This window comes from Pteropus medius, unplaced genomic scaffold, assembly GCF_902729225.1.
Source record: "Pteropus medius unplaced genomic scaffold, Ma_sr-lr_union100, whole genome shotgun sequence".
In the NCBI taxonomy this organism is placed as follows: Eukaryota; Metazoa; Chordata; class Mammalia; order Chiroptera; family Pteropodidae; genus Pteropus; species Pteropus medius.
This window is the reverse complement of record NW_024344371.1, coordinates 5060481-5132569: the sequence shown is the minus strand read 5'-3', so window position 1 is coordinate 5132569 and position 72089 is coordinate 5060481. Positions and strand designations below refer to the sequence as shown.

The window sequence follows — 72089 nt, the reverse complement described above, 5'->3', positions numbered from 1 at the left end:
ACCTTATAAATTCAAGGATCTAAAAGCAACTTGGAATGTGTGTTTGTGTGTGCGTGCACATATATTTTATACATTTATTGTTTTTTTGTGTGTGATAAATGAGAAAAGAGGCAAATGTATTATTTGCCAGTATCCTTCTGAGTACATTTTCTGTATTGTGTGTTAGATATTAGCTCCAATTGCAGCCTATGAGATTGAGATCATTCTATCCCAATTCACTGATGTGAAAACTGAGGTTCAGAGAGAGGTTAAGTGATTTGCCTCACATCCCCACAAGTACATAGTATAGTTGGGATAAAGCAATTGTGAGATATTGTATGCTGAGATCCAAGCAAATGGGCAATTTAAACAGTTTATCCAAGATAGGCTGTGAATTTTTCAGTTGAAAGTTGTACATCAGCAATTCTCAAATTCTTCATAGGTTTCTTCCCCTACATCCACTTACCTCACCTTATCTTATATGTATCTTTCACCCACAAGGTGTGGACTCTGACCTCTATTAGACAATAGGGTGGTAAATCAGTACCTAATAATACAGTTGAATTAAAGGAGAAGACTGTGTGCTTATACTAATGCCATATATCTTTATTTCACTAGAATGGAAGCAGTTGAAGTTAGGGATTTCCTTTTTCTTTCTGCTTTCCTGTAGGGCAGGACATAATGTCTTCTTCAGCAGATTTTCATATATATTAATCATCATATAACTTATTTTTATTTTTAGATGACATCCTTTGACTATGTAATGAAGCATACTATATTGGCATAATTTTTAAAACCTTAGAAAGTTTGGATAAATTACTTGCCATGTGAAAGAATATGTAAATGTCTGTATCTACTATTCATCTTTGTTTTGAGCACAGCCTGAGTAATTGTGTTTTTCAAGACTGACATTGCAAAAAGTTATTCACTGCTATAAATTATTTTATCTTATACTGAATCAAAGATATATAACACACATACATGTATGCATGCACAAAGATACACATACCTACTCAATTACATTGATTCAGTTCATTTTTTTAAATGTTGCCTTTCATATGTAATCCATGCTGAGATGAAAATAGGAGTTAGCAATTTATATGTTGTGGTACCCTAGAGAAATGTGGGCATTTGAAACAATGTAAATGTTTTTCTAATTGATGTTATATTCTTAAATTCTCGAAACATCAGTTGGTCTGGAAAAGTAGCATCCTAGGCTAATACACAAGATGAAATACCTTTGATAGACTTTTTTGTTCCTCCAGAAAGGTTTATAGTCTACCAGGTATATACTCTTATTTTCCTGGCATGTATTTGGTACATATTAAATTGTAGTCTAATATTCTGAGTACAAATTCTACCATTCTTATTTTAATATACTGTTTTACTAAAGGGAAAGCATAATGTAAGAGTACTAATTTTCAAAAGACGTTATTATGCTGCTTAAATGATCATATGAAAACAAGCTGTGAGTCTCTAAAATCTGTTTTGCTTTAATAATGGAACTATGGTTCATTAATGATGAAAGTAAAAAAACCTCTTTATTCTTTAGTCATTTTTTACTATTCTCTATTCTCTTAATTAATCAACTACAATTGTATATTGATTATTTTCCTGTAATCATTAACTATATATTACCTAAATTAGACATCCGTTTAGATTTCTTTTTTAATTTAGCTAAGAAGTACACGTGAGCACATGTGTGTGTGTGCACAAGAATTTTGGACATAATGTATACACGTATATACAATACATATAATTATGTATGCAATATATTTGTAAAGTATGTAGAATGTACAGATGTGAAGTATGTAATTTATTATATTCTTTTTCTTCATCAAACCATAAAATACTTCATACATTTTTTATTCATAAAGTTATGATGGGGAAGGATAGGCAGCAAAAGGAAATGGGAAACTATAGAATTTTAATATGTAAAAAGAAATTTTTCATTTTCATTTAATGAGAAATAACATAAAACTGGCATTTTAAGTGACCTTAAAGTCATCCATTTAAGTGTAAAGCTGATGCCCAAGTAAACAATAGCTATTATTATCTTGAAATAATTTTGAAATTATAAAAAAGCAAAGCAAAAATAGCCCTAAGACTTCCTTCTTGTTTATTGCTTTTCACAGGTTCTCAAAATGTTAACCTTTACACATTTACTTTATTATTCTCTACTTTTTACTTGAAATGCTTGAAAGAGGGTTTTAAGCACAATGCCACTTTACTTCTAAATACTTCAAAATGTTTTCTGAAAGCAGTGACATTTTCTGATATAATTCAATATAATTATAAAAGTCAGAAAATTAGCATTGATTCAATATGTCTTATGCAAATACCAACAATTATTTAACTAATATTCTACATAGTAAAAGAAAGAAGAAAAACAATGATTTGGTCCAGAATTCAATCCAGAATCACACCGACACATAGTAATCACGTCTCTTCATTTTCCTTTACTCTGGAACAGTTCTTTAGGTATCCCTTATTACCTTGATACTTTTTTAAAGTGTGTAGACCACTGGTGCACTGGGCAGCCCTCCCCACACTGGATAGCCCTTCCCAGATCAGAAGGACAAGGAAGCATGCACACACCAGGCTTCCCAACCCAGAACTGACTTCTTCTAGCCAGGGGGCACACCAGGCCCTGCACAAACCAACCTGTCAAAACAATCTACACAGAAGCTACATTTTCAAAATTGAGAGAGAGAGCTATTTCATCTAACTCATAGGAACAAACATAGAAAGTCTAATAAAATGGGGAGACAGAAGAATATGCTTCAAATGAAGGAACAACAACAACAACAAAACCTGGAGAAAAATTCTAATGAAGTGAAGATAAGTAATTTCCCTAATAAAGAATTCAAAGAAATGGTCATAAGGATGCTCAAAAAAACTGAAAGTATAGAAGAATTCAGAGAACAATTTGAGAAAGAGATGAAAAATGTAATAAGGAAAAAAAATATAGCTGAAATAAAGAATATATTATAAGGAATCAACAGCATGTCGGTTAATACAAAATAACAGATTAGTGACCTAGAAGTCAGAATAGTGAAAATCACCTAATTAAAACAGCAAAATGAGAAAAGAATTTTAAAAAATAAGGATAGTATAAGGGGCACCTGCTATAACATCAATATTAGAGAGACTGCAGAAGGAGAAGAGAGAGAGGAAGGGGAAGAAAAGTGTATTTGAAGAAATATTGGCTGAAAAATTTTCTAAGCTGTAGAAGAAAACAGACATCCAGTTCAACGAAGCACAGGGATTTCCAAACACGATGAACCAAAAGAGGCCCGACACCAAGATATATTTTAGTGAAAATGGCAAAGGTTAAGGATAAAGTGGTAATCTAAATGCAGCAAGAAAGAAACAAGTCCCATACAAGGGAAACCCCATAAGGCTATCAGCTGATTTCTCACCAGGAACTTTAGAGGCCAGAGACAGTGCCAGGAAATATTTAAAGTACTGAAAGAAAAGAATCTACAACTTAGAATATTCTACCTGGCAAGGTTATCATTCAGAATTAAAGAAGAAATAAAGAGTTTCCCAGACAAACAAAAGATAAAGTTCACCATCACTAAATTGGCTTTATGAGAAATGTTAAAGGGTCTTATTTTATGCAGAAAAGAGGCCATTATAGAAATAAGAAAATACAGGGAAAAAAAATTTTCACCAGTAAAGGCAAATATATAATATATACAGCGAATCACATATTTACAAAGCTAATATAAAGGTTAAAAGATAAAAGTAGCAAAATTAACAATAATGACAATAAATAGGGGACACACAACACAAAAAGATAAAAGATGATGTCAAAAAACATAAGAGTGAATTATGGGGAGAGATGTAGTGTTTTTAGAATTCCTTCGAACTTAAATGAATATTAGTTTAAAATAGACTGCTATATTTATCTGTTCAGTTCTCCTATCACCACTCATTGGAGAGACTGTTATTTCTCCATTGTATATTCTTGCCTCCTTTGTTGTAGATTAATTGACCATATAAATAAGAGTTTATTTCTGGGCTCTCTATTTTGTTCCATTGATTTATGTGTCTGGTTTTGTGCCAGTACCATACTGTTTAGATTATTATAGCTTTGTAGTATATAGTTTAAATCAGGGAGCATGATATCTCCTTCTTCGTTCTTTTTTCTCAAGATTGCTTTGGCTATTCATAGTCTTTTGTGGTTCCATATAAATTTTAGGATTATCTGTTCTAAAATTGTTTAATCAAACTGTTTAAAAAAAAAATAGCAAATCAAAAGGAAAGAGAAGACCAAGAGAAACAAACAAAAAGCAATTAACAAAATGACAATAAGCACTAAGCACATACCTATCAATAATTACTTTAAATTTAAATGGACTAAACATTCCAATCAGAAGACATAGGATGGCAGAATGGAAAAAAAAAAAGAAAGAAAGAAAATAAACAAGACCCTTCTCTATGCTACCCATAGAGATTCACTTTAGATTGAAAGACATACACAGACTGAAAACGAAGACATAGAAAAAATATTCCATGCAAATAGAAATTTTTAAAAAGCTGGGGTAGCAATACTCACATCAGACAATAACAGACTTTAAAACAAAATAGACTATTAAAAGAGACAAATAAGGACATTGCATAATTATAAAGGGGTCAATCTAGGAAGAGTATATAACAATTTTAAATATCTACACACCCAACATAGGGTCACTCAAGTATATAAAGCAAAGAAGGAAACAAGTTACATACAAGGGAAACCCCATAAGGCTATCAGCTGATTTCTCAGCAGCAACTTTAGAGGACATAAAGGCAGAAATTAACAGTGATACAATAATAATTGAGAACTTTTATTTTTATTGATTTATTTTTTTAGGCGAGACAACTCTTGGTTGACCTCACAGATTGCAAAGACCTTGTCAGCTTACAATCCCTTATTTTTTTATTTTTTATGCCTACAGCACCTGGTTTCCCTAGGTGGTCTCCCATCCAAGTACTAACCAGGCCCGATCCTGCTTAGCTTCTGAGATCAGATGGGATCGGGCTTGTTCAGGGTAGCATGGCCGTAGATAGACATAATTGAGAACTTCATTACTCTGCTTGCCTCAATGAATAATTCATCCAGACAGAAAATTAATAAGAAAATAATGGCTTGAAAAGCCACATCAGACCAAATGAACTTAATAGGTATTTTTAGAACATTTCATCCCAAAAGTTCAGATTACACATTTTTCTCAAGTGCATACTGAACACTTCCAGAATAGACCATATATCAAGCCAGAAAACCAGCCTCAATAAATTCAAGAAAATTGATATATCAGACATATATCTGATTGCAATGGCATGAAACCAGAAATAAACTACAGAAAGAAAACTGGAAATAACACAAATACATGAAGACTAAACGTGCAACTAAACAACCAATGAATCAAAGAAGAAATCAAACAGGAAATCAAAAACTATCTCGTGACAAATGAAAATGAAAATAGAACTTTACAAAATTTATGGGATGCAGCAAAAGCAGTTTCAAGAGGAAAGTTCATAGCTATACAAGCCTACCTCAAGAAACAGGAAAAATCCCAAATAAAGATCAGAGTGGAAATAAATGAAATAGAAATTAGAAAAACAAATGAAACTAAGGTTCTCTGAAAGGATAAATAAAATTGACAAATGTCTAGCAAGACTCATCAAGAAAAAAGAGTCCAAATAAACAGGAAATAAAAGAAGAGAGATTATAACCAACACCACAGAAATACAAAGAATCATTAAATAATACTATGAACAATCATATGCCAACAAATAGGACATTTTAGAAAAAAAAAATAGATAAATTTCTAGAAATATACAACCTTCCAAGACTAAACCAGGAAGAAACAGAGTATCTGAACTGACTAATTCTTAGCAATAAAATTGAAGCAGTAATCAAAAAACTCCTAATAGACAAAAAGCTCAGGACCAGACAGATTCACAGGAGAATTCTATCAAACATTTAAAGAAGAATTAATATCTATCCTTTTCAAACCAGGCATGCTGCCTCCAAAAAAAAAAAAAAAAAAAACAATAGGAAGAATCTTTTAAACTTATTCTGAAGTCCTGCATTACAACTCCCTGATACTAAAAACCAAGAGATTACACTATCATCAAAATGAAAAGTATATAAAATAACAACAGCCCTGATGAACACAGATGTAAAAATTCTCAACAAAATACTAGCAAACCTAATTCAACAATGCAGTAAAAGGATTATATAGCATGATCAAGTAGGATTTATAGCAGGGATAAAGGGGTAGTTCAATCTGCAAAAAATTATTAATGTGATTTATATCAACAAAACCAAGGATAAAAATCATATGGTTATCTCAATAGATGCAAAAAAAGCATCTGACAAGATTCGCTATCCATTTATGATAAAAACTCTCAACACAGTGGATCTAGAAGGAACATACCTCAACATGATAAAGGCTATTTATGACAAGCCCACAGGCACATCATACTCTACTGTGAAAAGCTGAAAGTTTTTCTTCTAAGATCAGGAACAAGACAAGGATGGTCATTCTAATTACAATTATTCAATATAATACTAGAAGTCCTAGCCACAGAAATCGGATAAGAAAAAGAAATAAAAGGCAACCAAATTGAAAAGGAAGAAGTAAAACTGTCACTACTTGTGGATGACATGATACTATATATAAAAAACTCTAAAGAATCCACAAAAAATTAATATAATTAAAAATGAATTCAGTAAAGGAGCGGGGTACAAAATTAACATACAGAAATCTATCATGTTTCTATACACTAATAATGAACAATCAGAAGGAGAAATTTTTTTAAAAATCCCATGTATAATTGCATCAAAAAGAGTAAGATATCCAAGAACAAATTTAACCAAGGAAATGAAAGAACTGTACTCTGAAAACTATAAGACACTGAAGAAAGAAATTGAAAAGGACACATATAAATGTAAGAGTATACCATGTTAATGGATTGGAAGGATTAATATTGTTAAAATGATCATACTACCCAAAGCAATCTACAAATTCAATGCAATCTCTATCAAAATTTCAATGGCATTCTTCTTAAAACTAGAACAAATTCTAAAATTTATATGAAATTGCAAAAGACCACAAATAGCCAAAGCAATCTTGAGAAAAAGAACAAAGTTGGAAGTATCAACACTTCCAGATTTCAAACTATATAATACAGTGCTGTAATAATCAAAACAGTATGGTATTGGCACTAAAACAGATACATAAATCAATGGAACAGAAGAGAGCCCGGAAACAAACTCTCTTTGGTCAATTAAACTACGGCAAAGGAGGTAAGACTATACAATAGAGAAATGAGTCTCTTCAACGAGTAGTGTTGAGAGAACTGGACAGATACGTGCAAAAAAAATGAAACAGGACCACACTCTTATCTCTTACACCATATACAAAAATAAACTCAAAATGGATTAAAGATTTAAATGTAAGACCTGAACCAATAAAACTCCTGGAAGAAAACATAGGCAGTCAATTATCTGACATTACTCTTAGTAATATCTTTACATGTTAGATATGTCCCTTTGAGTAATGGAAACAAAAGTAAAAAATAAATAAGACTTCATCAAACTAAATAGCTTCTGCACGGCAAAGTAAACCATCAACAAAACAGAGACAATCTATTGAATGGGAGAATATACTTGCAAATGATATGTCTGATAAGGGGTTGATATCCAAAATATATAAGAAATTCATATAGCTTAATAACAATGACAAAAAAATCCATTAAAAATGGACAGAGGACATGAAGAAACATTTCCCTAAAGACACACAGATGGCCAACAGACATGAAAAGATGCTCAATATTACTAATAATCAGAGAAATACAAATCAAAAAACCACAATGAGATACCATCTCACACCAGTCAGAATGGCTATTATCAAAAATTTAACATGTGCTGGTGAGGAGGTGGAAAAAAGGGAACCCTTATGAAGTGTTGGTGGAACTACAAATTAGTGCAGCCACTATGGAAAACAGTATGGCAATTCCTCACAAAACTAAAATTAGATCTACCACGTGACCCAACAATTCCACTTCTGGGTATTTATCTGAAGAAAACAAAAACACTAATTCAAAAAGATATGTGCACCCCTATGTTCAATGCAGCATTATTTATAATAGCCCAGATATGGAAACAACCTAGGTGTCCTTTGATAGATAAATGGATATCACATACATATATACACAATGGACTATCATTCAGCAATAAAAAATGATGAAATCTTACATGTGCAATAACATGGATAGGCCAAGAGGGTATTATACTAAGTAAAATAAGTCAGAAGGAGAAAGACAAATACCATATGGTTTCACTTATATGTAGAATCTAAAAAATAAAATTTTAACACAACAAACAAAACAAAAACAGATTCACAGAAACAGACCAAAGGGATTGGCGGGGAGAGGATGGCTGAAAAAGGAGAAGGGAATAAAGTCAATAATATTGTGATAAGTTGGCATGGTGACAGATGATGACTAGACTTAGTGTGGTGAACATATTGTAAGGTATATAAATGTCAGCTTATTATACTGTACACCTGAAACTAATATTTTATATACCAACTATACTAAAATAAAGTAAAATAAAATAAAAAGAAAGTGGCACACGCTCTAAAGCTATTATTCCAATTTAGACCCTTGGGTTTGTTCAGTTCTGTTATTAGCATTATACTATATCATTTCTACATCCTCCATAGCTACTTCAATTACTTGCATATTTCTATATATTACTAGATTTAACCCAAAAGTTCTTTGATAGCAGAAATTTCATTTTAATCACTTCTATGTCTTGCCTATATACTACATACATTCTGAGGTGTGTAGCACAGGGCCAGTATGTGTATAAAGTTCAATTTTGCTAGAATCACTCTATGTATCTATTATATTTTTTGCATGTGTCTACATTAGTGTGCTATAAAAGTACAAAGATATGGCTGGTATAAAATGTTAATTATATGCATAACTTAAAAACTTTAGAAAACTGGAGCTACCCTAAATATAAAGTCAGTCATTACCATGATATATCTTTTCCTATTCAAGAACATATTTGGAAGGTAGAACTGTAAATATTTAATTTTATTACTCCTTTGCTAAGATATATGCTCTCTGTTATTTCAACATAACATAATATAGGAATAAATATATTGTGTAATGAAATTGATTTACAATTTTTTTCCTCAAACCATATATAGAGTTAATGAGACCTCCTAATACCATTCTTCCCTAAGCCCACCCACATTCTGCCCCAGTGTAATCATTATCTAATGCAAATAGAAAAAGATTATTAACTTACTGAAGACTAGACATTTTCTCCTTATTCTTTCTGCTTTAACTGCTTTTATTTGGTAGATCTAAACTCTGGTTAGGTTCTATCAAATCTGTTTGAGTTCATTGGGTAGACTGCCTTTTTTTTATGACCTGCCTTTCAAAATAAAACAAAATAGACTGACCCTATAAAGTTGTACAGTAGCCAGCCTTTCATAGGCTTGATATGAGAACCTTTCCTCAATTTTCTTTTTCAACTGCACAAAAGCTTGACATTCACCTTTAGGAATTTATTTATGCAGTAGTTAAACTTGTAAATATAGAAACTTGTAGAAATTTGGACAACAGGGAACTGAAGAACTCTCTTTTACTCTGAAATTTGTTTGGAACAATCCCTTACTATTAAGGTTTTCTTATTTTTAAAATATAAATGCCTCTTGGATGGGTAATATATGTCATCACTCACATCTTATCATAAGTGAGTTTATTAGAAAAAAGAAAGTACCAATTTATTGAGTAGGAAACATGCTGAATGTAGAGAATTGGAAAATAAAGGCATATTTATGACAAATATATTTTTGTAGCAGTGAGACTGCTATATTATGCCATATTATGTTCTTGGGACATGACCTCTTCCTTAAAAAATTGACTGCCAAAAAAGAAATCTGAAAGGTCTACAAAAAAAAAAAAAAATGTAATATACCTCAGTGGTGTGTGATATTAACGATGGGAGTGCATTAGTTTGAGGATTATGTCAAAGTTAGAGCTTTTAAAAGCCTGAATACTTTGTTCATTTCCATCCATATTTCCTTATATGAACTGTGTGTATAAGCTTCCTGGGTTTAGACTATTTTTCTTATCTCTTACATTATCCTTTATATTCCTCAATGCTTGGCAGTTAGCTTATACACACAATAAATATTCATTCTTGTTAAATGAATATTTATTAATTGAATTTATTTAGCTAGGCATGTAATGTTTGTTTAGCTTTTATAATTTCCATGCATGCTCCCTTTCTATAAAAAAGCTTCCTAAAGATTTATGAAAACATAAAGCCTAAATTAATGTAAAAATTCTCAATTTTATAACTCAATTGTCTATAACTTGAGTTATAGAATCAAGAAAAACACATATTTTCATTACCAATTTTGTATTATTCCAAAATAGGTGTTCATTTGAGGAAAGTGATGTTACTCAATATAATTATTTTTAAAAATTTCCATGCATATATATACATACACACACACATATATATACCCTAAACAATTTTTGAATGTTTATTTCAAAACATTTAATGTTAGCGAGCTCCTGCTATTCTGCAAGTTTGTTATTTTTAAATCCTAAAACATTAAATTAAATAATAGGAAATGCTGGCAATTATATTATTTTCTATGCACTCGCTATATTTCAAAAAATATATCTTAATATCTACAAAGAACAATAAGTACCTTTTCAAAAATTCTTCTTTATGTAGTTACTTTAAATTTGGAAGAACTTCATATGCGATTACTCAGAAATTCAATAACTTCAGGTTGAAATTTCATTTTATAATATATGCAATGTTGATAACCTTGATAGCTAAGCTTTAATTTTTCTATCTTCTGCCTTTGTAACTTTAAGTTTTGGCCTAAAATTTTCTTCAATGCTCCAGTATATCTATTATTTCGATATATTATTTTTTATGTTCTCTAACAGAAGCAGTCTTTTATGCAAAATTAATAAATTATATGTATTCTTGCTGGCTATTTAGAAGGAATTATTGGGAATGCAACTGGGAAATGTGTCCTTTGAATTAAAACTACAGATTTTCATTATAATTACTGCCATAGTAATAGGTGGTTTTTTTTGCAATCAAGAATAACATATTAATCCTTGAAAACAGATATATGATACCAATTAAGCATTTCATGCATATGTTTGTAAATATCTGTATAATTAAAGAAATGCATAGAATTATATAAACCAGGTTAACAGTGATAGCATTAGAAAGTCAGGTTTATGAAGGATGGGTGGCTGGGTGGGATGAGAAAACCAACTGACAGGAAAGATATTTTCCTTCAAAACTTTGTCTTATGAATTGCTAAAAAAGCATATATTAATTTTATATCAAGTTATGAAGTTAAGTTCAATGTTGCTATTTTAAAACAAAGGAGAAAAGAGGGATTTAAAGAGAAATACAGTCAAATATCTTAGCATATTGTGCTTGAAACACAGTTTCCATATACATATTTTTATTATTGTCATAAATGTCCAGTTATTTCCAACAAAATCAGAGTTACGACTTAATCACTTCTACGACTTAAAATTTTGGAAGGGGAAGGTATTTCTACATTATCTTCCTAGTGGCACTTCAGTAAACATGAAGATGCAAAAGACAGGAAATCTGCAAAATGTTCCATTTTGAGTTTCAAACTCTATACTTAAATAACGATATATACATGTTTCTTCACATGAAATATTAAATATTCTATACTTTTATACATTATAATCACTATAACATAATTAATTTGTTACTCTACAAATTTCCCCACATTCAATTCAATTTTATCCTTCCTTCGGAATATAAAATTTAGAACGAGCTTATGACGCAATGTCACATTTAATTAACTACTTAAAATTTCAACTGCTTTCATATGAGCAAACAATATACATTCTTCAATCTTCATTTGACTAAAAGTTTATTTTCTATAATCTTTATTTCTGCATATTCATATAGTTTACTTTGATTTTCTATATTTAATTTTTCACTTCTCATTTTCAAAGTCTTATTTGGCTCTGTGAGTATGTGAGCATTAAATTTCACTTATGTGTATTTTTTTTAAATCATATTAGGTTTGAATTATGACCCTTTTCAATATTTCATCCCTGTCTTAGTAGTCACTCTTGTCTTTTTTAAAAAATGTTACTTTCGTATAAGTCTGTATGAAATAATAGAGGGAGCCATTCTATATTATAATACAAAACGACTACAACAGGCAGAAAATCTGAAATCTGTAAACTGAAGTAAATTAAGTTAAAAGAGCAGCTCTCTCCTTGAGAAATGAAGCTAGGAATGTCTTGTTGCTGATTTTCCTTGATAAAGTATTCACAAAACTCATAATAATCTTGTTAAGGAGCAAAGAACTTTAAATATCTTGAAGATTCTAGGGTGTAGAAGAGTAACTAAAAATTGTGTCTTTTAAATTTATTTCTTGATGTTAAATCATAGACGATACAGCAATAGATTAGTTACAGATTGGTTATCTTATAATTACAAGCCTGATTAAATGCTTGAAATTAAAACAATAATTCTGATTGTCACACCACTTATTCTCAGATGAATTCTTATTTAATAACTTTTATTTAGCACCTAATATGTAATAAGCTCTGAGCTAGGCACTGAGGTTATGGTCGTAGACTAGTAAGAAACTGCTTCTGCCCCTATGCAAATAATGAAATGCACACTCAAATATATTGGTGGGGAAATTCTAAAACATTCCAGGAGTTGGAACTTTCATCATAGAATTTTATTCGTTAGGTTGATGATTATATGAACACTGACTACAAATTAGCCTAGAAAAAGTTTAAGAAAAATTATACAACAAGATGAGGCTGATTAACTCATAGGCTGTCAGTGACAATGTCCAATATTAGTTAACATATGATTCTACATTATGTTACATATTGAAAAAGTAAACTTTAAAAAAATTTCCTTTAATGACAACTATTTTCCATGCATTGTAGAAGTGTTTTAATTGTTTAACTGTAGAAATTATGAAACTGAAATTGTAGTAATTGGAAAGTGAAAAGAGTGAACAAAACAGTAAGTATGTAAGTTGTCATGACAATAAAAGTCAACGGTGAGGAAGAAATATAGAAAATCTCTTTCTTCTTTGTTATCCTTAAAGGTGTTTCAAGGTCAAGATGAGTTATCGTGGTTTAAGGTATTTTGAGAGACTCAAGTGACAATAGAGAAATTCTATCAGTTATCTGATCTCTCTTTGTTTTGTTTATTTGTTTGTTTGTTTGAGGAAATCAGAAGATTGACAGAGTAAGAAAAGGACAGTTTCCACATGGCACTTAGGTGCTCAAAATGATGTCATTTACCAAAGTGTAAACTTTGATCCCATACACAAAGTAACAGACAACAACTTGAAGAAAATGATTGTTTAAAAAACACACAAGTACACATACAACTATGTTTATTATACTTAGAAATGAATTAAATGGAAAAAGGTAAACATTTGCAAAAGCATAATATATAGAGTAAAACTTAAAACTAATGAAGAAAATTAAACTCTAGAAAGAATTTTAGCAGCATTGTAAAAAATAATCATTTCTGGAAAGTAATAATATAACAAGTGATATTATATTTATGTCCTACTGCATTAAGAATATGGTAAGACCAAAACTACAGATACAATTTATTGCACATATACCTTATATTTTAGAATATAAAATAGTGAAATCATTATTCTAAAGGTATCAGAATAAGCAATTGGCAAAGTCAAAATTTTCAAAGAAGTAAATTATGAACAGATGAAAAATTAGAGTAAATCAATAAGACCAGATGTTATTTATCAGAAAATCCTGAGAATTAAAATGTGAGTTAGTGGAGACACTGACAAAGATATTTAATTAATAGATTAAAAATATCAGTATTTATGAAAGATTAGAAAGTAACACGTTGCCTGGTCTTTAGAAAGAATTAAAGTTATTATCCTTGAAATTTAGAAAAAAAATTCACTCTTTAAAAAAAGAATGCCACATTACTTTGCTACCAATGTTGACAGAAGTTTTGATGTGGTTTTCTCATTTATCTATGTCTTCGACCTACATTTACTGAGAACATTTTATGTTCCAGAAAAACTTAATGCTCTGTATTGATTAAACTAAAATGGATGAATGATGAGGACAATTAAGATACTCACAATCTATGAGTAAATATTAATATATAATAGATGATTTAAGATTACAGTTATGAAGTGCTGTGATATGGATTGCTATAGATATGAATACCAAGGTGAAGTAATTTTTTTATTTAAATGACAGAGAAAATAAAAATTATAGAATTAAACTCTTTACTTTCTATTAGAACCACATGTTAAATAAACTCAACTAAATTTTTTACCAAAGAGGAATAAAGTAATCTAATAATGACTTGAAAATATTGTAATTAATAAATGCATCAAAATCACAATATTTTTCAAGTGTTTATTTGGAGAAAAATGACCTACATACATCTCTTATTTCAAGGTTATCTGCCTACTATCCTCGATTAACACTAACAGGAAGAGAAGACAGAAAAGAAAAAAAAAAAAAGCCTTCTAAGTAGACATCATCCAGTAACCCCACAGGAAACACATCACAAAATTTGTTCATTAGACCTGTGTTTCATGCATTGGCCATAGAAGAAGAGTGTGAAATATGAGTATATCTCAAGAGATCTGAATGGTCAGTTAGACCAGAACATTAATAGTGAATATGAATGTTCCTAAATAGAAGAAAAACCAAGCAGAAAGCCAAAAAATGTAGGTAAAGACCTCACAACTGTAAGAGATACAATTAACTATGTATACTATCCTATATATCTCAACTAGTACGAGATAACAATGAACAAGGTCTTGATCAATATAACCATGGGTACAACTGAGTATCTATGCCACATAAAGGTATTATAAATTTGGGTAAAGAGAAAAGTATGTGGCAAATTATATAATAAAGATAACTACAAATTCCGTAAGGGCACAGAATAAATACTCCAGTATTAAAAAAAAAAAAAAATTTAAAGAGTCCTAACCCCTAGAATTCAGAAAAGTTAGATTTATTTGTTTGTATCACTATCCCCTTTCCCAATAAAGATGTCAGACCCCTTTCAGAAACACAGACACACAGACACACACACATGGAGCTATAACCCTAGACTGGGACACTTTCCAGATGGAACCAAACCTACTCTTAGTTTGAAATTCCTAAAAGTTTAAACAGGTCAAATCAAAGAAGGATAGTCAAGAGAAATAATAAATTTTATTATTACAGAGCTCTATTCGGCAGGTATCTTTCACAACAAGCAAGGACTAAACAAACGTTTTCATAATAGCAACATATATAATGTTTTTCATAGAGTATTTGGTAAATAAGTATTTGAATATGTAGGCAAATATATTCTAGTTGTTGTGCAAGGGCCTCCCCTGACTGGTGCCTTGCCTGTCTTGAAATAATCAATTGTAACATGGAACAAAACTGACTCCCTGCCTGCACAAATGAGGGGCATATGGTTTTCATAAAAGTTACTGGTATTGGATGCTGAACTACTGGGTCATTGCTTTACTCATTCAATAAGCACTTACTATAGTCAAATATATCTGATATAATACACCCTTTAGAGAGCCATAACTTGTAAGAATAATTAGATACCATGTTCCCTCATTTGCGCAGGGAGGGAGTCAGATTTTTTTAGGATAAAGTACTGGCATACAATAACCAGCTTATGAGCATAGTGTATGGTTATTGCTGGTTCCTAGTGTAGATTTTCAGGAAATATCTTTTCAGTCAACACTATTCAATAGCAAATAATACTGGAGCCAAGAATCCAAGAGGAAAAGTTATCCAGATAGTTTATCTCATTAATATGTAATGGAAACAGTGAAGCACCTAGTATTGAGTTTGGTAAGGTAAAAAAATAATTGCCAGAAAACATGATGACTTTAAAGATAGGAAGGAGCCACAGTTTATTGGCCATGGATAACATCTAGGTTAGCAACTGTGTAAGGTTTTTTGTTTTTTTCTAAAGCACTTTTGTTCCATGTTATTTGTTTCAATTATTTAAAATTCTATCATCTATCTATATCTACCATCTATCTATGTGGTTCAGGAGAAGTAAAATATTCTTATAATTAGAAATAAACCCAAACATTTTATCATAGCTCAGGAGACTTGAAAATGTGGTTGTTTCCTACCCCTCTAATTTCTTCTCTTGCTACAGTGAACAAAGAGCTTCTTTCTATTCTTTGCCCAGATAGGGTCATTTTTATTTCACTAGCATGACTGTGTTCCCTTTGCCTGGAGCACTCTTCTAAAGACCTTCACTTGACTGGCCCCATCTCATTAGTCAATTCTCAGTTCAAATGTCATCTATTCAAAAAAAGCTTGACTTACACCTTATTCAAGGTAACTCTCCCTTCACTCTCTCACTGTCCAATTATCCTCTTTGGTATCTTTCCTAGCACTTGTCACTCTCTGAAACGATCTTATTTATGCATTGGCCTATGCACTTATTACCTTTCTTCTAAGAGGATAGGGAGCTTGTTTTGGTTGTTGTTTCTAGATGTGTCTGCAGTATATATAACCAGGCTTCGCACATAATAGATGCTCAAGAACTAATTGGCGAATAAATGAATAATTGTAGTAGGTAAATAACCATATTTGCTATTTTATATGCACGTATTCTCAGAATGTACATTATTCATGTGAACTTTGTAGATTTCTGTTCTACAGAATTTTCTCTGTAGAATCTAATTGTGATGCATACCCAGAAAATCAATGAGCTGATGCCTTGGATATTAAAATTAATACCTCACCACACCCAAATTATAGATCCTAAGGTCCCAGTGTAATATAAATTAAGACAGAAGTATTTTAGCTGACAAAAGGTTAGAAAAGTTAAATGACCTATGGCTTAAGAAACATGATGGGAATGAGAATAGATCTGGATCTAATACTCATTCAGTTGGATGAGCTTTCTAAAGATTTTGTAAATGATTATCTCCTAGTCCCATGATATGTGCCCTTTCCAAACATAAAAAAAAAAAAAGCTCTATATGGAAAGTTTCATTATAAATATGGTTTATTATTTCACCCTTTGAAAGATCCCCTATCATCTTCTTGAAGTGAGGAATCATTATCTTTAATTTCCAAAGATATTATGGAAGAATCTGGGCTTTCATAAATATCATGGCACTTGGGGTCTCAGCAAAATTAAGTTAGAAATAATACATATGTTATATTTTATATATATATATATATATACACATATATATATATATGATATTATATATTCATTCATTCTATCATCATCCCCTCAACACACATATACACGCGGGAGGGGGGAAGAGAGAGAGAGAAAAAGAAAGAGAGAGCGCGCGTGCGAGAAAGAGAGAGAGAGAGAGAGAGAGAGAGAGAGAGAGAGAGAGAGAGAGTAGAGAGAGATACAAAAAGGAGAAATACCAGAATATAAGCAACACATGGTTCTTTTCTCACATTAGGGACTATTGATTGAAGAACTTAATATGAATCAGATTCTAATCCCAGTAGATCTGTGTGTCCAGATTCACAATGTTTCCCCAGTTTAGTAGACGTTTTACTAAAATTGTGAGGAACTGTTTTATACTTAATTTAATGCCCATACGAGCACTGTAAGAAGGAGAGCATCATCATCACTTGACAAAGGAGAAAACAAGGCTAAGAAAGGTTACATAACTTGCTCAATGTCATGGCAATTATGTAAAGAATCTAGTATCTCTCTCATTCAAAAATAATGGTCCATGCACGAAAGGAGCTGCTTGTTCTTCATTGAAGAATGATCAATGTTAACTCATGAGTAATTTAAACATGAGATAAAAGTTCACTAGTATTATTTCTTTTTCTAATTTATGAAGGAACACACATCGCTGTCTTTTTTTGATGTTAGATGTAGCTATGTGACAAATGAAATGTTACATATATCACTTTATAATTGAATAACTTTTAATTAATATTAATCAAGTTCTCTCATCCCATGCCGTTGACAAAAGACATATTCCAAATAATATACTCACAGAATGGTGAAGCCTCCACCATTCTATATCTGTATTATGCCTTCAGACTTTTATAGAGAATGGCAAGACCTGAAAAACATTGTTCATGAGAAATAAACCTTGGATGCATTAAGCCTCTAAAAAATTGGGGTCATTTGTCAAGCATATATCTTACCTATTCTGACTGACTAAACTTGAATAGGATATAGAACTTAAAACTTCCTAACAATTCTATAATGATCACTCATTCATTAAACAAGAGTAAACAAAATTTAATTTTTATTGAGATTTAACTGATGCTTAAAATTATAAGATATTTAAAGTGTACATGATGATTCGATATATGTATATATTGTAAAAGGATTCTCTCATCGAGTTACTTAATGAATTTGTCCATCCTTTCTTTTTGTGAGAACATTTATGTTCTACTCTCTTAGCAAATTTCAATTATACAATACAGAGAACATTATACATTAGATTCTCAGACCTTAGTCATCTTATAACTGAAAGTATAAGATGTACCATTGTACATTTTACCAATCTCTCCCTATTTCCCCTACCTTGCAGCCTCTTGAAACCCTTTTTCTACTCTGTTTCTATGAGTTTATCTTTTTGTGTGTATTAATTTAGATTCCATATATAGGTGATATCATGCAGTATTTATCTTTGTGTTCACCTTATTTCACTTAGTAAAATACCCTCCAGTTTCATTCATGTTGTTACAACAAAATTTACTTCTTTTTAAATGCTAAATAATATCCCATTATGTGTATGAGTATATGTATACATATGTATAGATGGATGAATAGATGGATGGATAGGTAGGTAGGTAGGTAGGTAGATAGATGATTGATTGATTGATAGATAGATAGATAGATAGATAGATAGATAGATAGATAGATAGATAGATAGATAGATGATAGATGGAAGTATGCCACATTTTCTTTATCCATTCATCCACTGACAGACACTTAGGTTGTTCCTAAACCTTGGTTATTCTGAATAATGCTGCAATAAACACAGGAGTACAGATAATTCATCGAGAAAATGGTTTCATTTCCTTCAGATATATACCCAGAAGTGGGACGGCTGAATAATATGGTAGTTCTATTTTAGTTTCTTGAGAAACCTCCATAATGTTTTCCACAGTCTCTGTTCCAATTTACATTCTTACCAAGAGTACACAAGGGTTCCTTTTACTTCACATTTGTTATCTCGTCTTCTGGATAACAGACATCCTAACAGGTGGGAGGCAATATCTCACTATGGTTTTGATTTGCATTTCCCTGAAGATTAGTGATGCTGAATACCTTTTCATGTACCTGGTGGCTATATTTGTATGGCTTCTTTGGAAAAATATTTATTCAGGTCCTTTGCCCATTTTTTAATTGGGTTAATTGTTTTTTTGCTGTTGAAGTGTATGAGTTCCTTGTATATTTTGGCTATTAATCCTTATCAGATATGTGGTTTAAAAATAAGTTTTATTTTAAATTATTTTTCACATATAAAAAGCTGAAAATACAGTACAAATATTTTTCTATACCCATTCCAGATTTCTCTATATTATCATCTTACAAAATCATAATTATCACAAATAGAGAATGAACATTGATGTAATACTAATAATTAAATTTTAGAATTTAGCCGAATTTTAACAATTGCTCCACTAATGTGCATTACTGTTTCAGGGTTCTAGCCAAGATCCCACACTGCATTTAGTTGAATTTCCCCTTAGTCTCTTGCAGTCTGTTACAGGTCCAGTCTTCCCTTCTCTATCATGATACTTCTGAAGAATATTTTTCAGTCATTGTGTAGAATTCTCTCAATATGGTTATGGTATTTTTTATGATTGGACTGAAGTTATGCATTTTTGGCAAGAATACTACAGAAATGATTATTGTGTTCTCAATTTATCATATTACAAGATTCATGATGTTAATTTGTCTTATTATTTGTAATGTTTGGACATTAATCTTTTGGTTAAGATAGTTTCTCCACTGAAAAGTTGCTGTTTTTACCTTTGTAATTAATAATTATTTTAGGGAAAACATTTACAATATGCAAATCTTCCTTCTTCTGAAACTTTTGCTCACTAATTTTAGCACCATCAGTATATCCTGTTTGCAACAAATATTTCTGTGATGTCTGCCAAGTGATGATTTTCAATTTTTTAAAGTAATATATTCATTGGTTGAATTACTACTGCATAGAACAGCCCTCCCTTCTCATCCATTTATTTAAGTATTTATATCAGTATGGATTATATTTAGTTTATACTGTGGATTATAATGATAATTAGTAATATCATTATTTATTTCATGCTCATTTTTTTCTAGCTTTAAGCATTCTATGTGCTTCTGTGTTCTTTTGGTAATACTTCATCACTTTTTATTTTTTTTAACATCCTTATTTTCTGACACTATAAGAAATTCTAGGCTCATCTAGTATTTTCTCTGCTCTAGAAATCAACCTCGGGAATCACCCGTTTTTTCTGAAGTACCTTACTTTTATTGAATAGTGTTTAGAACTAAGTGTGCTCATTAGTGGGGTGTCATTGCTTCTAGTCCCTCTCAATGAACAGAGCTAGAGAATATATGAATATATACTAACTTCTGCATATAATCTATATTTCTATATATTTCTCTTTATCTTTTGCACAATACATAATTAAAAATTATTAGATACCTAAAATTCCAGGACCTTTGGCCTACAGATTTACATTCACTCATTAAGTTAGTATTGATCATTAAAAAGCATGTCCATGATAATCAGGATGTATTCATTTATATTTATTTTTGCCAAAAAAAAAAGTATAGAAAGCTTATATTTCCCAACAAATAGAATAAAAATAAATAACGCATTATCTCTGCCCCCAAAGTTTTTACAATTCAATGAGAGCAGTTTTGGTTAAATATAGAGCTATCAAAGCCAAATATTTAGGAGTGGAGAACACCACAGGTGAATAACCACATGATAATAATTACACAGTTATTCGGTTATCATGTGAGTTTATAAAGAAATGACAATGACTTTTAAGTCTGGGGCCAAACATAAGTAGATTTGTCTGATCCACTATAGTTGTTATTCTATATGCCACTGAGATCTAGGTTGAGATCTTTACTAAATCTATTAGGGTTTGTTAACTAAATATGGCAGTTACACATTTAAATGCCACATCTTTAAGCGCTGCATGTGATCTAAAACAACATTTTTGTCAAGGCTGAGCCTTTGATTCTAAGAAAGCAGCGTATTTGGATGATATTCAGTATCGTGATTCTTAAAGTGATTGATTCATCTTGTATCATTTATATTACTCAGTTAATCTTACTTAATAAATGATTATTGCATTAGAGTATGTTTGAGAATAATACATTATCTTAAGAGTTCTTAGTGTAAAGGAAAACAACTGTAAAATCCAATGTATTTTCAAACTATATATATAAATCTTGGTTTAAAGGTATATGGTGAACATATAAGTATTTATGGTGATTAAATAAATCCATATCCACATGTTTATATGAGTATTATGTAAGAGCTGGTAAGATTTCATTTCTTATTTTTTAACAAATATTTATGTTTAATATGAAACGGGGACTTCACATTAGATTATTTACACAGAAGAATAAAGCAGGATAAGAATACAAAAACAGCTGCTAGGTGCAAAAAAAGGAAGAAAAAGAAGAAGAAAAATCAAACATAGTAATTTAAAACACTCATTATGATTAATAGTTCTACCATACCCTCAAATACAGTCCTAGATAAAATATTACACATATTTAGATGTACTTGATAATTATTTATCTTTCATCTACTTTATTAACTGAACCTAAGCTTTTTCTTGAATTGTCTAATTGTCTTCTACCTTAAGTTATTCATTAGAACATAAATCTAAGCCACATATTTTATGTGAATTACATTGTCTTGTCATAACAGAACACACACCTTTCTTTTCCAAGAGGAAAAAGTTCATTTTATGGACAATGAATTAAAATTTTAAATCATAGTTAGAATGCTAATTATCCTAAAACATTTATTTTTCTTTTGCTTTAATATTGATTTATCAGAAATTCTTAGAATACATTAAATAGTGGCAATATAAACAGTAAATAAAGCTACAGTGTTTTAACAGGCTATGGTTTTCATAAAGAAAAGAAAATAAATAGTGCTTACTATATACTATTTTTCATTATTACAGTTTCAATGGAGATTCAATAGAAGCAATGTATCCAGAGTATCTAAATTCCAATTAGAATTAACAACAGGTATTTATTATATCTATTTACATTTGAATGAAAGGAAAATTTAGGATCCTAATACAAGTAGCTTAGGTTAGTATAATGGAAAAAAGTTTACAGGTATGAAGGTCCCAAGGCAGCTACTCAAAATATGTGAAAAATATGTAATTATTTTATTCCAATCTGAGATAAATTTCTATAAGAGGAAGAACACTGTGAATAAGTTTTTCCCTTTGACATCTTTCTTTGCAAAGAAAATATCAATGAGCAGAAATTCATTGTGAATTCTATTTCATATCATCAATTATGTATACACCAGAATTTCACATAGAGGTGTTACAACTGATATGAGTAAAATAGCAAAATACAGCTTCACATATAATTTTGTGAAGTAGCTGGTAATCAACTCAACTTCCCCAAAGGCATTTCTTATTTTGGCTTATTTTTGCCCTCTATCCATACTGTATAAATAAGGCTCACACTTAATATTTGGAGTATTTAGTTTCCTATTGTTACATGGAAACATTAGTGCCTTGTTAATACTTAATTTTTCAATTTAAATGTTTAAAATTTTAATATTCATGGCCTTGTATTACTTTTCTTAAAGATAATATATTTAGCTAAATTTCAGACCTCACCAGTGATCTCATCTCAACCCCAATGAGACCAATATCACTAATGAGCTAGCAAATGTAGAGGTGTATAAGACAGAAATATAGCCAATACTAGGTCTGCACTTTCCAATTGCTAGTGAAACACTGCCCCTATCCTCTAGTTCCTCTATATTAATTCTAGAGAAAAATATTAATCTTCATTTCATAGATGCAAGGAGGATATTGTTGTTGCGAATGCCTATTACACCTCTTCTGTGATTGTATTACTAGTTCTTCTCAATGGAGCTGTACTAATATTTTACCTTGGGTTGACTCTTTTTCCTACTTACTACAGGACTTATGTTAGAGTCCTAACCCAATCATTAGTCTTGTCAAAGTACACCTTTTTGTGGAGTGACATCAGAATCATGGTAGATTAAGGGATCTCCCCAGATCTCTCTCCTTGAAATAACAATAAACTGAACATCTAAAATTCAAACAATGACACCCAACCTGCATACAAGCATGTCTAAATGAGTGATCTACACATTAAGAGCTTCCAAAGGTCAGAACCACTGGGGTCTGGGGTGTAGATTGGGAGGAACAAAGAAGCTACCTCACAGCCACAGTTCCCTGCAGGAGAAGGGGAGGGGAGAATTTGTGGAGCTTCCAAGAACAGCCCTGCCTGAGGGATCAGTGAGTTCCATGCAGCGGCTCCAGGGATCAGGGAAGAAAGGAAGTGGGAACTAAGTGCGAAGGGGCAACAGCTGGGTCTTAGCAGACACTGTTGCAAAGTGGGAGGCTGGGACATGGAGCCTAGCATCAACCTTTACTCACCAACCCAGAGCATGCCCTTCCTCCACCCCATATCCTTCCAGACCTAGCACCATGGAGCCCCAGGGGAATTTGCACAACCACTACAGAAACAAAAAACAAACTACTGCTAGTACCATAGACAGGGGCTGGGACCCAGGGTAGCCTATAGTGATTTGAATATTAAGTATATCAGAGAGGAAAAAAAAGAGGCATAATTAGCCTCAAAGCAGAGATTCAAGAGGCTCAGATGCTACCTACTGGAAATCAAAAGCAAAACACCTTCTTATTAACAGGCTAAAGAGAGAACTCTAATAAATCTTTCTGAAAAAAAAAGCGAATTATACTCCTATTAATATCCAGGCTGAGAAATAGTCCATCGAATACCAAGAAGAATCAGGGTGACAAGGCAGCTCATAAAGAAAGAGAAAAATCTCCAGAAAATAAGCTTAAAGACACAGAAATATGTGATTTAAATGACAGAGAATTCAGGATTGCACTTCAGAAAAAACTCAATGAGATGCAAAATAAATCAGATCAACAATTCCAAGAACTCAGAATCAAAACAGAATAACAAAATATGTTTTTTAGCCAGGAGAATGAAACCCTTAAAAATAACCATCAGTAAAAGCAACATAAGAATAATAGGTATATCAGAAGAAGAAGAGGAGAAGGGAACAGAGAATATACCCAGACAAACAGTTGAGAATTTCCCAAACTAATGAATAAACTAGAGCTTTGAATCCAAGAAGCTAACAAAACATCTAATTATCTCAACCCAAAAAGGCCATCTCCAAGACACATTATATTAAAATTGTCAAAAATTCATCACAAAGAAAGAATTCTTAAGGCAGCCTGGGAAAAGACGACAGTAACCTAGGAAAATTTGTTAGACTATCTTCAGACTTCTCGGCACAAACCTTACATCTAAGAAAGGAGAAGAACCAATATTCAAACTAGGAAGTGAAAGGAATTACCAGCCAAGAATAATATATCCAATAATGCTCTCCTTTTGATATGAAGGGTAAATAAAGACCTTTCCAGACATACAAAAATTGAGGGGATTCTCCACTACGAGACCTGTATTACAAGAATGATTGAAAGGGGTCAAACCTCCAGAAACAAACAAACAAAAAAAATACACGACTATGAGTAAGATGACTAGCAGGCAGATAGAAGCAGGATAGTACAACCCTTATTAAGGGTATTATGAGCTTAAACATTAAGAAGATAATTGTTATTGCAAGTTAGAAATGAATATTCAACGTACACAGGGACAATTTGAGACAACAATAACAGAAAAGGGGAGGGAACAATATCCAAATTCACAAAGTGGAATAGAGATAAGGCACACACAAAAGAAAATGGACTGTTTTATAAACTGTCCTTTACTTAATCTTAATGGTAACCACAAACCAAAGATCCAGCACTGAGAGACATAACATAAAACAAGAAGGACCAGAAGGAAAATCCACAATCCACAAAACCCAAACATATTAAAATAACAGACAGAAACACAAGGACAAGGAAATAATGGAGCCACTGAGCTACTAGAAAACAAAAGATAAAATGGCTATAGGAAAACCTCACATTTCAGTAATTACCCTAAATATAAATGGACTGAACTCACCAATAAAAAAGCACCGAATTGCAGATTAGATTAAAAAACAATTCTCAACCGTATGCTGCCTTCAGGAGACACATCTCGGTTCCAAAGAAATATATAGACTCAAAGTGAAAGGGTGGAAAATGATAATCTTAGCAAATGGTATTCAGAGAAAAGAGGGTATAGCTATACTTATACTGTACAAAACAGATTTCAAAATAAAAAAGGTAAAGAGGGACACTGAGGGACACCTGATAATGATAAAGGAATCATACATCAAGAAGACATAACATTTATTAATATCTATGCTCCCAATCAGGGAGCCGTGAAATATATGAAGCAATAACTAACAGAACTAAAGGGAGAAACTAACCAAAACACTAATATAGTTGGGACCTAAATAACCCACTGTCAGATATACAGATCATCCAAACATAAAATCAATAAGGAACATCGTTAAATGACACATCGAACCATTGAACAAAATCAACACTTACAGAGCTTTTCATCCCATAAGGTGCTTATATCTCCTTCTCTAGTGCACATGGAACATTCTCAAGAATTGACCACATATTGGGACACAAAACTAGCCCCAACAAATACAAGAGGATCAAAAGCGTACAAACCATATTCTCTGATTATAATGCTTTGAAACTGAAGATCAACTGTAAAAAGAAAGCAGCAAGAACCACAAATATGTAAAGATTAAAAATGCTACTGAAAAATGGGTCATAGAAGAAACAAAAAGAGAGATGAAGAAATACGTAGAAACAAATGATAATGACAACACAACATATCACAAATGTTGGCACACAACAAAAGCGCTACAACCTAACACTACATCTTAAAAAAATAAAAAGAGAACAAATAAAGCCCTAAATCAGCAGAACAAAGGAAATAATCAAAGTTAGAGCAGAATTAAATAAAATTTAGAACAAAGAAATAATAGAAAAAATAAATGCAAAATAGAACAGGTTCTTTGAGATTTATAAAACTGACAAACCCCTGGCTAGACTCACTAAAGAAAAAAGAGAAAGGACTCAAATAAACAAAATCAGAATGAAATGGAGAAGTCACAACAGATACCACAGAAATGCAAAAGATCATACAAGAATACTATGAAAAATTATATAACACCAAATTTAATAGCCTAGAAGAAATGGAGTTCTTAGAAATATACAACCTTCCTAGACTGAATCAAGAAGTACTGGAAAATCTAAATAGATCAATCAGCAGAATGGAAATGGAAACAATCATCAAAAACCTACCAAAAAGTAAAAGTTCTGGACCAGATGACTTCACCAGTGAATACTACCAAACATTCAAAGATTTAATACCTATTCTCAAACTCTTTCAAAAACTCAAAGAGAAGGCAATAGTTCCTAACTCATTTTATGAGGCTGACATTGCCCTGATACCAAAACCTGGTAAAGATAACACACACACACACAAAAACTACACCAATATCTCTCATGAACACAGATGCAAAAATCCTAAATAAGATACTAGTGAACCAAATACCACAATGCATTAAAAAGATTATATGCCATGATCAAGTGGGCTTCATTCCAGGGGCATAGGGATAGTTTAACATATGCAAATCACCACATAAACAAAATAAAGAATAAGAACCATATGATCATATCAACAGATGCAGTAAAAACCTTTGACAAGATAGAGCATCCATTTATGATTGAAACACTTAATCAAACAGGTACAGAGGAAGGTATCTCGACATAAAAAAGGCTATATATCACGAACCCTAAGCTAACATTATACTTAACGGAGAAAAACTAAGAACATTCCCTCTAAGATCAAGAACAAGACAAGGCTGTCTGCTATCACCACTGTTATTCAATATAATGTTGAAAGTCCAGACATCCTAGCCAGAGCAATCAGGCAAGAGAAATAAATAAAAGGCATTCAAATTGGGAATGAAGAAGTCAAATGGTCACTATTTACAGATGACATGATTCTCTATATAGAAATCCTTAAATACTCCACTAAAACACTATTAGAAATAATAAATACATACAGTAAAGTTTCAAGATACAAAATCAATGTTCAAATATCCATAACATTCCAATACTCATAATTAACTATCAGAAAAAGAAATAAAAAAAAAAAAAACAATTCCTTTTGCAAATGCAACAAAAAGAATACCTAAGAATAAATCTAACAAAACATGTGAAGGACCTATACAGTGAAAACTATAAGACTATTAAAAGAATTTGAAGACACAAAAAATGGAATGATATTGTTCTTGGATAGGAAGAATCAACATAATTAAAATGGCCTTATTCCGTAAAGCATTATGCAGATTTAATGCAATCCTCATCAAGATCCTATTGAAATTTTTTAAAGAAATAGAACAAAAAATCATCAGATATGTTTGTAGCACAAAAGACACTAAACAGCCAAAGCAATCCTGAGAAAAAAGAACAAGCCTAGAGGTATCATTCTGCCTGACTTCAAAGTATACTACAAAGTGACAATAATCAAAATGTCATGGTATAGGCAGAAAAACAGACTCACAGACCAGTGGAACAGAATTGAAAGTCCAGAAGTAAACCCTCATTTATATGGGCAAATAATTTTTGACAAAGGAGCCAAAAATGTACAATGGAGAAAGGAAAGCCTCTTCAATAAATGGTGCTGGGAAAACTGAAAAGCAACCCGCAAAAGAATGAAACTAGACTGTTGTCTATCACCACACACCAAAATTAACTTAAAATGGATTAAAAACCTGAATATAAGACCTGAAACAATAAATTGCATAAAAAGAAACATAGGAACTAAACTCATGGACCTTGGACTTAAAAGAGGATTTTATGAACATGACCTGCAAGGCAAGGGAAGTAAAAGCAAAAACAAATGAATGGGACTACATCAAACTAAAAAGCTGCTCAGCAAAATAAATCATCAACAAGGCAAAGAGGCACTCATTCAAATGAAGGAATATATTTGCAAACAACACTTCCGATAAGGGCCTAATATCCAAAATATACAAAGAACTCATACAACTCAACAACAACAACAACAACAAAATCGAACAATCCAACTAAAAATTGGGCAGAGGACTTGAACAGACACTTCTCCCAAGAAGACATACACATGGCCAATAGACATATGAAAAGATGCTCAACTTCACTAGCTAGTAGGGAAACACAAATCAAAACCACAATTATATACCGTCTCAGTCCTGCTTGCATGACTATCATCAACAAGACAAGCAGTAACAAACATTAGAGAGGATGTAGGGAAAAAGGAACCCTACGCTGCTGGTGGGACTGCAAACTGGTACAACTGCTATGGAAAACAATATGGAGGTTCCTCAAAAAACTAAGAATTGAACTGCCATATGATCCTGCAATCCCTCTACGGGGTATTTACTCAAAAAACTTGAACACATTTATCCGAGAAGATATATGCACACTAATGCTCACAGCAGCACTATTCACAAATGCCAGGACATGGAAGCAACTGTAGTGTACCACAGTAGATGACCGGATAAAGAAGATGTGGTACATATATACAATGAAATATTACTCAGCTATAAGAACAGATGAAATACTGCCATTTCAACAACATGGATGGATCTTGAGATAATCATGCTAAGTGAAATAAGTCAGACAGAAAAAGTTGAAAACCACATGATATCACTCAAATGTGAGATATAAATAAAAGCAACAAACAAACATGACAAACAAACAGAGATTCATGGGCATGGACAGTGTACTAGTGGTTATCAGAGGGAAGGGAGGGAGTGGGGAGGTAGATAAAGGGCAAAATAGGTCAAATATGTGGTGACGGAAAGAAATCTAAGTGGTGAACACATAATGCAATATATATATATGACATACTGTTGAAGTGTACACTTGAAATTTATAGAATTTTGTTGATCAATGTCAACCCAATAATTTTTAATAAAAAAAGTAGAAAAAAGTACACCTTTTCATTGCAACCTATCATTCATTCAGCATTTAACAATAAATATGAAAAACACAAGGTAGACACTGGTGCCAGAGGCACATCTAAGAAGAATTTTATTTATAAGGAGTTTAGATTCTACTGGGTGTTGTGTAAATAAATAAAAAGTTAACTAAATATCAGATTACGATAAGTATTTCGTTGAAGATTAAATATCCTAGGTATATAAGATCTTACTTTAAATGAATTGGCCAGGTGGAAGAAGTAACATGAAAACTGCGGTCATGACGTTAAGAATATAGTCAAGCAAAGACAAAGGTAAAGGACATTCCAGGCAAAGGGTATAGCTTATTTAAAGTATTTTAAGGTAGGCACTAGCTGTGTGTATTTATAGAATTAGAAATAAGAATAAAAACATCTCAATGAATCTGGGTATTGTAGTACAGTAGGTAAGAGAAAATGTATGCAGAAGTTAGAAAGGTGCCAATTATTTTCTTAGGTGTATTATTATTTTGTGTAGAGGTGTGATATGTTTTTTAAGTATGAGTCTATTGTGCTGAGTAAAGACCATAAAGAGGTAGGCAAGAGTGGAATCAGGAAATCAATTAGGACACTATTTTGCTTTATACAAGAGGTAAATGTAGTTTTGACTGCATTGTCGGTGGTAGGGAACAGAAAAATCAAAACAGATGGAGTTTGGAAAACAAAATAAGAATGACACGCATATTTTTGGTTGAAAGAAATTTTAAAATCATTTACTAATTAAGAGGAATATATACTGGAAAGAAGACTGAAAGAGATCAAGAGTACCTTTAGAACACACTAAATATAAGGTAAATATTAGACAACAAAATTATGTGACCTAGTGTATACTTGGATGTATGAATCTGGAATTCCAGGGAGAAACTAGAACCAGTCTCACTCTCACTTTCTCTACCTCTCTCTACTCCCCATCTGGAGTTGCGCTACTGTGCGAATTTTCACTCTAAGCTTTGAAGTAAATTAATCTATTCAATGATTATATTCTATTCTTTGCCAATGCTATCTTGATCACAACAGTTTTATAATTAGTTTTGACATCTGACAATGTAAGTCTTCAGTTTTTGTTTTTGTTTTTTTTTTTTCTTTTGGGGCAACTTTTATTTTTTAAAAATTAAATTTATTGGGGTAACATTGGTTAATAACAATTAGCCAATGAAAAAGTTTTTCAAACAACCTTTGCTATTTTTCTCCTTTGCATTTTCAAATCAATTTTAGAATTCGCTTGTCAATTTTTACAAAACCTGTACAGGTTTTGCACATTTTTTGTTATATTAATTTCTAGGTACTTGATATGTTAGTGACATTTAAAATGATAGGTTTATCACTGTATACCTTAAAATAAATTATATATATTTAATAAACTACCATTTTAGGTCTTAAGTCTATTAATAAAAGATCTTTAAAGAAAGCTTGGTTAAAACAAATAAAAATTAAGACAGACCCTGAAGCATGCAGCAAAGGTATTCAGACAGTGACATAATTTTAATATGCTTGTCCTCCTCCTTTCAATGAGCAATATAGCTTCTGACACCTATAGGCTTAGTGTGGTGTCAGAAGCTATATATATACTTGCTTCAAAGGAAACATTAAAAAAAATGCAGTCTTATTATAGACAAATTGGACAATCCAAGAAAGTAAAAATCCTTATAGTCTAATCAATGAAAGACAACATTTAACTCTTTAATATTACTTTTAAACCTACTTATCTTTCATTTTTTATCATCTGATGTATTTTTATATGTTTCTATTATTACTAAAGTAAAATATTTTCCAACTTAATGTATGAATGTTCCAATTTTCCTATTACACATAAGAGTAAATACTTGACCTGCATGTCAGTTTTGTGCCAGATATATGGTTCTTACCCTTCATCACTTTCCCTCCCATCCTACACTCACAGGCAAGGGAAAAGATGATGAGCACATTTCCTTGTGTCACATAATTTACATAGGGTTATATAGGGTTGTCTAATCTAAGTCTTAAGACATCTTTGTACAAGAGATAGTATAGGGGAAACAGATAGTATTTCCACTTAACAGAGAAGAAAACTGTGACTCAGAGAAGCAGAGTAATTTCCCTAAAGTCCCAACAGGTCTAGGACTGAAGCTCATGTCACTTTGACTACAAAGTCATCCTCTTTCCATTATTCGAATAGATTTTCTGGGCTAGGCACAATATAGATATTTATCTGGAAAGTATCATTTATTCTCACAAATATTCCATAGGGAAGATATGTTGAGCCCCATTTTGTCAATGAGGAAAACTATTCAGAGTATAAGTAAGTGGGCTGTCATCAAAAGTTAGTAAAGCCAGATCTGGCACAATCTCTTAAGATTTCCATATAGCCCTATTAAGTGATTATTTATGTAACATGATCTGAAAGGTACTGAGGAGTCTCTTATAAAATTTTCTCCCCCACCCCCATATACTTACTACAAGTACCATAATTCCACCATTAGACATTTATTTATGTGGGCTAAGTAATTTCTCCCTAGGACAGAAAAGGTTGCTATGATGATAGGAATTCTGAAGGAGAGCAGAAAGAAAGGAACCTTTTTGGAATATGGGGTACAAATTTCAGAGGAATAGCCTGAATGGAGAATCCCAAAGGAGAGCTCTAGGAAATCAGAGGCCAGCAGAAGGCATGGAAATGCTGTGGAGGGAAAAAAAGAGTAAATACTTTAAAAATGTACCTAGGAACTCATATAACTACAGACTGACTCACAAGGAAATGAAACAAAAAATGTAAATGTCCTTCAATTTTATAGACTTGCTAGAATTATCTATCTAATCTCAACTCACAATTGTAATGTTGCATGTATGAAAATTCATCCAGAATATCCTAAATCCCTCTTATTTCTTTCTAGATATCCTTTTCATTATCCATGACTATGTTAAGGCATTTATTTTGATGTTAAATAAGTATAACACATTACTTAGAGAACAGAAAAGATAAACATTCAACTTTTTGAATGTCAGCATGTATCAAATTAAGAATCAAAGTTTAGAACATAGAAATATAAGAAATTAGGAGGTTAACTGGAAAGAGAATCCTCTGGGGAAAAGAAATTTTTGGCAATGCCATTTCAAACTTTTACCTATATTTGAACACCCTGCCATGGCTGATTGCCTTGATGCCTGTCATCTGGTTTTGATCTCTCATCACATTAGTGTACAGAGTAGATCAAAACCAGGCAACATTCCATCTGGAATTTGTTGGGTCAGTTTATTCGATGTGGAGATAGAATGGTAAAGACTTGGCACTAATATTGACACAATATGAGAAGTTTTACATCTTTCATTGGATTTCAGCCATCAACAACCTTCACCACTGTGTTATAAATTTTGGATGCAGCTATCTAACAGAAGGCTAACTGAGATTATGAAGAGACAACTGTTTGGCTCATTACAAAGTCAGATGTGTTCTTTGGCATTTGAGTGGACAGCAGAGACTTTGACATTAACACATGGCTCATTAGGAATGAATTTGAGCTTGGCCTTTTGCTGCACTTAAAACAAAAGATCTAATATAGAGAAGCGACTCTTTGAAAATGCCGATACAATCTCTTAAGTATATATAACTGTAATCTAAAATGAAGGCACCATTCCTCTAGGCATTTGCTATTAAGAGCTTATTGAGCGTCTTAAAATTGTGCAGAAAACAATGAAACAGTACAAGATCATGTTCTCTTTATCTTTCTTGTTCCTAGTGACAAACACACTGACTTTTCCTGTTCCTCCTAACTGTCTGACATGTTCTAGAACAGGCTATCTTGTAGTGTCACAATGGGGTCATGTTTCTAGCATTACACAGTAGTTAATGGTCAGTTACAACTTTTATGATAAATGTGATTTTCCGGCTCAGCTGATTCAACTGGCATCAAGCTGAAACTTGAAACATAAAAGAGTTTGAATCTACAAAGCAGAATACTCTTTGATGTTAAGGCAGCTTAGCAATGTGTACTGAAAGCAGCATGTGCATTATTTATACAAATTGTTTATTTAACTTAGTGTTTATTAGCTTTGTATTTCTTCTAACCTACATCGTATTTGTTGCTTCAAATACTTTCAACTTTCTATATTAAAATACAAAGTGTTTCATTCTAAAATAATTTGAATATGATTTTCATTTAGTTTTGAACAAGTCTATGCTATAATCTGTTTTGCTGCTCTGAGAATTTAAAATTGTAAACAAATAAATGCTGCTTTCATAATTTATGGATATCAAAAACATGCACCAAGTCAACTGAGAGAAGTGTGTCTTCCAGTCCTGCCAGTTGTGATAAAAATTACAAATTCCTTATACTTTGAGATATGTTTGTAGAAGCAAATATTATGCTCAAGGAAAAGACCACATCTATCAAATATTTCATGGACAACATGACATGACTAAAAGCTTCAGAATTTGAGTAATGCTGAAATGCAAAAAATGGGTTCATGTATTTTTAAACCTTGAAGATTTTAAATGATAAAAAGATGGTACAAAGAGTCCATAAAACAAACAAACAAAATAAAAGACAAAATGAAACACTCTAAGCAAAGAAATTTAGTTTAAGACTAAACCAGCACCCACAACTCCCTTTTCTGCTGCTTATTACTGATAGAATCTTGAACGAGGCATATTTCATACTGCAAATGATGGAATATTCTGCTAGGGGGAGGTAGACTCGGAATATGGTGGAACTTTCCTAAAGGGCCTATCTGTCTTGTGTTTAACTGAAAAATATTTTAACCAAAATGAGTCTATATTCTGTTTTATTCTTATATTACTTCATGGTTCCTTATATATAGGAAGCACTTAAACAGTTATCTTTAAATGACTAACTGTGCTTTAAATTATTTTACCTTTGTATAAGTTTTCCAAAAGAAAAATATGTATGATTGACTCTGAATAAATATATTCCCAAAACATAAAATGAAAATAACTACATAGTTAATAGAACTGAGTAGAAATCATGATAAATGCTTTCTGGATATGACCAGTGATATAAACAATTTAAGCTAAGTCTCATTTATTTTATCTTTAAAATAGAGACAATGTATTTGCCTTTCCAAACTCATGAATAGAAAACTTATAACACTTTACAAAAATTATAAATATAGTTTGAGGAAAATGGTATGCATTTAGAAGATCCAGCTATGAAAATAGTATCTTAAAAGGATTTCTGAAATTTACTGACAGTCTAAATTCTCAGAAAGTACATTTTACATGCATAAATTTAGCTTTTTGGAGTAAAAAATAGATATATCTTAATTAAATAGGTGGAAGGTTTTTTTATTTCCTGACTCTCATTATTTTAAAGACTCATAATCACCTGAGAATTCAAAGTCTGAGCTAGACTCCTTTCCTGAGCTAGACATCCAAATGCCCCTGACCAAAGATGTGTGCTGAGGTATAAACAGTTTGGAATTCTCTGAAGAATTATTCATTCTTTGAGATTTCTAGGTCCTTATGGACAATGTGGATCACTCCTCATTGAATAAATAAGTGTTTTTATCAACAAAGGAAGCATTCTGATTTAACCATTTTGAATAGACAGACAATACGTCTATCTTGCTTGTTTTACATGAAGAGTACAGAGAGAATAAATAGCCTGAAAATGTGCCTGGCTCAATTATTTTAAATAGGACACAGAGTAAAGCCAATAAGGAGTGAACATGAGAATGAGAGAGACAAAGAGAGAAAATGTACAACTGAAAATGTGTATTATAACTATGACCAGTAAACCTGTTAGAAGATTTATGACTTATCCTAGACAAGTATAAGAATATTGGTGTTGAAAATACAACATTCTGCTGCTACTTGGCATATAGTCATTCAGTTCTCAGCACAGAAGCAAGAGGAAGACAATGTAAAATATCTCATTTGTAATAATTCTAGCTTGAAGAAAATACAGATTGGAGAAATAACCATTAAGAAATTACTATTTTATCAAGTACAGCAGATAACTATAATCAACTCAAGGAGTAATTTATTAATGATTTTGGAGACCCACCACCGCACACATACACACACATAATTTTTGTTCATTAAAACTTTTCCAATTATTTATTTAAAAATTAAAAGCTAACTCTGCAATTTACTTATAAATAAATCTTCTCTGAACTTCAGCTCCCAAAATGCACATAAACATATCTTCCAAAAAGTTTCAGATAAAAAAATTCCTGTTTATGCCATACTTCCTCGAAGTATATAATTAAGCTAAATGACTCTTAAAAAGATTAGGGATTATATACGCTACTTTTTCAAAATCATTATTATTGTGTAACTATTTGTTGTATCTAAGTTTGCCACTATATGCACTCTCTTATCCCCATTTCTATCCATCAATACCCCAAAGTCTAAGATTAAGAGAAGAAAGAGAGAAATTTGAAGAACCCCTTCAGAATTGTGCTCCACGTATGATTACTTCTGGAAAGGAAAGGGTGGAGATGACTCTCAGCACACAGGATGTTTTTGGTTTTAAGCTCTGTGGCCTGATATACTTGACTACCATATTCACTTTTATTTCTCAGGCCTTCGTATATTAGTATATAGAATTTGTGCTCAATTTTATACTGTCATATATTTTTGCCACATTTTTTTGCTTGTTCTTGACAGGTTTCCTATCTTTTGGAATTAAATTTGAGGAGAAACTATATCCTCATTATTTCTCTAGCAAGGGACACTTTAAATAGACACTGGTTACTAGTGAAATTTGTAAGCACTGACCTCTGAACGTCCTAAAGGGAAAAGCTCTGATCCATTGCCAGGAAAGTCTCTCAGGGATATTCCTACTTGTACTGAGATGGATTTCTGAGCCTGAGAATCTTTGTGCACCACAGAAAAGGTTGTTTCTCATGGTATCATTCTATCAAATGGTTCTTTATCCTGAACAATACTGTGCTGCTACCTACATTTAGCCATAGTGAGAATAAAGTCATTTCTCATGAAATCCCTTAACAGATACCTCTACAACTCATTATTTTTTATTATAAATAAGGTGCTAGGCAGTAATAAAACATGATAAGATGTAAAATGCATTAATGTTTTTATGAAATCTCAAGATGGTGTTGTACCTTGAACCATACTTTTCAGAAAAGGTTTTGTATTTTTAAGAGACAGGGCTAAAATTATTTTATTCAATAACATTATTTTCATAGGTATGTAAAATAATCGACAAAGAAAGGAGTAAGGAAGTGGGGATTTTAAGAACCAGGTGTATTATCTGCAATAACAACATATTACCATGAAGACAGCTGAAGAGGAAGAATCAATTCCTACAAGGTGAGTTCCCAGTTTAGTGAGGGATCAACCCTCGCATTTGAACACGGTATTTGAAAAGCCCATACATAAAAGGAAAATCAAGTGTAAATAAAAAGGGACTTTTATCATTTGAATACCAACACAAATTTGGATAACTTTCAGTGTCTTTATTTCAGAATTGTTTGTAATACATAAAGGGTTAAGCAACTCACTTCTTCATATGATTGAGCAAAATGAATAAGCTCATTCACAAATTTATGTATATACAATGGTCTGAGGTATTTGAAAAAATGTTTTTATGCTTTGATTAGATTTGTATAAAACTGCAAACAAATTTTTAAACTGTTGTTTAGTTTTTATTTCATGATTATAAACTTAACTCTGTAATCTAGCCAGATTTGGAGAGAGATAAAGAAAAATATAGAACCCAAGGAACTGAAGTGAGAACACAAAGATTATAGGATACTGAGAACAGATGGAGGTGAAGGGGTGTTTTCCTGAGCTACAAAAGGAATGATCTGGTGGTTGAAATAAAACACAGGTCAAATTTATTAGAGCTGTTCACAATGAGCAGTGGTGATATTACTGGTTTTGCCCTTCCTATACCCAAAGTGCTCCATGGCTTCTACAGCATTTATGTACTCTTTAACCTTGCCAAATACCATGTTTGCCATCCAAACACTCGGTCATGGCAATGCAGATAAAAAACTGGGACCATCTGTGTTGGGTCCAGCATTTGCCATGGAGAAGATGCCAGGACCCATATGCTTCAGAATAAAGTTCTCATCATCAAATTTTCCCTGTAGATGGACTTGCTGCCAGTGCCATTAGGGTGTAGGAAGTCACCACCCTGGCATATAAACCCCAGAATAATTCTGTGAAAGAGAAGCCCTTTCTCTTTAGTCTTCAAAGCACAAAAACTTTCTGCTGTCTTTGGAACTCTGTCTTCAAGGAGCTTAAAGGAAATGCAGTCCAAGGGCTCACTGTTGATATGAGGAAGAACATAGTGGGGTTGAGCAAGATCTACCATACCACCCACCAATTCTACTTCTGAGTATTTATCCAAAGAAAACAAAACACTAACTCAAAAAGATATATGTACACCTATATACATTCCAGCATCATTTTTAATAGCTAAGATATAGAAACAACTTAGGTGTCTACTGATAGATGAAAGGCTAAAGAAGATGTGATATATATAATGAAATATTATGCAGAAATAAAAAGAATAATATCTTACCATTTGTGACAACATGGATGGCCCCAGAGGGTATTATACTAAACGAAGTCAAACAAGACAAATATTATATAGTTTCACTTGTATGTGGTATTTAAAACAAACAAACAAGCAAGAAAAGTAGACTCACTCATAGAAACAGAGACCAAAGGAATGGTTGCTAGAGGCGAGGGGGATGAGGGATGAGTGAAAAAGGTTAAGAGGAATATAGTCAATAATGTTGTGATAAGTTTGCACAGTGACAGACGATTACTAGAATTAGTGGGGTGATCACTTTGCAAGGTATAAAAATGTTAAATCACTATATTGTATATCTAATATAATATAAAATTCTATATCAATTGTACTTAAAATTTAAAAAGACAGTATGTTTTGGGAAATAACAGAAGGGAAACATTTAAATAAGAATTTGAGACATGCAAAAATTTTCCAAGTGGAAAGTAAAATCAAAAAGGGTATTCAATAAGAGAGATAAGAAACAACAGAATCATTAAAGAGCTTTATGTCCCAGAAATATTTTTGAAGATCACAAGTACAAAAGAAGGCAGGGAATGTGAAAATAAGGTGGGGGACAGATTATGTAGGGTCTCTTACACTAAGCTAAAGAATTTGATGTTACCTGTTATGGCACATATAAAGTGTATAAGTTCAAGCCTAGTTGGTATACACACCTTTAATTTTGTTTGTTTGTTCTCTTCTTAAGAAATTTGGCAATTCAATACATTGTAAACCAGATGAGAGATTACTGGCAGAAAGACTTGATAACTCTCTTGGAATCGTCCAAGTAAAGGCTAATCAGTGATGATTTAAACAATGACAGTGTAGTAGAGAGGTAAATCTATAATCAAGAACAAGTCCATCCAGAGATTTGATAAAATAACTATAGAAATATCAATGAAGATGGGCTAAAAGAAATAAAAAAGGAGGACAGAATAAATGGTAATAGAATTTGTTGACAAGAGAATTTATATATATTGTATTATATCTTGGGTGGTAAGTCATAAATTCAATAAAATAGTTTCAGTTAAAATAATTCTAAATGAGAAACCAATATGAAAATATTTGTATGAACTTTCAGTGATGTCATTATTCAGTATAGAGAGACAGCAACTTGAGTTTCCAGTTTAGAAATAAAATTATCAGAGTTAATAAGATGCCATTAAATATTCATCAAGTAAGAATTTAAAGAATATAAAATAATCAAACTGAAAATGGCTAGGAAGCCCATCATTTAATGTGTGGGCAGGGGAGGATAACCTATAAAGGCAAGAATTGTCAGAAATTCGGTAGGAGTATCAGGTGCTACCAGAAGAAATGAACTGCAGAAGCCAAAGGAGAACATATAAAAATTCAGGAAATGGATATCTGATATGGCAGAGAGATAAAATATGGTAAACACTTCTATAAGCCAACAAGTATAATTTTATACAAGCCAATAACTCTAAGTTGATATTGAAGATAATTTTTAAAAGACTGAGTAAAATAGTTTGATAAATGGCCAGATACTTAAGAAATGTCTTAAGAAATGTGTGCCATTGAGTATTAGAGGAAGTTGAGAAAATAAGCACAAAACACTATTTCAAGATGATATGTGGTAAAAGAAAAAAGAATTTTCTAAGGAAATGAATTGTGATAGTCTTTTTCTCGGTTGATTATTTTCATTATGGAAGAATGCTTATACACAAGAATTGGGACAAAGACAGAGAGAGAACAAAGGATTAAAGAGAGAAAGGAAGGAGGGCAAAAAAGGAAAAGAGAGAAAGAACTGAGGGAGAGGGAGGGGAGGGGGAGAGGAAGGGGGAAAGGAAGAGGGATGACGAAAGGGAGGGAAGGAGAAGGAGAAGGAGGGAGGGAGAGAGAAAGGAGGGAGAAAGAATATCAATGAATAATGGAGGTAGTTTCGGTGTAAGATTCCTGACAAAGATTTATAGGAGGCAGGAAAAGAAAAGAAACATGAGATCTGAAAAATGAGAGACATTACAGTCTCTATGACAGACTGGAAAAGTGGAGTAGACATGATTAGGGAGTAAAAGGGATGGAAATTTTTTTCTGACATTTTTAATCTCTAAAATATGAAGTATGAATATTGCCTTTACAATGAGGAGGCGGTGTTTCTACAGACTTAAAAATGGTGTCTGTGAGTTTTGCAGAGTCTTTGATAGCTCTACAAAGAACTTTGTGACTGTGCTTAAATCCCAGGCATGTATGGAAAGTATGGATTTGTAGCCCCATTCTTCAAGGTTTTGCACTGTTCTCTACCAATGTTAAAATAATAAAGGTGAAAATGAGTGACTTGTTTCATACAATGTTGAACTAGTCTGAGTTTAGGATAAACATGAAGTTGAGATAGTTGATAGTCTTAGGGAAAATATGTTGTTAGTATTAGGTCTGGAAACAGGTGTGGACAGTTTTTACTTTGAGAGTTATTTCACTTTAAAATCACGGTGCATAAATTCTCACATCTTTTTTTCATATTGCAACATCTTGGTCTCCTTGTCTAATCTTTAATTTTCCCCACATTAACACAGAAGGAGTAGTAGCCATCTTTCTATTCCTGCCTAAATGTTTTACCTCTGTATTCTCAGAACTGTCTCCCTCTTCCATAAAAAGGACAGGAACCTAGTTCATGAGAGAACCTAGTTCCCTCATTTTTCACATTCTCAAAAACTTTTAAATCTCTTGCTCTCCACTAACATTTGTCTGTAGTTTAATATATCCAGAGACAGGTTCTTCACATCTTCTTTGTCCTTACCTTTCAGTTAGCATATGCTTCCTATATTTCTCTATCAAATTTTCAAATTTTCAAACAGTTTATAACTACTGTTTCTAATATTTAATTTCGATTTTAATTTTTCAATTAGAGGTGACATTCAATACTGCTTTATATCAGTTTCAGCTGTACAGCATATTGATTAGACATTTATGTAATTTACAAAATGACTCCTCCTGATTAGTTTAGTTCCCACCTGGCACTATACATAGTTATTACAATATTATTGACTATATTCCCTATGCTGTACTTTAATACCTGTGATAATTTCATAACTTCAATTTGTACTTCTTAATCTTCACTTTTTTTCACCCAGCCCTCTAACCACCTTCACATCTGGCAATCATCTGTTTGTTCTCTGCGTCTCTGTGTCTGTTTCCATTTTGTTTGTTTTTTAGATTCCACATACAAATGAGATCATATGGCATTTGTCTTTCTCTGTCTGACTTATTTCATTTAGCATAATACCCTCTAGGTCCAAATGTTAATATTTCATTATTTTATGGCCAAGTAATATTCCATTATTCAATAGTCTATTGATGGGCATTTAGGATGCTTCCGTATCTCAGTTATTGTAAATAGCTCTTCAGTAAACATATGGGTAACTACATCTTTCCAAGATAGCTTTCTGGAAATCCAAATTAGCTTTCTGGATTTCTTCTATGTCTTGATGGTCATTTAATTTATGAAAAAGGAGGCAACAATATAAAATGGGGTAAAGACAGTCTATTCAATAAATGGTGTTGAGAAAACAGGATAAATACATGCAAAAAAGTGAAACTGGACCACCTTCTTGCACCATATACAAGAATTAACTCAAAATAGATTAAAGACCTAAATTTAAGACCTGAAACCACAAAACTCTTAGAAGAAACATATGCAGCAAACTCTCTGACACTGTTCTTAGTAATATTTTTTTTCTGATATATCTCCTTGGGAAAGGAAAATAAAATAAAAAAATAACAAATGGGACTACAGCAACTAAAAGATGTTTTCATAGCAAAAGAAATCATCACTAAAAAAACAAGCTGCTATGGGAGAAGATATTTGCAAATGATGTATCTAAGGGTTTAATATCCAAAATTTATAAAGAACTCATACAACTCAACATCAAACAACAAAAACAATCCAATTAAAAGATGAGCAAAGGCCTTGAATAGGCATTTCTCCAAGGAGGACATATAGATGGCCAACAGGGATATGAAAAAAGATACACAATGTCACTAATCAGAGAAATTCAAATTAAAACCACGAGATATCACCTCACACCTGTCAAAATTGCTATCATCAATAAATCAAAATACAATCGTTGGCAAGGATGTGGAGAAAAGGGAATCCTCATGTACTGTTGGTGAGATTGCAAATTGTTTCCATTTTTTGAATGCACATTCACACTCTTTTAATGTAGTCTTGCTTCTGACATAACCACATATCAGAAATAAAACTAAATTATCAAAAGATACCCAGATCCTTTTTGAACTTTCATTTTCCTTGACCTCTATTGCATGTGGCAGCCATCCTCCAAGATGCCCTCTCATGTTCTCCACCTGCTGGCATTCATATCTTTGTGTAGCCTCTTCCCAGACTGTAACAGGGTTGGTCTGTGTAACCAATAGAATACAGCAGAAGTGATGAAACACTATTATTGGATTATGACAGACACTGAGGTCAAGATCTCTCTCCGCTTCTCATCTCTCCTCTTCTCTCCACTCTCTTTTCCCCCTCCTGTTCCTTCTCTCCTACTCTTCCATCCTTCCCTCCTTCCATTTCCCAAAGGAAGGCTGCTATGTTGTGACCAACCCTACAGGGATATCTACTTGCTGAGGGCAATCTCACATTCTCTATCATATTCCTCTATTTTATTTTCTATTAGCCCTTATCACATTCTAAATGTGTGTTGTGTATTTATTTCATGTGTTTATTATATCTTTCTACTAGATGGCATTGTGCATAACAGCAGGAACTTCTACTATTTTTCACCACTGAAACTCAGAACTTAGAACAATATCTGTCATGGAGTAGTTCAATAAATGTTTATTGAATAAAAAAATTTAGATGCTTCATCCTTTTAGGAAAGAGAATAGAGTATTATTATCCAGCTTCGCATGTACCATTAAGAAAACCACAATGAGTTTAAATGCTATGTGTATAGTCATAGTCCATCAAACCAGGAATCATAAATAAAAGATTATTTTATTTCTTTATTTCTAATGGTACTCTGAAGCTTCCTTGCTTATTGGCTACTTCTATCTACTGAGGATAAATGTTACTTTGACATTAATTTTCCATTTCAGGATGTACAAACTCTTACTTTATTATATTCCCAAATAACTTTGCTCTAAGATATATCCTGGTAGATGACTCCATAATAGTCACTCCATAGTTCTCACAACAAAGGGAAAATGGAAAGTGCTTCTCATTCCACCAATATCTTCCCTCCAAAAGAGAGTTTTAATACTTGATGTCAAGATATGGTTCGATTACATGTGGCTTGCAGTAGATTCAATCCATAAGTTGTTCTGTAAGTGAAGACTTTGATTTGTTGATGTTTATAGCAGTCAACAAGACCTTGGATTACTGATACGTATTATATTTTTGTCAATCTTTACAATTAAATGATGGTAATTATCATTGAGAGTATTTTGCAAAATATTAGTTGCATATGTACACTTTCCATAAAATTTTCATTATTGTTTTTGAGCCCTTAGAACTTCAAAAGAAACTTTTACATATACATGAAAATATATTTATTAAGTAAAAATCAGTCTTAAAGATCTGTTTCTATAAAATTTGCTCAGGTCCAGCTATATGACAAAAATGGTGTCAGTGAAATACAAAATGTAAAATCATTCCAGAAGAGTAAAACTTAATATTTGATAAAATATCCAAAATAATTCTAAGATAAAAAAATTGAAAATGTTTGAATTATAAATTTATCATCTCTGTATCAGAGTAAAGTTCAGGAATCAGAAACGAGCCAACTATATAATGTTTATACTTGTATAAGTTAAATCACATAGCACATAGCATAATATGTAAATACTTAATATTTTTGAACATACAGAATGAAAGGAGCTGTTTAAAACCTGTAAATGCAGGTATCACATTGGCTCCACATTTTAAAAAATATCTCTCATTATGTTCTGTATCATTCGCTCTGTACTCAGTGGTTTTGAATTACTGTACTTTCCCCACAGAGTTACTGGAATTGACACACTTCATTACGACTACGCTATTATATTCATATTAAAACCTCTCATAATTTCTACATCCAAAACTAGTAACTCAGTAGAACTTACAACTGAATTGCAAACTATCTTCCATTTGGCTGTGCATGTACTGAATGAAGCCAGTTTTTTAGGGTTTAAGCAATTAAATCACATACCTTTAAGAAATGAATTTGGATACTATAGCCAAATTTCCACTAAAATATTAAAATGTGCCTTGTCCATTTTATTAATTATAAGAATTAGTAATAAGTTTTCAATTTCCTTGTCTTTGCTTTATGCAGTTTATAAGTGATTTCACAGCTACCAGATGTTAATTCTGCTACTATTCTTTGATCTTTAATCAACATTTCACATTCCACAGTTTATTTCTAATAGTAACCTGCAGCTTTTAAATTCATTCTATCATCACTTTATTTTCAAGGCCAAAAACAAAGCTTAATTTTTGAGGTATAACAACAGTAAAAAAAAAACAAACAAAAAAACCTGTGCTTCAATTTCAATAGCAAAATAAAAATAAAATAAAATAATGGTAATAATTAAATGAAATAATTGAAAATACAAAAACACCTTAAAATTTCATTCACTGATTACTTTGCTTTCTAAACTTGAACATATATGTGCTATAATGAATCTACAAAATTCAAATTTTTTTCAAATTTAATATCTTGATAATAAATATATTGACATGCCTTTAGAGTATAAAACATGTCAAAAAAAGCTGTGAAGTCTAAAATGTATCAGATAATTTTAGGCACATTTTTACATCAAAACAAAAGACCCATAAAGTATACATAATGTCCTTCATCCTAAGAGTTAATGCCAGATTGTGGTATTGATTTTCTGAATAAAAGATCACAATAAAATATTTAGTTTTCTTCTGTAGATAACTGATAGCTGATTTTACTGAACAAGATAAAAAATTCTCTTAAGGAACATAAAATTTTACATGAATTGAAAGTTTCTTAGAGTTAGATATGACTCTAGGTAGAAAATGAAATATAAGAGTATTAAATGTAAAATATATTTCAAATTTAGATATGAGAAGATTCTACTTATAAAATGTTTAACTAAATGATAAATTTTAAAAAGTGTTGCAGAGTTGACAACTCATTTTTAAAATTAGATAAATTCATTCACTAACTTTCAGGATGATAAAAATAAATGTAACCAATACTCTAAGAGTGAAATCTATCCAACTGAAGATAATGCTAAAATACAAAGACTCAGATTAAAAAAGTTTGGAGACCTGAACTCAACCAATAGAATCATCATGATATCTAAAAATCACTTAATTTTTTATGAAAAAGAAATTTACAAAATGGGTAGAACTATAATACAATATTGAACAAAGAAGTAAAAAAAAAAAAAAAGGTAATGACAACAAAATTTACAATTGCCCAGAATTATCATAACATTTTATGTAAATTGCTTTTCGCTTTACTCATTTATTTTTTAGACACAATATTTGTCTTCATATTTCTTTGTAACTAAGCTTAAACATAAAATGTAAAATTTTAATTTCAAAATGTAAATGAGTTTCTTTTTCAGCTAAATTGAAACAACGTGCAGAAGTTCATCAATCCTACTGAAATAATCAGATTGATATCTGAAAATACATAAAGATAGATATAAAGCTGTAATAAAGAACTTGGAGATGTGAGAAAGCAAAGATTTAAAGTGCGAAGATCTCAGAGAAACAAAAATAGGAAATCAAGGAGAAGTCAATTTTGCTTCCAGGGCAGTGTCATGTTTTAGGCAAATCTAAGCAAAAGACTCTGTATTACTGTGTTACATGTCACTGAGTTAGACCCAACTCTTGGTGACTCTATGAATGAGTGATGGACACGATGTCCTGTTCTCAAGAGCCCTCTCAGCTCCTGCAGACTCAGGCCTATGGCTTCTTCTATGCAGTCTATCCATCTCCTCTTTTCCTGCTGCCTTCTATTTTTTCTAGCATTATTGTCTTTTCCAAAGAACATTGCCTTTTTATGATGTGCCTGAAGTAGGTAACCTTCAGTTTTGTTATTTTTGCCTCCAGTGATACTTTGTTCTAGGACCCACTTGTTCATCTTTCTGACAATACCAGATTTCAAGTGAATTGACATTTTTCCTATCAGCCTTCTTCACTGTCCAACTTTGTCATCCATATGTAGTAATTGAGAATACAAAGACACGAAATACAGATAATTATTATGATTGGTATATTTTTAAACAGTTTGACATTATATTTGCATAAATGTTTAACTGATGTCTAAAATGTCCTTTTCCCACATTATTAAAGAAAAACAATAACAATAACTAGAAAAATGCTAGTGACATTTTTATTTATTTTAGCACTTTATTTATTATTAGTTTCAAGTATACAGTACATTGGTTAGACTTTTACATAGTTTATGAAAGAATCCCCCAATTACTCTATCACCCTTCTGGTTCTATACATAGCCATTATATTACTGCTGACTACATTCCCTATGCTGTGCTCCCCAATCCCATGACCTATTCACTACTAATTTGTACTTCTTTAACCCTTCACCCCTTTCACCCAGCTCCCCAAATCCCATCCCCTCTGGCCATCACCAGATTGTCCTCTTTATTTGTGAGTCTGTTTTTCATTGGTTTGTTCTTTTTGTTCCTTAGATTCAGCATATAAATGAAATCATATGGTATTTATCTTTCTGTCTTATTTCACTCAGCATTAATAACCTTTAGGTTCATCCATGTCACTGCAACTGGTAGGATTTCATTTTTTTCATGGCTAAGTAATATTCCATTGTATATATGAGCCATAACTTCTTTATCCAATCATCTGTTAATTGGCACTTACATTGTTTCCATACTTTGGCTATTGTGAATAGTGCTGCCATGAACACAGGGGTGCACAGATCTTTATGAATTATTATTATTATTATTATTATTATTATTTTAGACAAATGCCCAGAAGTACAATTGCTGGGTCAAAAGGTAGATTCGTTTTTAATTTTTTAAGAAGCCTCCATACTGTTTTTCATAGTGGCTATACCAATTTGCAGTCCCACCAACACTGTATGAGGATTCCCTTTTCTCCACATCCTTGCCAACACTTGTTTTTTTTGATTTATTGATGATAGCCATTCTGACAGGTATGAGGTGGTATCTCATTTTGGTTTTAATTTGTACTTCCCTGATGATTAGTGCCAATGACAACTTCTTTAGGCAATATACACTATGGTAGTTAAAAGTTATTTAGCTCAACCATTTTTTCCAAAACAAGATTTAGGAGATGTAGCTGATTAAGTTAAAAGAAAGGCAATATAATGGCTTGGTAATTGCCATGTAAATACCCCATCATTACAGTGTGAATATGTGATTGCTCCTCTCCTTTAAAGAAGACTTCAGTTTACATGGTATTACTTAGGGACTATTAAATGTAATCATAAGGTACATTTCAGGAGAATGGAAACAAAGTAAAGTTTGGTTTTGCATATCTATTTACTCTAGCAGTTAACAGTTATTTTCTAAAAATCATTTTGTTTAAATATGAGTGCATTCCTTGTCCCTGGCCATAACCAACTGATAACATTACACAGTTGCCCCAGAAGAATTTTTTGACATGACAACTTGCTTAATATGCTGCATATCTTATTTTGAAAGTATAAGAATATTACAACTGAAGAATAAAATTATTAGCCCTAAGTGCTCAAGAAATTTGTCATTGGCAGTGATATTACACAATGATCTTTATTACCGTTATTACAATACTCTTTATAATGCATAGTTGATATTACAGAGACAATAGGACTGTGTAACAAACATTCTGTGTTCATGAAATATGTTTCCGCTGGGGAAACCAGGCTTCATTTCTCAGCATTCTTTACATTTAGGTATTTAAAGTATTTAGGTATGTAAAGAATAGTGAGAAATGTATGACCAATTTGAGAGCAAAGGATTATCCTAAGAGTTGAAGTACACCACTTCCAGGTCTGGTCCATTAAAAACCCTCCAAGTAATTTCCATGCCCTTTCTTCCCCTAACTGCCAGCCAGAGGCAGACAATCCATCAGAAGCCTCTGAGTCCTTAAGGATAAGAGACAAAACATGAAAGGAGTCTAACTGCCTAGATGACCAAGTCCAAGGCTGTGCAAAGGTTGAAAATATTCACATTGTACTTTATGTGAGAAACTTACTGCGTTAAGTTTCTTACCCACTTACCCTCAACAATTATTTGCCCTAAATAATCCCCTCCAAAAGAAGAATTATAACTGATGAGCTGCCATTAAAAAAATAAATTGTGTGGCATTTATTTAACAGTCAAGGAAGGGACAAGAAAATACATATTGCAGGCATGAAACCTAGAGAGTCTGTTGAGCTGCTACCACACTTCTATCTATCATAACTTGGAAGGCAAGTCATACACATAATGGAACTTGTTATAGAGAGAGTGATTAGGGAAAGGCAGAGTGAAAATGTTTGGTTATTATTTGATACCTTTAACAAAGTGTTTCTAGAAAGATATGTAATAAGAATTGGAGAATGTCCAGAGATGGAAAGCCTTTAAGGATTCGAAAGGCAAGTGTTCCAGACTCTCTTCTAGAAAGTGCTAAGTAATGGAATGGAAAAACAAAAAACAAAAAACAAGCAGTTCAGTGAAAATTAAACAGGTTTAAAAAAAAAGGAGAGATCAAGAGCGAGCAAGAGAAAGTGAGCAAGTGAGCAAGCTAGAAAACTCAAAACTAAAGTGTATTTAAGAACTTTGGGAAAGAACTTGAGAGGTGTTCACTGACCCATGGAACTGATTAGGCTCAAATAGATCAGAAGTTTAGCAATCTTTTTGAGAATTATATAGCCAAAAGAAACTAAGAATCTTGTCCAAAATGCCTGTGGCTTTAAAGCTTTAAAACAAAAACCCAACTATGTAAACTGCAAACCCGACTATGTAAAACTGCAAACATGTAGACCCCAATCAGGGCATACTCTCCTTTCTTCACATATGATCACAGATGATCAGATGATAAATTAAAAAGGCCCTATAAATGGTGAACCCAAGGCCCTGGGAGAACGATGGATGACAGAAGGTGGTTTCTCCCAGAAGTCAAAATCAGAGTCCAATCATGGAATTTTCCTCACCAACTTCCACCCAAAATGTGAGTCTTCATAGAGCACGTCTAGCAAGACATCTAGCAAGAAATAAAACACTGAAATGTATCTGTAGTGCTGTGTCTTTTAATTTTCAAATTTTATTTTGTTTTTCTGGACCCTCATCAGTATCATGTTTGATATATTAGGGGCATATAACTTGTCTTGGGTTTATTGATTGCTGGTCTAGAAGAATATGGCTGAACCTGCTGAAGAAGCCAGTGTATCACCAGAAAAGCTTAAGGTAGATGGAATAACTAAATAGACTGTTGGATTGTCTCCCAGGGTGTGTGTGTCCTGTAGAATGGGGAAAGAATAAAACAGATATTTGCTGATTAAAAGTCAGAATATGCAGAAACTGCTTTTCCTTCTATCTTCCTAAGATTGAATTCCTCCAAAAATAGACTCCGAGATGCTGATTTGCAGGTGGTTTTACATTCCTGTGCACAAGAATAGAGGAAGAAGAACTGTGTAAAGGGAGGAGTATGAGTTTACCACAATTGTCTCAGCCATCCCACAGGACACGCTGGAGCTGAAAAGGCCATTCATAGTTTTCATGCCTTGTGGCACATGGGCCAGGCCTTTACGGACCACATTGGCCATGAAAGTGGGCTGCCTCTGAGGAATGGGCAAGAACTCAGCTGTGTCCGATCTCTTCGTCCAAGAGCAATTTCCAGAGAATATCTTAGCTGAAAGTTATCCCCTACCAGTACTCCAAATGGCTTAGAAATAAGCACCTGAGTTCTGAAAGGGAATATGAATGGTGTACCACAGCATCTACTATACTCCAGGAGAGAAAATAAAACTACATTTTCTTTTCTGCCATTCTTACAGTCATATATAACTATAGGATTACGATGTAACTACTTTCCAGGCTGGATTCATAAAATTCTGCATACTCTGTCTCCACTCACTGCTTACTGCAGATGGTCCTGCAAAAGACAGGCTCCACAGTGAATCTACAAAGTTAAACAATCCTTGGATCCTGAATGACCAGAACGAATACGGCCATCTGACAAGAAATATCTAAGTCTGGATTTTTATAAGGAAAAATGTGTTAAAGAACACATTTCTGTGTTAAAGAAAAGATTTGGGGATTGTTCAAAAAAGGCAATATTATTTATGGTAATAAAGTTCCATACTGTGACAATATATCATATATATGTGACAATATATAACTTTTTCCAAAGTTCAAAATAACAATAGTAATGATGGTAATGCTAAGAAAAAAATTACAGAAAGAAATAGGCTTTACATATTTGGTAATTCACTTGAGCTCTCCTAGTCTGTTTGCTTTTTCTATTATTATTATTATTGGTTAAAGAATTGGACTGAGTCACCAAGGTTCTTTCCAGTACTAAAAATCAATGATTTGACATCCTCTCTGGGATAGAATATGGCATACAATCATTTTGTAGAACTTCATAATTCTATAAAGCTATATGTGTCACCCAAGGTGAAATTTGATATTAAGAATTTATGCCAAAACTCATGTAATTAATTTACTGTAAATCCTATGCTTCATCACTGGCCAAGATTCAGACCTAGACACTACATGTTCATAATTAAAGTGCTTCTTTCTGGAGTGTCTAAGGCTTTTTCTGCCAGCAATCTAACTTTGCTATTGATTGAATGATTATCAACACCTCTTTATCACTGGGTTCTTCACATGCAGGTCATCTCAATATAGGGACTACTTATATGCTAGTAGAGATAATTTTCAAGAAATAAAAATTTCCCTTTTTTCCCCAAGAAATTGGTCTGTTTCTTGTGCTACCAGAAAGATTTTTCATGAATCAATTAGTCATAAAATACAAATGCCTTCTCCTTTAAAAGTGTCTTTCATGGCTATTAATAGTTGTCTGGCCAGTCACAGTGTCAGACTCTGAGAGAATCCATTGGTATAATGAGTGTACTAGGGATAGTACTAAAAAGCAGCAAATGGATACAGATTCTAAAACTGTATACAGCAATAGTCAGGAGAGAGGACTTCAAGTAAAATTAACAGCCATCTTGTGCTTTTTTAAAAATCAACATATTATTGAAATGGTATTCATTCAAGATTGCACAGCTCATTTAATGCTGATTATGCTTTAAGCAAGAGAGAATAATTAAATAGAATATAGTGTAAGGTTATTCATGACAGAAAAGATGCCAAGAACACTACAACAAAGGCCACTTGCTGATAAAAAAAAAGCTAAATTTAATGAAAAACTATTAATTTTTTTTCTCTCATCTAAAGGAGTTAGCTTTGTTCAAATATTGTATACACTTGGAGAGTTCTACACTTTAAAAATAACTCTCATACACATACTCATTCTCATTTCTTTGGCTTATATGCAGTGAACAGGACAAATAAAACCCAATTAAAGTTTAGCCTTATGGGCTTTTTCATATATATTTTAATCAAATAAAACAATATTCTTAAAGAAAAGGGTTCTTTGAGGCCTAGATTAAAACATAAAAATGAAAGTTTAAAAACTACAACCCTATCGTAATTATTTTAATAGGTATTCATGAAATAAACTTATATCATTAGATAATATTAAGGAATTTGGATTTCATTGCTAATACTTAAAAAAAATATATATTAGCATTCGATTCTCTTTGTCATGCCCTTTCGTTAATGGTGCACTGATACTGATCTTTTAAATACTGATGCTTCTTTAAGCATAATAATTAAAATTACTCAAATATTCAGATATCATTGTTAAAAAGCAATGTTAAACTCATTCATGTTGTAAATTCTTGTTCTCTTTAGAGGGTTAACATTATGTTATTTCTCACTTGAAATGACTTGTTTCATTTATATTACATTATTTTAAAGGTTATTCGTTGCTGAATCTATTCCAAATTTTATTAGCTTTGTTATTATTAGTTAATATATGAGATCTTTGAACTATTTAATGCACAGACATATATGAATTAAAGGATTTCAGAACTTTTTAAGAATAAGAATTTAAATTTATACATATATACTCATATTCAAAACCTGAGGTTTGTGGTGATTTTACTTGTCTCTGATAAAATTACTAAAATTTAAAAATTAAAACACCAACTTTAATGGCTCTAGTAAGTATATCTAGTTCTTCATTTGGATGGATGGTTGCACAAACGCATTTCATAGAGAAATTACGGCTATCTGTTACGTTCTCGTCTATGAATTTTAAACTCTCCAAGCAGTGATGCATTTCATTGGGTATCTTCTGCACTCTTATTACATCAGATAAGGCAAGAGCAACATGTAAAATGTCTCTTCACTTTAAAAAAGAAAGAAAACTTTGGGCTGAGAATTACTCTCTAAAGAAAGAATTATTTCCACAGATTTTGCACTGATTCAGCAGCAAAACTAGTTCTACAATGTTTTGCTCAGCATCTTGCTAGTTTGTTCAGTCTGTCACAATACATAAAATATCATTGCTGACATCACTACAAGCTTTCCAAGCGATTGCATTCCAGACATAATTAAGAATAAACTAATGTCTTCAGCTACTTTTACATTTCAAATGATCATTTTACAGAAGAATAATTATACTTTCCATCAGGGTTAGATTTACTAGTCATAGTTGAATAAATTGGCTCTTTTATCTATTGAATATTTTAGAATAAATTCCTACTTTCATTTAAAATTTATTAATTTAAGGTTATATTACTTATCAGTTCATGCTCTCCCATAACTTTCAACTCTTCCTAAAAAAAGTATCTAGCAACTTTTTCACAGTGCTTAAACTCATTTTCAAAGGTAATAAGAATCCAAATGAAAACCCCCATTTTAGCTGCCTTTTAATAATGTGCTTCAAAGAGACATACTGGGGTTTTCTAATTCTTTGCTGACTTAACAAAATAGAAAACTTCCCAGATATTACCTTGATATTTCAGGTATCAGTGAAACAAAAAAGATATTTGTTTGTTTGTTTGTTTAAGAATACGCAGATATAACCTCCAAAAAGCTGAGTTTAGTGATTCCAGACTTAATTCTAACTGCCAGAACAGAGAGATCACTTTTTATTACTCTTACTAATTCTTGAGATACCATGTTTCCTAGCAGATACCTATCAAATAGTGTCATGGTTACCCTTCCAACTGTGCTCCTAATAGTAAGAAACACCGCATCCTCAAATTAACAATTTTGAATAAATAACTACTAATGGCGTTAATAAATGGCCACAATTCAATACACCCAGGCTACTCATTACCACCACATTCCTAGTCTCAAACTTGACTATTTTGATTAATATAAAAGATCCCACCTGACTATGTACCTGGTGTTTAAACATCCACTGTATATCTGTTAAATGATACCCTTGCTTATGCTGTACGAGGCAGTATACAAATGTCTTCTCCAAGCTTCATGTCATGATGCGAGAACCAAAGAATTCCTCTCAAAGTATCTTCCACTCAAGGGACTTCATACATTCTATTGAGTCACCTCCAAAACATCAAATTATCCACTGTAGCTACAGTCACTAAGCCACCTTCCCTTAAGCCAGCTGATTTCACATCTTACCTTCTAAATATACACAGGCATTTAAAAAGATATTTTCTGTATGTAAGACAAATTTATAACTGCCCATATATGAAGTAGCTGTGTTTGTCACATATTAGTTGAAATGAACAAACAATCCAGTCAAAAGGCAATATTTACTTCAACAGAATGACATTTTAACATTAAAGTAGTCAATATTTTTATCAAAGTTCATTTCTAGTAAAAGGATTAAATTGTTCTAGTAAAAAGATATATTTGGCATTTTTAATATTAAATATATAAAAAAGTCTTTTAGTCTTGACAATTATAATGACTGAATTATATGGTCTACTCATGATGCTATATCTAATTCCTAAGAAATAAAGCAATGTTCTATCAACAAGAAAAAAACAAACGTATTTGGTTCTCACATCATTTATGTGAGCAGCAGTCCAAACAGTTCCCAGATCCACCCCGATTTATCCTTATCTCTTTCTCCCTCAGCAGCAGTTTTGCAGACATTCACTGACTTTTGATAAGATATAATCAAAACACTTCTACTGTACATTCTTAAGACCTTATAGGTTTTTATAGGATAGTTTTACTATATATACACACATTCATGTGTGTATGTTTGTGTGTATGCACGCGCGCATGTGTGTGTGTGTGTGTATGTGTACACACATACATAAAACTGTTTCATTTCTCAGTGTGGGGTGTTATTGTAACCACCTGGGTACATGAAAGACTGTGCTGCTTCTGGTAAGATTATTGCTTCTGAAGGCACAGGATGTGATTCCCCCATCACTTCATGTAGCCAGATTGCCACCAAATTTAAACCTGGCAAACTTGCTTTTTAATTTCTTGAGTATGTAATGTCCCTTTTGCTCTCAAGGCCTGCATGAATCCTATTTCCTCTATCTGAAATTATCCAATCACAGCCCGTCCATTCCACTACATGAAAGACATCTACTTAATTACCATGTCTAGCCTACCTCGATTCTCTTTTCACTACACCTGTTTTTGGTTACGTGCTTTCAAAATGCACTAAACTGTTCCTTCCTAGCAATTGTCACAAATATGAGATTTGCTTTTCATTGTTCTTCTTCTATGTCTGCCTCTACATATATGCCTTAGTTGCCAATAAGATAGAATCTGTGTCTATTTTTCATCACTTCATTACCAATAAATGGATGCTTCATAACTGTTTCTCAAAAATCTATTTAAATAATATAGATACATGCACAGAAGAATTCGGAATGTAAATTCATATTTTTCTTTACCCATCAGTATGATTTTTTCCCAGCAAAAAATAATTCTAAGAATAGCCTGTAGTAACTATTATAATTAAAATATTCAGTAGGGAAATGCAAATCAAAACCACAATGAGATACCATCTCACACCTGTTAGAATAGCTATAATTAACAAGACAAGTAATAAGAAATCCTGAAGAGGATGCTGAGAAAAAGGAACCCTCATATGCTCTTGGTGGGACTGCAAATTGGTACAGCCACTATGAAAAACAGTATGAAGTTTCCTCAAAATCTAAGAATTGGTCTACCATATGATCCAGCAATCCCTCTACTGGGTATTTACCCCAAAGATTTGAAAAGCCATATTCAAAAAGATATTTGCACACTGATGTTCATAACTGCATTATTCACAGTGGCCAGGACATGGAAGCAACCAAAGTGTCCTACGATAGATAATTGGATGAAGAAGCTATAGTACATACATATAATAGAATATTACTTAGCCATAAGAAGAGATGAAATACTGCCATTTGTGACAACATGGATGGACCTTGAGATAATCATGCTAAGCGAAATAAGCCAGACAGAAAAAATTGAAAACCACATATCACTTATATGTGGGATATAAACCTAAAAGCAACAAATGAACAAGACAAACAAACAGAGACTCATGGACATGGATTATTTACTAGTGGTTACTGGAGGGTAGGGGATGGGAAGGGGGAGGTAGGGGGGTAAAGCGGGTCAAACATAGTGTTGGGTGGAGGGTGAAGGGCAAAGGGATCAAATATATGGTAGCTGAAAAGAAACTGGACTGGGTGGTAAACACACAATAGAATATACAGATGTCAAAATTATAATGTACACCTGAATTTTTTTTTTTTTTTAGGCGAGGAAACCCTTGGTTGACCTCAAAGATTTCAAGGATCTTGTCAGCTTACAATCCCTTAATTTTTAATTTTTTAACACCTACAGCACCTGGTCTTCCCAGGTGGTCTCTCATCCAAGTACTAATCAGGCCCAACCTTGCTTAGCTTCTGAGATCAGACAGGATCAGGCTTGCTCAGGGTGGCATGGCCGTAGACTGCAAAGTATATAATTGTATTAACCAATGTTACCCCAATAAACTTAATTTTAAAAAAATAAAAATACAAAAATAAATAAAATATTCAGTAGGTGTCCACTAGTTAGGACTTATTCTGCTTCAAGGAACAATAATTAAGAATTCAAAGTGTCTTTTAAAAATAAGAAAACTTATTATGTCCTATGACAGGAAGGTCAGGAATAGAAAGAATCTAGACTTCATTAACTCAGTGCTCAAAAATATCCTGAAGGACTCAAGTTGTGTTCATCTTTAGAATCCTAGGTGTCTCCTCAAACTAGGTAACTTTAGCAAAGCTATGTGTCACCTCAGAAATAAAAGAAAAAAAATCAGAGAAAAGGTTTTTATTTGTTTATACTTTTTTGGAGCAGAGTGCCAGTTGTGTCTCATCAGCCAGTGATACTGCAGGCCTACAGTAAAACAATCACCAGCAAAAGGAAAGGGACAATCATGATTAGCTTAGACCAGTCAGGACCTACCAGTAGACCAAGGTATAGTGCCAGTCTCTCCTGAGGCACAAGCTACAAGGAGGAAAAGGGATACAAAAAGAAATTAGTTTTCTTTTAGAAAAGATGAAATTATCAGGGGGATTTAAAATTAGGTAGGTTGTAAGCAGTGTCAGAATTAGTGACCCAAAAATGTAACGTAGTGAGGGAAAATAAACTTTTTTTGAAAAAAACATAAAACGATTTCTTCTAGCATTTTATAGTTTTGCCAAAGAAACCATTAATTTAAAAAAAAAAGCACATTTTTTTTAATTTTTCTCAATACATTACACAATTTTCATTTTGTAAATTGTGTGAGTCATTTTCTTCCCTTTTAAAATGGGAAATAATATAGGTTTGATGTTTACACAGGGTCACACAAGTAGCAGGATGGGCTTAACAGGAAAAGCTAAGGGAAAGGAAGGTCAGTCTATAAAATTACAACAGTTAAAATAAGAAAATTATTATTTTAAATAAATGATCTTAAACAATGTACTGGCTATATCGTATGGCAAATTATGAAAATGAGATGTCTTTTGTCTTTGGAAAAATATAGAAAGATACAGAAAATATATCCAAGAAAAGCACTGAAATTAAAAAGTGACAGGAGATGTGGAAATCTTTCTTCTGTGGTGACTTTAAAAATAATTTTAAATTTCTTATAGGATTCCAAAATAAGGGTCCTACTTTTTTTGTTTTCTTTTTTTTAATTTTTTTATATTTATTTTATTATGACGACATTGGTTAATGAAATTCAGTAAGTTTCAAGTGTACAATTCAACAGTAAGTCATACAGTGTTTTCCTTTTTTAAATGAGCATTTAATTGAAATTGGATGTGGTGTTCAATTAACATGTGTTGCTTATAGTCAAGAATATTTGGAAAGCATCCTAGCATGATACTAAAACCTCAAATGTATCCAAGTAGGGAAGTTAATAAACCATTATTACCATTTATACCTCATTCTAATAACTGTTGAGTCTTGCAGCAATAAATTACGTAGATGCTATAAAACAACAAAAAAACTATTATATTCAGCAGAGAACCCAAAATACCATATATAATCTCAGTCAGATTAGAATTATTATTTATGGAAAAATAAAGAAAAATTAACACTTAATAACACTAGTTTCACATCAAAGGTGATTTCCAAAAGCTCTAGTTTTATATTGGGTAGAAGTAAACTGATCTGCTAATATTACAATTGCTCTGGCTACAGTTAATCATTGATTATTCAAGAACCACCTATACACTATGGGCACTGTCCAGACCCTTTTGCTTCTACTTTATTGCTTTCTTTTCTAACTGTAATCATTTCAACCATCATCAGCATATCCACTAAAGAATAACAGAGAGAATAAGACCTAATACAAATAAATGAGTCAAAGTGACACTGGTAAGACTATATGTTCATTTCTCACATATATATATCACCAGAAACATGGTAATGAATATATTCAACACCTCAAGTTCTATTTATTTTAGAATTAGCTTTTCCATTTCAACAAAATCCATTAGAATTTTGATAGTGATTGAACTGAATCTGCAGATCACCTTGTGGAGTGAGTATGCCATCTTAATATTTAAATCTTCTGCTCCATGAATACAGGATCTTTCTGTTTATTTAGATCTTTTCTTTCAAAAACTTTTCCTGGTTTTCAGTGTGCAAATTTTATACCTCCATGGTTAAATTTATTCTAAAGGATTTTATTCTTTTTGATGCTATTGTATAAAGAATTGACTATAAACTTTCTTTTCAGATTGTTCATTGCTAGTGTATAGAAATACAAACTGATTTATGCATGTCAATCTGTATCCAGCAACTTTGTTGAATTCACTCATTAATTCTGGTAATATTTTTGTTGATTCTTTATAAGATTTTGTATATGTAAGATCATGTTATCTGAGAGTATAGTTTTATATCTTCCTTTCCAATTTGGATGACTTTGCTTTTCTAGCCTAATTGCTATAGAAATTCCAGTTCAATGTTGTAGAGCAGAGGTGAAAGTGGGCATCCTTGTCTTCTTCCTGATCTTAGGGGAAAACCTTTGTTTTTCACCATTGTGCCACTGTGTATTTTTCATAAAAACTTCATGTCATGTTGAGAAAGTTACTTTTTACTCCTAGTTTTCTGAGTGTTTTGCTATTTTTTTAATAATAAAAATCTGTTAGATTTGGTGAAATGTCTTTTCTGTATTAGTCAAGATGAGGATGCATTTCTTCATCCCTTCATTCTATAATATTGACTATTTTTCACAGTATGTACAACCTATGCATTCCTGGAGTAAGTCCCACTTGGTCATAGTATATAATGTTTTAATATGCCTGATGAATTTGGTTTGCTAGTATTTGGTTGAAGATTTATACATTTATATTCATAAGGGAAGCTGGCACGTAGTTTTGTTTTTTCTGTAATGCTTTTAGTATCTGCTTCTTGTAATGGCTTCATTATCACATTAATGAGTTATGGAGTATTATCTCCTCTCCTATTTTTTGGAAGAGTTTTGAGGACTATTATTAATTCTTTAATGTTTGGTAGAATTCACCAGTGAAGCCATCTCACCTTGGGCTTTTTTGGTTAGGAGGTTTTGATTTATTCAATCTCTTTCATTATTATATATCTATTCAGACTTTCTAATTTTTCTTGAGTCAATTTCAGTATTTTTGTGCTGCTAGAATTAAGTCTGTTTCATGTAGGCCATCTAATTTATTAGTATATAATTGTTCATAGTATTCTCTAAGAAAAATTTTTTTAATTTATATGAGGCTATTGGTAATGTCCCCAATTTTATTCTGATTTTAGTATTTCATCTCTTTTATTCTTTTTCAGTCTAGCTAAGGACTGTCAATTTTGTTGACCTTTTCGAAGAACCAATTTCTGGTTTGTTTATACTATTGCTTTTATATTCTTCATGTCATTGATCTCCATCTTTATTATTTCCTTCTGCTTGCTTCGAGTTTTGTTTGCTCTTCTTTTTCTATTTCCTTTGTTCATAAGATAGACTATTGATTTGATATCTTCCTTTTTTTAATGTAAGCATTTGCAACTATAAATTTTCCTCTAAGCTATGATTTCACTGTATACCATAAATTTTTGTATATTGTTTCTGTTTCCATTCATCTCATCTAATTTACCTTGTGATTTCTTCTTTGACCCGCTGGTTTTTAAAAGTGGTTTTTAAAAATTATTATATTTCACATATTTCTAAATTTTCTAGGTTTCCTTATGTTACTAATTTCTAATTTCATTCCATTTTGGTTGAAAAAAGTACTTTGTATAATTTCAATCTTTTAAAATTTATTGAGACTTACTGTATGACCTAGTATTTGGTCTATCCTGTCTAATGTTCCATGTGTACTTGAGAATATGTAATCTGCTGTTTGGTAGAGTGTTCTATATATGTATTAGGTCTATTTGCTTTATAGTATGCAAGTATTCTATTTTCTAGCTGCTATTCTGTCTAGGTCCTCTAGCCATATTGAAAGTGGAGTACTGAAGTTTCCAACTATTATGATAAAACAATTTATCTCTTTGATTCTGTGAGTTTTTGTTTCATGTTTGAAAACAGTGTCGTTAGATGTTTATAATTTTTATATATTCTGGATGATTAATCCTATTATCAGTATATACCACCTTTTATCTCTTGTAAAATTTTTGGTTTAAACATACAAACATATTTTGTATATTTCTACATGTCATATACTGTTACTCATTTTCCATATTAATGCTTTCTTTTTAATTGCTTTTTCTCTGCACACCAGTTTGATTCCCTTCTCATTTCTTTTACTATGGCTGCCGTCTTCAAGATGCCCCCAAAATGGGGAATAAGGGACAGAAACAAGATATGTTAAAATGCCATAGAGCTCTCATCAAAATTCAGCTGTTTCTATAGACTGCATTTTCTGAACATTTTATATTAATCATACCATATATATTATATATGACTTCTCTGTTAGCATTTTTTCTTTTTTAGAAAAAGTAAGATTTATTGAAAGTACATTTTTAGAAAGAGACAGGCCACCCTAAGGAAGGCTGCAGCCCTGTGGAATCTGGGAGGTGAAAATATAAGACACAGTACTCTCCAAGGAGAGGATTTTCAGAGAAGAGAGCTGTAACTCCACACGTTTCTGAAGTTCATCCATCTGTAAAATTATATCAGTACTTTCTTATATTGTTGAATGACATTCCATTGTCTGAATATATCACATTTTATTTATCTATCTATTAATCAACTGATGTACATGTAGATTGTTTCTAGTTTTTATGAATAATGTTGCTGTGAGAATTATATATGACTGTATTAATGTATACTTTCATTTTTCTTGGACCGCCAAATTATGCTCTAAAGTGGCCAGCACACTTGATATTCTCATAAAGAAAAAAATGAAAATTCTAGTTCTTCATAATCTGGCTAGTATTTGTCAAGTAGTATCTACATTTCTCAAATAGTAATGATATTAAACATTTTTGATGTTTACTGTTTGAATAAATTTTCTGGTGAAATCTTTGAATTTTTAAATCTTTGACTTGTTATATTTGTCATAGTACTGAACTGCAAGTTATTTAATTTTCAGAGATACATATGCTTTATCAGCTATATGATTTAAAAATATTTTCTCTGAGTCTCTGGTTTTTTAATTGTCTTAGTGTCATTTGAAGTACAATTTTTTTAATTTTCATGAAATCCAATTAAACTTTGCTTTTCTTTATGGTTATAGTTTTGTGTTGGGGCCAAGAAATATTTGCTTACCTCAGTTCACAATATTTTTCTTCAATGTTTTCTTCCAAAAATTTTATAGTTTTAGCACTTATATTTAGTTTTCTTTTCTATTTCAGTTAATTTTTGTGTACAGTGTAGGATAAGAGTCTGAATTCATCTTTCTGCATGTGAATATCTGATTGTCTCAGCACCATTTCTTGAAATGGCAATCATTTAGCCAATGAACAGCCATAACACCTCTGTAAAGTTGCCTTGGCATCATTCGTAAACATCTTTAATCACCTTTAAAGCAATCATCGTGTGGTTACTGATGCTGTTATAATTAGAATTACTACTATTATTACAATGAGTTTTTGTTAGAATGCCGTATCCTGCCTTACCTTCACAGATTCATTAATGTTGTCATCAGTTGTTTCTACTTATAAAGCACAAAGCCATTCAAAAACCTACCCCAATTCTTTTTCCCCAGAGCTAGAATAATTTTTGGCTTATAATGCTTCATAATCAAAGGATATTCATATGATACAAACACTGTTCTGTATTTAAATTTTTTACATATTGAAGTTATAGTGAAATAAATGCCTCAGTTGTGTATATGACATTACACACACACACACGCACATACACACGGACCTTACTACACTCCTGTGTACCCTGATATTATTTTCACTCAAAATTAAATTGTGAAATCTTTTCCATGTCAATGGTACTCACAGACATTATTTTTGTGGCTTCACAGTGCTCTATAAAGTGAAGTTTGCAATATAATTGTATTAATTTTCTGGCATCAGTGTCTACATGTCACTCTTTAAAATACATTGTTTCTCTAGTTTTTTGATCTCTCTTCTGTCTTCAGTTCCATATCCCAGATATAATTTGATAAGGCCTAGAAATCTGAACAGGATGCCTTTACCTTGGTGTAATTTTATAATTGCTTTACCTATCTTGAGATTCAATTATCATATTTTCCTGTATTCAGGCCAAGTTGACCAAGCAACTACTTAAACTGTCAACTGATAACTCAGAAATAACTGAGTAGGCATCAGTCAGTTCATACTAATCTTATACATATTAAAATGGATCTTTTTTCTCTGGGGGACTGAAAAGTTATGTCTTAGAATCTCAGAAGTAATTTGCATTAGTATTATTATGGCTCTGTTGTATTCAACATAAGTTTTCAGAATAAATTCTTACCTACTCTATGTCTCAAGCTTTGACACATACACACTAGTCAAAGTAGACTGGTTATTACCTAGTCTCAATTTTGTATGAGTTATACATTTTAAGTCATGTGTGGAAATGTATATAATAAATATGAATCTTAGAGTTTATTGGATAACTTGAGAGTGTGAATTCAACCTCAACAAATATCTGTAGTTCTAAATGTTCTTTGCTCTTTAAAAGCAACAAATGAAACAAACAAACAAACAAACAAATAAACAAACAGAAACTCATAGACACAGACAACAGTTTAGTGGTTACCACAAAGAAGGGTGAGGATAAAGATAAAAGGGGTCAAAAATATGGTGACAGAAGGAAATTTGACTCTGGGTGGTGAACATACAAAGCAATATACATATGACTTCTTACTGAATTGTACAATTGAAACCTATATAATTAACCAATGTGACTCCAATAAATTTAACAAAGAATAAAAATTAAATTAAATAATAAAATTATTTAATAAAAATTTTAATTAAAAATAAAAATTAAAATTAAAATTAAAAAATTAGTTTGACAAAATTACATGTGTATCTATATGTATCCCTGTGTGCATACGTTTTGCATATATCATACATGAGCACACGCACACGCACACACACACACACACACACAATGACTGAATGACAATAAAGACCAGTCACACTTTACTTCTTCAATGACAATAAAGACCAGTCACACTTTATTTCTTTTAGAAAGGTAAGTTAGGTAAGCTGTTACTAGACATTTAAAAACACTTTAAAGACATTAGTTTTAAGGAGCACGATAAAAGTGTCCAGGTGAAAGAAGAGAAGCACCTCATCACATTAAAGCTCTGAGAACTGTGAAGAGCTCGGTATTTCTCTATGTTAGTGACTACGAAAAGTAACGATTTTATAATTATAACACCCAGAACACTGTATCAAAATTTTTCATTTTGTGTCAGTGTTTTCAATCTTTCTCTCTTCATTTCTGGTTGCCTTAGAAGAGAACAGTTATTCTTTGTCAGGTTGAGGGCATTGAAGTGAACCAAAAGGTCAATCTAATTAAAAAAGGGAAAGAACTTCAAGCCACAAGGGGAAAAAAGATCCAACTAAATGCCAAGGAATTTATATTACTGAATGCATGAGGTAAACAATCAAACAATGAGATGAATGCACAAAGGTGTCAAAGAGGAAAAAAAGAGTCTGTGACCTTTAAATTATTACTATTTTTTTTTTTTGTAAATTAAATGATATTTACTCCTTGAAAGAGAAACACTGAACATTAGACACGTTTAAAATACGATTAATTTTTATCATGGCTTAGTTTGGAAAATATTTATTTTCCTCCAGTGATTCACAAAAATATTTATGTTCATAAACTATTGAATAAGGAAACTCGATTAAAGGGTAGCATCTTCTCAAAATGATTTTTCCTAAAGACACACTTCATAATTTTAAGTTTTTTTTCTTTGCAAAAGCTATCCATTGTTTGGAACTGTCCCCCAAAAATATTGTTTAAAACACACTGCTAAAGTTCAGTTAAACCTTTTCAAAAATAGATTTCAAACTCTGTAGTATTAATGGCTTGCAAAGCAAAATAGAGAATATAATTACAGCTAAACCTGTTCATTTTTTTCTCTCGTGTCATTTTTTCTGACCTATATGGAGACACCCAGCAGTGACAGTATAATGAAAATTTAAAAGTTCAATAAATAGTGGGGGTATCTTCCTGCACTAAATTGTTAGTTATACTGATTACACTGTAGTCAGCCACCAAATGATTTTAATGCATTTTAACAATTAAGTTAAATGCTATATGGTAGAAGTCTATTAACAATCTATAGTTCACCAGGAACATTAGTTGCATGGTAGATGGAAAATGAGACATTCTATTAATAATTTTATTTATCAACTATTTCTACTGGCCCAAGCACACAATGTGCTAGATCTGATCATCAACCATTTTATTTTTTTGCCTGTTTTAGAAAATCACAGTGCCTCTGCAAAATAATGATCTCTAGTTTGACTTGACTTATCTATAACCTAAAATGCCTTTTAACTTTTTTTTAGTCAAATAAATCATTTTTAGTTAAAATAAGACTGAAGATCCATTTTTCAGGTGCTAGCCTTTGCTCATGAAAAGATTTCTACTTTTCCTGTTGCATTTGTCCTTCCTTCAGTGAGTACTCTGACTGCAAATGTCTTAAGTTCTTAGGCTAATACCACAGTTCCCCATAATGACTAGCACTCAAGTCTTCATCACTGCACACTTGGTCAGATCCCGGCAAACTAGCTAGTTCTTACTAGGTCTCTTTGCCGTTGGTGGCTCCAGCATACGCCATAACTGCACCTGCTCCTACTTCTCATGCAAATATCTTTTAGATTCCTGACTGCTGCCCACATAATTGTTCAGTATATCAATTTGCCTTGTTCTGCCTCACACTGTAGATAAAACCAAAAGGTGTTTACAATAGCTTGAATTACAGTGGAATCCACTACAGGCATACCTCAGAGATACACTGGATTCGTTTTCAGGCCACCCCAATAAAGTGACCATCGCAATAAAATGAGTCAGACAACTTTTTAAATTTCCAAGTACATATAAAAGTTATGTTTATATTATACTGTACTCTATTAAGTATGCAACATTTTGTCTAAAAAGTACACAAACTTCAATTAAAAATACTTTATTCCTAAAAAAAAAAAAATGCTAAAAATCATCTGATCCTTGAGTAAGTCATAATCTCTTTGCTGGTGGAGGGTCCTGCCTCAGTGCTGATGGCTGCTGAATGACTGGGGTGGTGGTTGCTGAAGGCTCAGAGAGTTGTGGGAATTTCTGAAAATAAGATAACAACAACGTTTGTCCCATCGACTCTCTCATGAATAATTTCTCTATAGCATGTCATGCTGTTTGATAGCATTTTACTGACAGTAAAACTTCTTTCAAAATTGGAGTCAATCCTCTCAAACTCTGCCACTGTGTTATTAACCAAGTTTACCTAACATTCTAAATCTTTTATTGTCATTTCAACAATCTTCACAGTATCCTTACCCAGGAGTAGAAAGCATCTCAAGTAAGCACTCGCTTTGCTCATCCATAAGAAGAAACTCCTCATCAGTTAGTTTTATCATGAGATTGCACCAATTCAGTCACATCTTTAGGATCCACTTCTAATTGTAGTTCTCTCTTTATTTCCACATTTGCAATTACTTATTCCACTGAAGTCTTGAACCCTCAAAGTTGTCCATGAGTGTTGGAATCAACTTCTTCCAAACTCCTGTTAATGTTAACATTGTGACCTCTTCCCATAAATCACAAATGTACTTAATGGCATCTAGAATAAGGAATCCTTTCCAGAAGGTTATCAATCTACTTTGCAGAGACTCAGAAAAGGAATCACTATCTGTAGCTAGAGGAATCATAACTATAGCCTCACAAAATGTATTTCTTTAATCATAAGACATAAAAGTCAAAACTACCCTTCGATCCATGGGCTGTAGAATGGATGTTGTGTTAGCAGGCATGAAAATATTAACCGCATTGTACATCTCAATCAGAGCTTTTGGGTGACTAGGTAGAATGTCAATAAGCAGTAATATTTGAAAAGAATATTTTTTCTGAGATCTCAACAATGGGCTCAAAATATTCAATAAGCCATGTTGTAAATGCATGTTCTGTCATCTAGGCTATGTTGCTCCATGTACAGAGCACAGGTAGTATAATTCTGAAGGGCCCTAGTATTTTTGGAATGGTAAATGAGCATTGGCTTCAACTTAAAGTCACCAGCTGCATTAGTCCTTAACAAGAGAGTCGGCCTGTTCTTTGAAGCTTTGAAGCCAGGCATTGACTTCTCTCTAGCTATGAAAGTCCAAAATGTATTCTTCCAATATAAGGTGTTCCATCTACATTTAAAATCTGTTGTTTAGTGTAGCTATCTTCATTATTTCAGCTAGATCTTCTGGATAATGTTGCAGCTTCTACATCAGCATTTGAAACTTCACCTTGCACTTTTATGTTATAAATATGGCTTCTTTCCTTAAACTTCATGAACTACCCTCTGCTAGCTTCAAACTCTTCTTCTGCAGGCTCCTCACCTCTCTTGCATTCAGAGAATTAAAGAGAGTCAGAGTCTTACTCTTGATTAGGCTTTGACTTAAGAAGGTGTTGTGGCTAATGTGATCTATCCAGATGACTAAAACATTCTCAACAATAAGGCTGTTTCACTTTCTTACCATTTGTGTGTTCTCTGAAGAAGCACTTTTAATTTCAAGAACTTTTCCTTCACATTCACAACGTGGTTAACTGTTGCAATAGGCCTACCTTTCAGCTAATCTTGGCTTCTGATATGCCTTTCTTACTAAGATTAACCATTTCTAACTTTTGATTTAAAGTGAGAAACATGACTCTTCCTTTCAGTTAGAGGCCATTATAGAATTATTAATTGGCCTAATTTCAATATTGTTGTGTATCAGGGAATAGGGAAGCTAGAGGAAAGAGAGGGGAAATGGAAAACTGCCACTGGGTGGGGTAGTCAGAACACATTTATCAATTAAGTTTGCCCTCTTATATGGGCGTGGTTCATGGTGCCCCAAAACAATTACAATACTAACATCACAGACGACCGATCACAGATCGCCATAACGAATACAGTAATAATAAAAAAAAGTTTGAAATAGCTGGAAAATTACCAAAATGTGAAACAGAGACACAAAGTGAGCAAATGATGTTGAAAAATGGCACTGATAGTCTTGTTCTTCCCAAGGTTGCCACAAACCTACAATTTGTGAAAAATGCAGTAGCTGTGAAGCATAACAAAGCAAAGTGCAATAAAAGAAGGTGTGCATCTCTTAGCATTTGTGTCTTGGAGCTACTGACTGCACATAAGCAGCCAACTTTGTAGTGGGATTAATGAGCCCCAAATCAGTCATGGATTTATTGAGTGGGTTTTTTCCTAGTCCTATCTACTGTGCAACTTTTCCTGCTAGATTGATAAGTACTGTCAAAGTATTAGCATATCTTCTGCTGATGATTACAGTTTTAAGGCATAAAAAACTGCCATTTTCACTAAATACATAAAATAAACCATAATGTGGTTAATTGTTTCTGCATATAGGCCTTGTTGGTTATTCTCTACCCTACAGATCTTATATGAAAACATTTCTGAGGAGGCACCTTCCATAGTTTAATATTTTTACTGCCAACAAACAAAATCAAAATCAAAAGATTCAAAAATAATTTGACTAGTGATATACCGAACATGTTTCTTTTTTTATTTTGGAATTAAATATCTTTACTTTTCATAACATATAAAGTGATGACATGTATCATTTTCAAAGATAGAACCATGTCTATAAAATATATGTAAGCTAATACAAACATGGGAACACATGATAAATTGGTAAATTTCTCACAGATATTTTCTTTTAAAGAAACCTTGATATTCACTTGCCACTCAAATCCTTAGGAGAGCCACTTCTTTGCTATGAAACTACTGATTTAGATTTCCCTTCTGAACAGGATTAAGTCATTGCAGTCCTCAAAAACAAGCAAAACAACAAGGAAAAAGAATCACAGTACGTCTGATTTGTGGTAATGTAGAATGATATTTTTTTGACATTGGAGTACCTGTGCTTAGGTAATGATTTTCTACAAATCTTTACCAACAGTCTAAAGATTTACTGAGACTTGAGAACTATAAAATCATCTTACAGAATTAAAAGGCTTGATGAGCTAGAACATAATGCTACTCTTATCTCCATTCACTGTATAATGGTTTTCCCTGACTGTGATCCACAATACAAATAAAAATATGAATCCATGATGTTAAGATTAAAATATAGTTTTAAATTTCAGCAGATTCTAGTTTTTTAATGGATACTGAACATGAAGCAGTAATGCAAGAATGCAAAATATCAACTACCCTTGAATATTTTCTTTCATCCTTTTTTATCCCCAACATCTCATGCGTGTTAGGCAGCCAAATGCATGCTTTGTGTGAAATTACTGTTAATGTTTTCAATTGGTCTACAGACTTAATGTTGTTGAATTACAGACTGGACCATTCTGGAAAGTGACTCATGTTTATATCACAGTAAGTAGATGCTGAAATAAAAAACAACAGTGATGATTTTATACTTAAAAATCTACCTTCTAAAGTAAAAACAAAACAAAGCAAAACAAAACACTAACTCTGTTTACACAAAGCACTAGGAGAACCAAATTGTAATCTGTCAATCTTTAAGTAAATATCGGCCAGAGTGGGGGAAACTGACATTTCAGTGAACCAGACTTGTATGCATCAATGACATTTGTAATATATATTTCTGATATAAGATATAATTGGCTCTTGGTGTTCAACAAACTGTCCCGGGCAGTGGTTAGAAAAGTATACCAAAGAAACCTTTTCAAGGATTTGCTTCCTAGGCTTCTACACCATCATAGTTTTGTTTCTGATAAACATATTCATTGTTTAGGTACATTAATAAAATAGAATTGGACCTCAGTCTTTCCCAATTGTGGTCTTGACACAATTCAGTCTCTTATGGAAGTTATTTTTTCCTATGATTACCATTTGTTGTATGATTACAGTTTAATTCATACATCTTTTCTACTGATGGTCTTCCTAACACTCTACTACCAACCTACATCTATAATTCTGTTTCTAAATATATGTATCATGAGGATCTTGTATCATGATTTGTCATCCCAGGCAATTATTTCTAAGATGAAAACAGGAAAGACTGGCAAAAATTTCTCTCTTTTCTCATTTCTGTCCCATAGACAATATAAGGATGTTTAATTCTGCAGCATTTATTGTTGATGAAAACATTTCTTGATTATCAACAGAAAGCTACCATATGACATTAAATATTTTAAAAGGAGTTTTATTTACATTTTCTCCTGCCCTCCTTTTGCTTAAAAGAAAACCATATCTCAAGAAATTCAGTGTTTTTCCCACTTCTTAAGATCTAATTTTTCTTTACTATATTTCTATATTTATTTGTCTATTAAAAAGTTTGTCATACAGTGGGAGTAAGTGTTTTACATTAATATCAGATACTGACATTTTACAAATAGAGAAATTGTCACAGTCTGACTGAAAATCTTCTAAGGTTGATGGTTCGCCAATAGTGGAACAGAAACATTTTTATATGTGCTATTCCAAGGTTATACATTTTACTAGATCAAATCATAAGAGTTCTAGTAGTATATTCTCCAATTTCTAGAAATGGCATATTTAAATTTTCCTTTTCAATCCCTATCTAGTTCTCAACCTATAGAAATATTTGGGAAATGCCTTAATAGATGATAAATAATTGTCATATAATACTCCTAGACCCTCTATTTTTTTAAAATTCTAATCTACCACCTTTGCTTATTTCTCTTGCCATAAATTCTGTAAATAATAACAGCCAATCTTTGGCTTTGTTGTTAGCAGTGAGTCATGTTTGCACTGACTCATACAGCCTTTTTGAAGGATACCATTTCAGATGTGCAGAAACTACAAAACAGAGGTCAAACAAACTTTTGGGGATTTCCAGATAAAAGGACTGTAGATCCACCTCTTCCTTCACTAATATGCACACCAGCTCCTAAATCCACTTCTGAGTTTTATAAAACATGACGAGGAACAGAGCTGATTATGACAACTCTAAGGAAAGGAACAACACAGTATCTTCCAAGGGCCTATAAACCAGAATCCTAAACAGACTAAATGTATAATCCCTATTGTAGCAAATATATGTTGAAACCAGGATACATTGCATCATTTACATTACATGTAGTGTGAGATTATTACTACTGTAATATTAATATCCCTTCACAGCATAACCTGAATGATACACTAGCTTTATGAATTTCCCTGAAAACTGTATGAATGATGTGTAATTTTGAATTCTTTACAAAAAACTCATTTTACTGATATTAGCTTTTAAAGATCACTCAAAATTACAATTACGGAAAAATTTTGAAAAGTAGACAAAAGTATTTTTAAACAAAGAAACAGGTATAAATATACATGTTTTATTTCTAAGCATGAAATTCTTTTTCTAAGCATGTTTTCTTTTAGGAAAGCAGCAAATATTGAAGATGAATCTATAGCATTCATATTTTAAATAATTTACTTTGAGTTAAAGAATTAATGCTGGCATTGAGGCATAATGTGACATTATCACATTATAGGGCATGTACATATTTCGCTTTGTCAAAGATATTTTTGAAAGATAGACAATAAGTCTTAGCTGTAAAACTAATTTGGTAGAACGAGAAAACAAAGGTAATATATTTTCTAGTGATATTTATATGTAACAAATAGTAAGGTAACAATATCATTAGTGTTAACTATTAACACGATATTGTTATTCTGGCTTTTCAGAAAAGAATAACAATCTAAAATACTGACAATATCGCATTAGTAATTTAAAACATCTTAAGGGCTTCTGCAATATGACATGATGAACTAAAGTTATTACTCTCAAATTTCTAGGCGAGATATTATAGAGGATAGTAAAGTGTAATCTAAATTTCTGTAGAATAATCTATCATTTCTAATAAAACTCTTAATTTGGTTTAAGCAAAACCCAGCTTAATTCCTTAAAAGTTAATAATATCCACTAATTGAAAAAAAGACTTTAAAAAATGTCTTCATGATTCATTCAAAATGACAGAAAAATGTAATAGATAGTTGTAGATAAGGCATAAAAAAGTGAATTTTCAATTGTTCTTTAGATCATGAGACACTGAAGACATTTTTATAACTAATGATTAACATAATTGGCAAGTTCCAATTTCTGTTTGCAAACAAGCAGCTTGCATTCTGAATTAGAGATGTTAGTAGAGAAATAACAGTTTTGACTATGAAAACCTGCTAATGAAAGCTGCTACTTCATGCTCAATGCATAGAAATTGCATAACTACTATACTGAATTGATATTTTCATACCACAGAACTTCGTAATTCATAGCTCAGCAATTCTTCTTAAACATCTAGTATTGAATGAAGAAAACAGCTGAACAAGATAACAGAAAAATTTTGTTAGTGAATATGCACAGAAATGCAAATCTTTTTAAATTTATGATATAAATTTCAGGTACATAAAGATTTCTTCTCCTAGAGATATAGAATAAATAATCCACTAGAAATATAATTAAAATGTAGTTCTCTACTAGATCAAAAAAAGATGTAAACTATTAGATGATATATGGAAATGTTATTACCAAACTTTGGTTGGGATGACACTGTACACTATATCTATGAAATGTATTAGAAAAATACATTAATTAAAAATTAGGGGTTAATAAAAATATTTGCAGATGACTAAAATTTGAGATAATTCATTACTGAAAAACTGATAGTACAAAAATAACAAATCAAAGTCTACACAGGTCAATGATCCCAGAGTGAAGCATTGAAATACAGGAAGTAAAGAGCAAAGGAAATAACACTAAGTATAAATAAATATAACAATGTTTAAAACATATGCATAATTAAAATGCACAGTAAAAATAGCAAAGAGAGAAAGTTGGAGTAGATGGAATTAAAATGGTCCAAGGTCGTAGTATTATCTGAGAAATGGTATTATTACATTATTATAAATCAAGAATGCATAATGAATATATGAGGTAACTCCTGCAATACACACTCTGCTAGAACACCATGAGCACGACCTTTTACACTATGTATGTGAACAGGCTATATTAACAGTTTACTCAGCTTTAAAGGAAGACAGGTGACAATAGATTCAGGATGCTAACATGGCAGCATCAGCCGTGTCTCTTCAAATGGGAGTTCTCACAAAAAAATCAGGGACAATTCTTTGGCCTACCAAGTGAAAGTTTAGGGGTGAATATAGAAGCCATGGGCTCCACATAAGAAGCCTTAAGCATAAATTCCAGATCCTGGCAAAAACAGAACAAAAACAAACAAAGCCTCACCTCTGTGTAAATCATTCTACACACAAGGAAAACCAAAGCTATGTTTTCTGACCTGATGTTTATAGTTCATCCATGCACCACCACTCCCA

General features: G+C 32.2%; 3 pseudogenes; all 3 read right to left on the bottom strand.

The window, feature by feature from the left end:
- Positions 1-4916: 4916 nt before the first annotated feature.
- Positions 4917-5035, bottom strand: LOC120608637 (uncharacterized; annotated as a pseudogene).
- Positions 5036-37060: 32025 nt separating this feature from the next.
- LOC120608596 (peptidyl-prolyl cis-trans isomerase A-like) lies at positions 37061-49460 on the bottom strand (annotated as a pseudogene).
- A 6082-nt stretch (positions 49461-55542) lies between these two features.
- On the bottom strand, positions 55543-55661 carry LOC120608630 (uncharacterized; annotated as a pseudogene).
- Positions 55662-72089: the final 16428 nt, after the last annotated feature.